Source organism: Pollachius pollachius (assembly GCF_949987615.1).
Source record: "Pollachius pollachius genome assembly, chromosome: 1".
Taxonomy (NCBI): Eukaryota; Metazoa; Chordata; class Actinopteri; order Gadiformes; family Gadidae; genus Pollachius; species Pollachius pollachius.
Window position 1 is genome coordinate 36847172 of NC_136934.1, and position 72089 is coordinate 36919260.

General features: G+C 42.6%; 4 protein-coding genes across 5 annotated transcripts in view; 3 read left to right on the plus strand and 1 right to left on the minus strand.

Moving 5' to 3' along the window:
- Positions 1 to 4392: 4392 nt before the first annotated feature.
- On the minus strand, positions 4393 to 12501 carry hormad1 (HORMA domain containing 1). The gene is made up of 15 exons (XM_079749835.1): positions 12374 to 12501; positions 11933 to 11987; positions 11664 to 11808; positions 11270 to 11333; positions 10572 to 10608; positions 10438 to 10458; positions 10293 to 10319; positions 10083 to 10150; positions 8373 to 8524; positions 7236 to 7393; positions 6687 to 6761; positions 6168 to 6218; positions 5428 to 5523; positions 4879 to 4935; positions 4393 to 4507 (listed from the first exon to the last, which is right to left on the minus strand). Exons 2-15 carry the CDS (start codon positions 11963 to 11965, stop codon positions 4421 to 4423), a joined length of 1071 nt encoding a protein of 356 aa, XP_079605961.1. The 5' UTR covers positions 11966 to 11987; positions 12374 to 12501; the 3' UTR covers positions 4393 to 4420.
- Positions 12502 to 12835: 334 nt separating this feature from the next.
- On the plus strand, positions 12836 to 16446 carry ensab (endosulfine alpha b). The gene is made up of 3 exons (XM_079734720.1): positions 12836 to 13015; positions 14461 to 14583; positions 15567 to 16446. The coding sequence occupies exons 1-3, from the start codon at positions 12959 to 12961 to the stop codon at positions 15735 to 15737; spliced, it is 351 nt and encodes a 116-aa protein (XP_079590846.1). The 5' UTR covers positions 12836 to 12958; the 3' UTR covers positions 15738 to 16446.
- Positions 16447 to 19847: 3401 nt separating this feature from the next.
- Positions 19848 to 22915, plus strand: mcl1b (MCL1 apoptosis regulator, BCL2 family member b). Its single transcript, XM_079741356.1, has 3 exons — positions 19848 to 20420; positions 20711 to 20961; positions 21108 to 22915. Exons 1-3 carry the CDS (start codon positions 19967 to 19969, stop codon positions 21222 to 21224), a joined length of 822 nt encoding a protein of 273 aa, XP_079597482.1. The 5' UTR covers positions 19848 to 19966; the 3' UTR covers positions 21225 to 22915.
- Positions 22916 to 63008: 40093 nt separating this feature from the next.
- The window catches only part of tmod4 (tropomodulin 4 (muscle)), a 13777-nt gene continuing 4696 nt past the window's right edge, over positions 63009 to 72089 (plus strand). The window contains exons 1-4 of one of the 2 annotated variants that reach the window (XM_079730875.1): positions 63009 to 63140; positions 68594 to 68798; positions 69096 to 69252; positions 70476 to 70595. In XM_079730875.1, the coding sequence (XP_079587001.1) occupies positions 68697 to 68798; positions 69096 to 69252; positions 70476 to 70595 (379 nt within the window). In that variant the 5' untranslated portion in view covers positions 63009 to 63140; positions 68594 to 68696. The remainder of the gene's footprint in view (positions 63141 to 68593; positions 68799 to 69095; positions 69253 to 70475; positions 70596 to 72089) is intronic. The other variant, XM_079730876.1, reaches the window with a different exon arrangement.

Below are 72089 nucleotides of genomic sequence, written 5' to 3' on the forward strand. Positions count from 1 at the left end.
CTTATCCACCACAAACACACACATGTAAACAGGCACATATAACGACACACACACACACAGGCATACTCCTCTCCTCAACGCCCCCCCCCCCCCCCCCCCCCCCCCCACACACACACACACACACACACACACACACACCTGCAAAGGCAAACCCTCACACACACACATCCACCTTCTGTGTCCCCTGTACCGTTTCCAAATCAAATCCTTCTTATGTGGAAAGTTTGCATTGATTTCCGTCTGGGCTGGAACCCACAACCACCACTACCACCAGAGTGTGTGATTGCGATGGTGAGGCGACGGTGAGTGTGTGGGAGTGTGTGTGTGGGGTGGGGGTGGGATGGGGGGGGGGGGGGCAGCACACTTTATCATTCAGCTCCGTCTGCTGGGCAGCTGAACGTCCGGCGAGAGGGGCCCGCTCTAAGCCGCTCCGCCAGGCATAGCATGACCGCAGCCGCTGCTGCACCTATGGGCCGGGGCACCGAGAGAGTACCGAGGAGGAGGAAGAAATGGAGGGAGAGGAGGGAGAAGAAAGCGGCCCATTGTGTAGGAGCACGGGCAGGACACGGCTGGGGCGCGTGGAGAGAGGATACACTCGATACGGAGTCAGTTAGCAGCTCATGCCTATCGCCGCGGACAATAGGACCAGGGCGAGTGTCTCCCCACCCTCTCTCTCTCTCTTTCTCTCTCTTTCTCCCCCCCCCCCCCCCCACACTCACACTCCACCCCCCTTCCCCCCCCCCTTCCCTCCCACTCCCCTCCGGCACACGAGCCAGGGGGGCCGGGGGGGGCGCTCTGATGGCCAAGCGTGACATTTAAACCCCAGCCCTGCAGTGGCTTCAGGGGCTCTTTGTGGATGAGGAGGAGGGGGCAGGGGGTTGTAAATTGGAGGAGGTGAGGGTTGGGGGGGTGTCCATCTGAGCCAAGAGAAAGAAGAAGAAGAAAATAAGGAGGTACGGCCAGAGACTCACCCTGACTAAACCCTTACAAGCACCCCTACCACCCAAACCCTAACACAGCCCCCCCGAACACCCACCCTCACGCCTCTGTCCACACGCGTGCCCCCTCCCCCCTCCCCTTGTAGAAACCCTCAGTGTTGTCAGGGATTTGGGGGGGGGGGGGGGGGGGGGGCTCCATTGTGAGGCGTTCGGCCCCCAAAGAAAAGGGCCCTTTGGTGGCAGACAATTCAGCTGTCCACTCTGATCACAATGGGGGCACATCCCATTGCTTTGAGCATCTGTTTCAAGTTGGTATCGGTGGGTCCCCCTCTCTCTGTCTCTCGCCCTGGTTGGGCTGTGCGGGCCGGGCCCATACAGAGCAGAGCGTGAGTCACTAAATCCCTGGATCTGCCCCGCTTCACCACCACCTGCTCACAACCAACCTTCTTTAACAATTCTTATTCTGGATCAATACGGAGGAGTCGGCCATGGTGTCTCTCAAAAGAGACAGATGAATAGACTTAGGCAGCGTAGGCGGTTGGTAGGGATTGCATGCTTTCTTGGATACTGTAACGGTGTGTTGTCGGCCAACTGTACGAACCTGTGAATGTTTCAAAAAGAGAGCGAGAACATGATTCTTTTTTTTGGCAGAATGTAAAGAACGGGACTGACTCTATCAATGGCAATGCATCGCCCCCCTGTGGTCGTTTTAGTCATTGTATTTTCTTAAATACATACGATTTAGTCTTGGACCATATATTTATTCTTTAGGTAACCCTTTACATTTCCACTTCATGTCATTATAGCAAGCTGTGGAATGGCCTCAACTATTTTATAAATCATTTGGAAGATGTAATATTCCCCTTGTGTCGTCGGTTGATTTTATTCCCCCTGTGTAAGAGTAACAATTTGATTGACAGAATCTCGGGATCTGCTCCTACGCTCTTGCCCAATAGCTGATTCCGAAGGGTAAACACAGCACAGGGGCTCTCTGCCGGGGAACCGGCTAATCAGCCCAGAAACATTTGCTGCCCTTCTGGCAAGGTCACAGAGGTCACGGTCCCTGGGCTGGACGTCCACTCGGTAGATCCCTTCCCCCTTGGGGACTCAGGGCCTGCGGCCACAATCACGGGCCAGCGTCCATAGGCTCCTAGGAGCCACCTTTCATGTGTAGGGCCCGGATGGGCTGCCGGGGGTGGGTGGGGTTGGAGTGGGGACTATCGGTCTGTCTGTACGTCTGTCCGTCCATCCGTCCGTCCCCTCAAATACAGTGTCCCCCCACCCCCCCAATTTCCCCCACCCCCCCCGGTTCTATTGACTCAGACTGCCAGAACGCAGGGTTCTGATTGGCCCTGGGAGGCCAGTGGCGGACCCCGCCTGCTGTTTGTCCAGCTGATTGATCTGTTAACACTGTCCACTGGACGTGTGTCCCTGAATTTAATTTCAGAATTCATTTCTGGGGAGACGTGTGTACAGAAATGATGTAGAGTCTGCGGCTCGCTGTGAAGGATTGCGGGCGGAGATGAAATAAATTGCAATTTGGATTGCCTTCTCTTCTCTCTAATGAGGAATGTCTCGAGTGTTTTGCTCAGATGGATCTGTATCCCCCCGTCTAAAGCATTCTCGGCCTCCCGTTCCTCGGGCTTTGATTGTGTCTGTTTCTATGATTCAGCTGTACTCATTGTTTTCCTGTGGCTGATCGCCAGAACCGAAAAACTCAAATGGGTTTGGGTCTGAGGGTGTTTCAGTTTGAGCCGCTTCAGGGCAACAGTCACTACACTACTTAGCAAAGGCTTCGTTATTTCCGATGCCAACTGATGGAAAGATATATATTTTTGGCCTTTTGGTTGCCATCTTTGTGTGAAGCTCATAAATATGATGGAGTGTTGCAGAGAGATATTTAAGCACAGTGAAACTGCACATGACTCTGAATCTAATCACACACCAATACAAAGACAAGTCCCCTGCTGTCAAAATAATAAAATAAAAATCTGGTGAAAAACGCCAGCGGAGAAAAGGCAGAGCTGATTCATTTCACAGCTCATAAAGGCAGCTAGTGTGTGTGTGAGAGTGTGTGTGTGTGTATGTTTGACAGAGAGAGAAAGAGAGACAAAGAGAGAGAGTGAGTGTGTATGTGTTTGTGCCTGTATGTGTTTGTGTGTGTGTCTGTGTGTGTGCGTGCGTGTGTGTGTGTATGTAAGTGTAAGTGTGTCTCCATTGTCCACCCTGGCTTCACACTTCATTCTGCTTTGTGTTTTGACTGTTAGCAGAAATACCCATAAAAAGGCCACAAAGACCTTGATATACACACACAGGCCAGGACAATGCAGTGGCTTGGAAGAGAGGACTCGTGTGACGTCCCCCACCCTGTCCTCCTCCGGCCTGCTGTAGACAGAGCAGGGAGTCGGGGTGGGGGTGGGGGTGGGGGGGGTGTAGGCCTGCTTGGATATGCATCACAAAGGCTTCCTGGCGTATTGATCGGCAGTGGGTTAAGGCAGTCTATCAGCAAATGCCCCCTCTCTCAGGGAAAAAACAACAGGAGATTAAAAACACACAGCTTGCTGGGCGGGATGTTGCCGATGGGCTGTTATCTCAGCCCAGAGGTCACTGTGTACAGATATAATCCACTTTCACTTAACAGCTTCATTTAGCTCACCTCACATGCAAATCACAACGCCACACTGGTTTATTTTGGAGGGGGTTGGGTTAGTGCTGTGTGTGTGTGTTTGGGGTGTGTGTGTGTGTGTGTGGGGGGGTACTAGGGATGAGCACAGCAGGTGAGTGTCTTCACTCTACAGCAGGCCTTATTCAGGCTGGAAGCTGCTTATACGTCTACTTTTTCTCCAGCGCCAGACAAAGTAATTGCTGCTGGAGCTCTTAAAGGGAGTTGAAACAGCGCCCCCTAACTTTAGTGATAGCAATGACGGCCAGTGAGGTCAAGTTATTTGCCATTATATGGCTGGACACAACCCATTTAAATGTTTGCCATTAATACACAAGCTACAGCATGGATGTACTGTTATCAATAAATAAATATTTCTAAACCCTCACATATCACAATATATTGAAATATTGTTTATGTTGATAATTGATAGATCAGGGAAATCCATACATTTCTTTGAAAAAAATCCATTTGATATTAGTTGAATTGTAAAGCCTTTTATTATAAACAAATGAACAATTGAATGCTATTTGATTCTACTTACGAATGTGTATAAACACCTAGACCTCAGTAAGCAAGTTTTATAAGTGTAAACAATTTTACAAATAAACATAAAATAGTATTTTCGTTTGTAGACAAAAAATGTGTAATATAACAAACAAAATATATTCAAAATTGAACTCAACAATTGAACCAAATGATAACCAGGTCAAATGATTCTAAGACACATTGCATTGGAATGGTCAGAACCTGTGAACACGTTCTTTAGTAACAAAGTGAAAGTAAAAGCTGCTGAACTGGTGGTTAATAAACGTGGGGCTCAGTAGCGCTCTTTGGGCTCGCTGAACTTGCGCTGTTTGGGTGCAGACGGGACTTCCTGGCTGCTCGGGAACTCAAACTGAGACACCTGCAAAACAGGCAGGACAGTAGACTTAGCTTAACCCACCTTCCAAAAAGACAACATACTGCACTTATATTTCTTATCAGCTAAACTGATCATGCAACAGATTAAATGTGGTATAAATCCCTTCATTAATAGTCGTACTTGGTAGCACGGCAAACAACTTTCTCACGCAATCTTTATTTCATGCAGTATATTTGTAATATTGCAATGTAAAGGATGTACAAAGTAAAAGCTAAACCTGAATAATAATTGAGAAATTACTTTATTATGTTTGCTATCTTGGTTAATAATATGAATAATGTTAGCATGAATAAATATAAAGTAGATGACAGCATTTATAAGCAGACATCACAGGGCATATGGAGGGTGTTTACCACGTTGTCCTGAACGGGAGAAGGTCTCTTGGTCGTCTTTGTTCTTGATATTTTCTTCTGCACACACACACGAGATTAAATTAAAACGTTTACCGGTAAAAACATTTCAAACATGAAATACAATTTTAAACGTAATATCTAAGTATAGAACCGAAAGAATGTATGAATATATTTGAATCCATGTACAAATATAAACATATAAACAGCATTTTGGCTGATTCATGCCACATCAACGTTACTGAGCAGTCAACGTTTCTACTCACATTATCCTGGTAATGATGTGAGCCGTTTATTTATGATCAATCCCAATCACTTCAAGTTGGCCATGCAATTCTGGTGGCGATCAGAGTGGGCCTTAGCCCCTTGGAGGTTGTGAGCCGCTGGTCTAGTAGCCCTCATGTGACTCTGCGTGTGCAGAGAACCACTAGAGCTACGGGAGCTACTAGACAGCCTTCAAGAGGAGCTTGGGTCTAAAGGGCCCGGCTTGTTACAGTCATCTCTCCTGAGAGCTGAGTGGGGGGTCTGAGGGGGGGCCAGGGGGAGACTCACCGTGGAGGAGCTCACGACACGACCACTCCTGGTCTTCATGAGGGCCTCCTCCTCCGTCGGACTGGTGCTCTCCAAGTCCACCACAAGAGTGTCCATCTGACAGAGGGCAAATGGCTCACTGCTATCCCCTACCAGACACTACAAGGGGATACTTATAGGAAGGCCGCCCCTTATATACACATGTTGACAGAGCCCTCTACTGATCACTGTAGCCTCTTCTGCGTCTGAGTAAACGGTGCACTGATGCGGAACGGGTGGATCACTGGTGTTTCTTAGTGTGAGATGAAGAAGCCCTGTGGACCTTTATCTGTAGATAGCTCTGTATATACTGCCACAGAAGTGTTGCGCTCTGCCTATACTGCCACAGATGTTTTGTGCTGTGTTTCTGTGTTAAGCTGATGGTATTTGGGTGTACTTTTCTTCAATGGTTTATTTTCACACAATACTGTCAGCAGATGCAGATGGCACCCGTTTCATGTTAAACCCAGCCAGCTGTTTGTTAGCCTGTGTTGCAGACTTTATATTAGAGTGCAGAAAGTTTTTAAGGTTTAGTTTCCCTTGATTTCTAATAGTGCATGATTCTGAAAGGTAGACAATGACATTTTTTATAAAATAATAAATCTCTCTTAACGCACCAAAGTTAACGAAAATACATGAAATAAAATATCCAAGAAATCATTTCCTAAAGATATTCTAATTGTCCAGCAGTAAAACAATCTTTTGTGTGGGAAATAACTCACTATCCTAACACACTCTTCGGCAGGTTTCTCCAGATCGTCTATCGTGTGAGTCTGCAGATAAGAGAAATACATATTATCTTTCTATCTATCTATCTATCTGCCTTTCTCTCAACCACATATAACCACAAAACACAGAACGTTTTTCATTGGTTTAAGTTAAATTAGCCAAATTATTGAAAAACAATTATTTCCTGATCTTTGAATCGTGAAACTAATTTACTAAATATTCTTACCTGTTATTTATCAAATATTTCATCTTATATGTTTAGAGCAGAAAACTATCTCCAAATGAATCAACCCATTCCAAACATAGCATGGTTAATACCTTGGTTAAAATGAGCGTTCCTTTGTTCATATACATGTCCATATCCTTTCTTATCATATAGTGAAAGCTGAAACTCAAAAGACCACTACCATTTTACCCATGGAAGGCAGCGCTGAACCCCATTGAGTAAACATTGTGTATGCATTGTGTTGTGAGAGCAATGGGGTGATGCTCCAGGCATATAGCTCTCTGACCTGCTCTACAACAGACCCCAGCTCGTCCATCTGCAGCATCCATTTGTCCCTCACACGCACAGGCTCCTCCTCCACCTGTAGCCATTGGACAGCGCAGGTGTCAATTCAAACCTTTCCTCTGCAATGTCAGTTGTGTTTTCTTGTAGTCATATAAACTTTTTCGAATGACTTGAATGGTAAAACTAGGCCAATGTGTGTTTATTGATTTCTGTAGAGGAAGCCAACCATTTCATACGCCAACAAAGGGAGCCAGAGGTCAATAGGCAACATGGCGGGTTTTGTTTGCCGCAGGGAATTACAGGTTTGTCGTAAATGACCCTTGGAAATTACTTGAAGTGGTACTCTGTATTCCACACAATTTGGGTAAATTATCCCAGAATCATCAGAGCCTAAGCTCAGCGTCATCTTCGAGACAAGATTAGGCATTACCCTGACATTAAAACCATATGAGGATGTTTGGTTGCCAGCATCACAACCACGCTTTCTGTAACAAGTCCAAATCGCAGAAGGGCTTGGCATGATCACCCCTGGGGTGCGTCTCCTCTCTACCTTCTCCAGCCGGTCTCTCTCGGTGGTGATGTCCACGAGCAGCGTGTGGAAGGGGGTGACCACCTCGCCCATGCACAGATTCACCGGCTCCTTGGAAAACTCCATCATGTTACCGTCGCCCTCCTTGAACCCTGGTGGCTGGTAGTCCTTAGGAGTGACTGGGGACACCCATCAACCCATCACACACACACACACAAAATCTCTTACTTTTAGTACTATGTAAAGAACAACATGTGACCAACGTGTGTCCACACATTTATGAAATCACTTAATTCATTTCATACCCCTAGCATGGAGTAAGTTCCAGCTTCTGTTTTCTGAAGAGAACACTTGGTAGTAGTGTTCCTATGTTTTGAGCACCATAGTGAAATTACTATAGCACCATGGACAGATTTTGTGTTTTCAAACATGCCAATACAACTCAGAAAATGCAAAGAATTATAAGCAAGCTGTGCATATTTGGAGCCACCTTTCATATCCACAATTTTCATTCTCATATAATTTATTTTTCTATGACAGTCCCTCAGAGATATTGTGCTAACAAGCAGAATTCATGATGAGACCACCATGGAGGGGACTAAAAGACTAATGTCTCAACACCACAAGCAGCAAGACTCAAGGTGGCCCTCTTCTGGCTGCTTGTGGAATCACCTTGCCCTGTGCAAGTGAATCAGGATGGATCGGAGACAACCTGAGTTTAAATACAGGGAATACTACATTGATCAATAATTTTTGCCCGAATTCTGGAGTGGAAACATCTGCCTCCTGTTTTCTTTCTGCTTGATGGATAATTGCAATGTACAAATATTTCTAGATTCTAGTATGATGCTAATCATGCGTGCACATGCGTGTGTCTCTGCGTGAACTTGTGTGGGCATTATATGTGTGTTTGTCTGTGTGCATAGGCACATTTCCATTGTATGTGTGTGTGTGTATTATTATTGAAGTATATATATATAAATATATATATACACATACATATACACATATAAATATTATCTACGTATGTGCAATATTGCCCGTGCGTGTGTTTGTGTGTGTTAATGTCAAGCTAATCATTGCTTGATACTTTCATTGAGGCTGAGTAGATCAGGGTCCGGTCTATATGTCTACTGGTGGTTGTGCTTTGTGGGTTACCTTCGTCGTAGTAGGCCAGCTTCATGTTGAGGCAGACGTTGTCAGGGAGAGGACCCAGGATCTGCATCAGTGTGTACAGCTTCCTCACCAGCAGGATGCTGGCCTTCTTAGTGTTGCCACACACCATCAACGCCCCCTTGCAGTTGTTGTTGCTAGGACACGCAAAGGATTGTGGGAAATCATCCTGACACTCATGGTCGTTTTTACTCTTAACACTCAGACTCGCCTATTTTTCCCCTGAAAGAACTTAAAGGTCCCATGGCATGAAAAAAACACTTTTAGGTTTTCTAACATTAATATGAGTTCCCCTAGCCTGCCTATGGTCCCCCAGTAGCTAGAAAGGGCGTTAGGGGTAAAACGAGCACTAGCTATCCTGCTCTGCCTTTTAAATAACAAAGCTCAGACGCGCCAATTTGGAATTTTTCCCCTGTATGTCCCCGTACGACATACAGGACATGTTACCCCTTTTTCTGCTTTGCCCAATGAGCTACGACCGTGCGAGTGCCACATGTGTGTGTCCGTAACGCAAGTGTTACACACTGTTGGTGTTATGGCGCTTAACACGTTGGGTTCCTTGACGTCTCTGGTATTTCCACAACGAGACTCGTAGTGGGGGTTATCTCAACCATGGTTGAGAAGGAATTGGGGGGAAAGGAACTTTGGCTTTTGACTCCCTGAAGTACATGAACCGCGACATGGAGGAGAAAGGGATTGACCGCGATTGTCCCCCGCCGGAGCCCCGCTGCCCAATCGCGGGCAACAATCACGGTGTGGAAGTGGAAGAACCGGAGTCGTCTGAGACGCAGTCGTTTGTGATTCATAATATCGTCGGGGCACCACCGCCGTGGGGCACCACCTCCGCGGGTCACCACCTCCGCGGGTCAGTGTTGCCTCGGCGCTGCCAGCCGCCCGCAGCGGCTGGCAGCGCGATGGTGCCTCGGCAGTGGGCAGCAGGGCTCCGGCGGGAGACAATTGCGGTCAACAATCACGGGCAACAATCCCTTTCTACTCCATCTCGCGGTTCAGTCTACTTCAGATTGATGTGGAAGTGGAAGAAGCAGAGATGTCGGAGAACCTGACACAGTCGTTTGAGATATCGTGAGATATCGTCTGGAGGCGCACACAGCTTTTTGCCATGATAATATATATTATATAATATAGATATCCATGTATAATATGATATTATTTAGATATAGAGCTCCCGGACTCCCGCTGGAGCCCCAGGAGTGTTCTTGAATATTTACAGAACACGGCCAAAAGCTGTGTGCGCCTCGCCATTGCAATAAATCCACTGTTAACACGAGCGCATAGTACCGTGGCCGCAAGCTGCTCAGGGCCACACCCCCACCCTCCACCTTGACCCACCTCAAAAAAACGGCACGTTTGTGGAAAGCTCATTGTGGGACTGGCTCGTAGTGTAATTCTGTATTCTATAAATATTGTATTAAGGGCCCACTTACACCTATATATAAGCATCCATAAAGTAGCATGCCATGTGACCTTTAATGAACTATTTACTGCAGATCTGCTGCATGCTTAATGGTGCACATGGTGGTTAAATACAGAAAACCACTAAGCCTCAGTGCACTCTAATGTCAGAAGGTGGATGATTTAGAAAAGTGTAAATACATGATATGTTTATTCCTTTTATACAGTTTTCTGTTATTCTGTTATTCTGGATAAGTGATCCAGAAATCAAACATATTGTACCTTTCAAATTCCATTTGTGGTCCCTTTGCGGAGTAGGTTATCTTAAATTGGTAGAATTCTGTCACGCACTGAAAAAAAAAAGGAAAGACGGCAATTTGAGGTGAATGAACAACTCGGTACCTAAGATTTTCTTTATCAAGGCACATGTGGGAATTTCCCGTGACTCAACTGCCACAACGGCACAGCGATCTCTGTCTCCTGAAACATTACCTGAGGATTGTCTGGATCAGTGTATATCTAAAACAAACAGCAACAGTACATTAGGAGTGCATTAAGATACAGGCTTTCAGGATTCAATATTACATTTATCCTTAAATTGAATCAGACATGTACACATGAAAGACAAGCCACTCACCGACAAAACTACCTTTCTCAGCTGGAGGGACACAGGGTTTAACAAATGTGAATAAAGCTAATTATATTTGCTGACTTACCTTTGGCTTTAATTCTTTATTGTTCATCCAAAGCAAATATTTGTGGAGGACTTACATATTTCTTCTGGATGGCATCAAAGCATCCCTGCATCCTTAAGAGGGTTAATAAAACATGTGAAATGAATACACACACATAAACACACACAGTCTATCTCGAGAAGGACCAGGGAAAACCCTGAGTCATCCTGATAGAACCAAATGTCCCTGGCACTGTTTCCAACCGTTACCATCATGTTTGTGTGTGTGTGTGTGTGTGTGTGTGTGTGTGTGTGTGTGTGTGCTTGTGTGTGTGTGCATCCATGCATCCATACATGGACACCAATAACCCAATTTCAAGGTATAATTACTTAATGGCATTGAATCGATTGATAGCCTAGGTCCACTTACTCCAGCACTGCAGTAACAGAAAGCCCTGTAAAAGCAATAGTGGGATGTTTCTTCTTATGGCAGACATTTACATTGTTTTTGGTTCCTGTAAGCCTGACTGAAGTTATGAAAGCAAAATCTTACTTCTACTGCTGCTACTTCTAATATTACTACTATTTTTTATATTGCTTATAATTCAATATTAGTACAGCTATTGCTAGACCTAATACCAACTCTACTACTGCTAATAATAATTTAGATATTAACCATAATCATAGTAATAATAATAATTTGAGAGGCTTCTAATTTTTACCCCCAAGAAAATAAATTGATGTCACTAATTTAAATATTAAAATAAACAGAAAATGTTGTGTGTTAGAAACTTACCACTGGACTATCTGACTTGCCCCAGGACAGCTGCGCTCCTCTCGTAGAATCATCACTTTCTGCTCTGTGTAAGGTACATTGAAACACAGTAGATTCATAGTGTATCACAGATAGATAGACACAAACACACACACACACACACACAGATTTCAGTTTATCATTAAGTTATGACTGAGGGAGCAGGCACAGGCACATCTTAACAATGCTTCATTTCTGGATGAGAAGTTAAAGCAAAAACATCAACATCTAAGTGAGCCCTGTATCTTGCTTTTTTTTGCATCCATCAGTCTTGCGCTCGTTCAAAAGTAACCCATTAAACTTGGCGCCTTGATGAATAATAATGCAATTTAGCTGTGCGATGTCGCAGGCTGATGCAGGATAGCTAGTTACATACCTTCAACATGTTTGATCCCATAGGCTTTCTCAGGGAAGAGGCCCCTAAGGTAGGTGATGCTGGACACGGCAATGGCCAGAAGTTTCTTTACAACAACCAGGGATTGCTTCTCTGTAGCGACAACATCTGGCAAAAGCTGAGTCTCCTAAATAAATCAAAAATGATGCATACAGTACATGCAGACAAACAGCAGATGCAAGTTCGTGCTGCAACCTGACTCTCTTTTGATGTAGAGTAACATGGATATTAGTTATATAGGCGAATCATACCTGACCAGTCCTGGTTTGTTGGCCACTTGCCATGGTTGTGAGGAGGTATACAATTCTAAACAACAAAAACATATTGCATTGTTGCACAGTCTGTGGGTGTCAATATATTGTGCAATGGTGTCGTAAGACCAAATCGGTTTGTTGAGTATGGCGTTTCATTGTTTTACCAGCGAGGTTAAACTGGGAACACAATTCTTAACAATCACAAAGTTAGTACTTCCATATATTAGCTTTGGTTACATATTGAAGAACTACTGAAATAATCTTATATTAGCATTAGCTGGCCTACTTTAGATTTCCACTTTATAGCATATTTTGAATAAAGACCTGCTGCTCCATCAGAAGCTAATGTCACGATACAAGCACGCTACTTTGCTTGCTAAATAAAATATTATAATAATGCCATATTAACATATATATTGTGGTCACTGTGTTACTTACAATAAGCGTCTCTTTCTAAATCTCTTTAGCACTAAGCTAATTAGCGGAATCGTTCCCGCTCTCTGTGTTTGATCGACAGTTGAACATGTATCAAAAACAGGCAGCCAATCACAAATAAGATAATTCAAATTAATAAAGTAAGTACTAATATTTAAATAATATTTTTTGAAATCGATGCCACCTATGTAATCGTAGTAGATTTATAACAACTGCGTATATTTGAGTGTAAACATGTATGTATTATTTAGTTTGTGTGGCTGCCGTCGAGGACACAGTCTGCATTGGGATTGGACCGCGTACTGTCAATCACCGTGGCTGCGCGGTCATGGGGTATTCCAGTGGCTGGTTTAAAGCCTGTGCATGAGCCCTGTAAGCCCTGTGTATTGGCTACTGTAAATGTCTGTCAAACGAGGGGCATCCCTCATAGTGACGTAACACATCTTCTCGCCATTTTCACTGAGAGGCAGTCGTGTGTTCAGAAAACAAGGATTGGACTCAGCATAGATACATAAATTGTATTTTAGCACAAACAGCGTTTCACCGGACGGATAAACAGGACACTTGTCAGTCCAAAACGGTCGCAACATGTCGTCAGAAAACCTGGACTCAGACACTCAGATTGACTACGAAGACGAAAAACAGGTTGGTTTGGTTGACAGCCTTTAATGTTGTTGGGCCAGTCACTGAGGATGCTAGCTGTAAGAGGCTAGCAGCTAGCTAGAACAAGTGAAAGTGTTTAAAATGCACGCCTGAATGCAGTGACACGCAAACAAGATGATGGCAGCATACACCTACACACTTATTTTATTTGAATAAAATGAGTAATATCGCAGCTGTATAATAAAGCGTGTTTGTGTGTGGATACTGTGTGACTGTGAGTCTCGTCCCACTTGATTTGGCTCATGTCATTGGCTCACCAGTTCACAGCGGCTGGGGCCTCATTGGTCAACTCTAACCTGACAACAACTGCAATGAGGCAGAGCTTCCGCATTATCCTCAAACTATTATACACTGCTGAGATTATGATGTGAAGGATAAATAACCGAATTTGTTGCATTGTTGCAGATCAGTGGGTGTCAATATATTGTGCAATGCTGTCCTAAGACGAAATCGGTTTTGCTGAATATGTTGTTTCATTGTTTTGACAGTGAGGTCGAAGGCCTCACTGGCAATATTTTAACTCATGTGCTCATCTTCTTCGTCGTCTTGAAACCCAAGATCGGGTTCGATTTTGGTGCATAGTAAAGAGTTGAAAACAGGAATTAACATTCTCATTGTGCACCCTTAAATCATGAAGTCAGCAGGAGAGACAGCTATTTAAGAGATGCATGTTATTAAGGCATGTTGATGTATATACAGCTTTTGCCTTTCTCTACGGATGAACGTTTTGGGAAAATGTCTGTTCTTTACACTGTTTTGAATCAGCCTATCTTTGTGGGCTCAAGTGAATTAACAAAGGCCCAGTACAACATTCAGCCTCCCCCTCCCTCCCCTCTCTTCCTCCGTGGGAATAGGTTATTCGGCTTCTGTAACCTCCTGAGTCATAATTGATCAGTCCACACTCTCTAGCAAAGGAAACTCTAGCCTGTCAGGGCAGGTATATGCTGGCTATTGTGTATATCTAACCTTGGTGAAAAAGCTGTCTTTGTCAAAAAAATTAGGGTTAGGCCATACCTCGCCTACATGTCAAAAGAACAAGTTTGACTCATACTTTTGTTTTGCTTTGATTCATCTTTTTCATTAAATGGCTGAAACAAACCTTTCAGGGCTCAAATAATCGTTTCTACATGGTTTTGCTCGGGATGTCATGTCAGACACACATTTTATTTAGTAAACATTTGTGATTTTTTTTTTGCTGCATTTTCACTTTGTAGTTCAATATAGTAGTTTGAGTAGTCTAGATCGGTGAGCTTTCTTACACACTGCTCTACCACTTTTTACTTTAGTTATTTGATACTTAAATGTGTATGTAAATATACTGATGATATTCGGTTTGTATTATTATCATTTTGTGTCTTCTCCTGTTTGATTAGCACAGTTTCTGCTCTTAACACCTGAATGATCTCATGGTCATCTTATGTTATCAGGATTCCCAGGAGAAGAACAGCAGTCCCATCAAGTCTGAGGAAGCCAAGCTGAAGGCCAAATACCCCAGCCTGAACCATAAGCCTGGAGGCTCTGACTTCCTTATGAAGCGGCTACAGAAAGGGGTAGGTGGCCAACAGAAACTAACATCATCCCCACAACAGACAACATCATCCGAACAAGCCTTGCATTCTGTCCAAACATCTCTTTGTTACACAGGAGAATGTGAGGTTCGGTCAAGCCCCATTGCATTCTGGCTTTGCCCCTCTCTCAAGATATTTTGAAGGGGCCTTGGTTTGTTGTTGATTTGTTTAGCTTCAGCTACACCATGTTAGCATTCCCTGAACTGATATTCCCTGCTAGCATTACCGCTAGCATGAATAGCAGCATGACCTGGCACCCAAGGAATTGAAAATCCATGCTGCTTCCCCCCCCCCCCCCCTGTTGTTTCAGTATCACATGCATGTTCATATATAATGGGATTTGACTTGGAGTTGTTGCATTGCAGTAAAACTCAACATAAACTGTAACATAAATTCTTCAAGGTGAAGTCCATCATGTTGTGGAGCTACAAATTCAGTCCCCTGAAACACACTTGCATGTTATGTTAGTTTATGGATTTCTAGATGAAAATCAATCCAATTGCTCCAATGTAAATTATTAACAAACGTTCTAAGTTCAAAGTCCATACAAATGGAAAATAAACCTCTACACCTTTGACTTAAAGACATCTTTAGGGAAGCGTATTGTGTTTCTTCTACAACGCATTATTACACTCTCCTGCCCTAGGTTGCTTAGTCCATATCGTGACCTTGCCACATAGCTGCTTGTCCCATATTTCAAGGCAGCACTTGTCACTTCTAATTCCCTATCTGATTGGCTGCATTTAATTTAAGCTTTGACATAATTGCTATAATTTAAATAATCAGTTACGGTCTCTATAAAGTTTCTAGTACCCATCATGACTTGATGGGTTATCATCACAGGATAGCATAATAAGTTATTTAATTAAGCTTTGCTCTTCCAGGCCTAGCCAAAGATGAAGCCTCAATAGTTCCTAGTTAGTCTTTGGCAGAAGTGCTTCTTATCTCTCTTCTCTCCCACCTAGCCAAAGTACTTTGACTCGGGGGACTACAACATGGCCAAGGCCAAGATGAAGAACAAGCAGCTGCCCGTGGCTGGGCCCGACAAGAACCTGGTGACCGGGGACCACATTCCCACGCCACAGGACCTGCCCCAGAGGAAGTCCTCCCTGGTTACCAGCAAGCTAGCCGGCTAGCCTCCACGATCTGAGGAACGCCCCCTCAACCATCGGCCCCCCCTGGGGCTCTGAGAGCTGCTTGCCACCCCCTCACCTCCACTTCCCAAGATGTCTGTCTTCTCACGCCCTCCCTTCTCCCCTCCTCATGCTCCTTTCTTTCATTTATCTTCTCCCTCTCCTCCCCCTCTCTCCTCCCCCTCTCTCTTCTCCCTTCCTCCTCCTCCTCCCCCGCTGAACCCCAGACACTCCTTTGCTTAACATATCATATTTAAGCTCCATTTGCGTGTGTGTCTGTTTGGCAGTGTGTGTGAGTGGGAGAGAGGAGATGCGTCTGTGACCCTAAGCTGTCCCTCTGCCACACACACACACACACACACACACACACACACACACACACACACACACACACACACACACACACACACACACACACAATCCTTCCGTAACCGTTGTTCCTACTGCTCTGAGATGTATCACAGTAGAGTGGCATCATCGCCAGGAGGGGGGTTGGATGGGGTGAGTCAATGCACTTTGTATACTGTACAGTCATTGTTTCTCGTTTTGATGTTGTTTTGTTTGGTTATCATTTCTGAGGGATTGGTTTCGTTTTGGAATTGTTCTAATTGCATCCTCCAAGATACCAAAATGGCTATGTATGTATAAGGGGAGGGGCTGTTTACCTCGTGCACTCCGACGTCTTTGGGACGGGCGTCTTCGTGATTCAAATCCCTCCAGTTGGGTGGGATGGGGGGGGGGGGGGGGGGATGTTAGGATTATTATTGGTAGTATTCTGTTTTGTTTTTTTTTGTGATAATCGCTTGCATACCAAAACCTGTAAGAGGCTGCTGCATTAGTGGAGAGAAGTGTTCTGACTGGAACCATAGTGGGAACGCTGCAGACGAAACGGCCCGGGGCTCTCATCCTATCCTGTTTCGCCGACTCGTCGAACAGATTCACCTCCCGCCTCGCTCTCTGCAGCTCCCCCGAACAGGAAAAATCCCCCCCTAATGTGTCTGTTGCCGCTGCTCCTGTGTCATCACTCCCTTTAGACTTTTATCTAGAAAAATCTGCATGTAGTAAGAAACACACAAACAGAAGATAAGAAGCAACTATTGAGGACTAGCAACTGGACGATGTGAATACACAACTCTGCTGGGTCCTGGTTGGCTGTTTTCCCTTGCTGCCCTGACAATCCATAAACACACACTCTTCTTCTACGCTACCAAGGCATTCCAATTAGCTCTCTGTATCCCAACTAAAATGCTCACTTGCAGTGGAGTGGAAAGTGGATGGTTCACTGATATTTGTTACCTGTTTTTGGGGTTACAGATACGGATGTGGCATATCAATAAAATTAGTGGGTGTCACTTTCAAAAAAGTTTTACATGTTTGCATGGCCAGATGTGCCGATAAGAATTTACTTGGATGGGAGTTGTTCTGGACTACAAATGCCACCAATGCAGTCCAGGAGTCCTGTGCTCTATAGCCCAAAGTCGAACCGTATAAGCATGGAATCCAAAAGTCCGCTAGTTTGGCATTGCTAGTCATGCACACAGGTCCCTTTGGAAAGAATCCATAGCATTGATAATAAGTAGGATTGACTGTCGGTGAACTGTCTGTTTTAACTCTTGGTTTGGTGGCTTGTATCACGTCAAGACGTGCGTCTGCTACGAGCGTAAAGAATTCATAGTGTGTGTATTTCTGTAAATATTTGAAACGTTGTAAATTAATTTGTACATCTTTACAGGGCGTTCAGTTTGCCCTGATAAGCGGTTCTTTAAAGAATCAAAACCATGCCCGACTGTCCGGATAGTGGTAGCTCCCTTAATCCGGGAGTCTCCCTTCATAATCAGTGGTAGTAGTCTAAGTATCCTGTGCACTCTAGCTAGATTTAAGATCTTTTATCCCTATGTCGTTTTTGCCCCTACCCGATACACTATCCTCAGCTCGCCGCTCTCGCCTCTGCGACTCACTGAACACACAGGTTCTCTGATGTCACCGCAACAGCACACATCACAACAGGGGTCCGGTTTTAGTGCCGAGTATGCGATCGTGACCGCAAGGCTTAAAGTAGACCACTGCATGCTCTCTTGGCGAGGCCCAAAGGGATTCTATGACATGAGAAGGGAAGGAGGGGTGTCTAGGAGCATGGCTGGGACCTATGCGTGGCAAGACATTGGTTGATAATATGGTTCAAAAACCCTGACGGAGAGAGAGGTAAAGTGCTCCAATGTATCTGCAAACAACTATGAATGCATGCTGCCCACAGCCTCCAAACCGTAGGACACCTGGTTATCTCCAAGCATTGCCCTAACTCCACCCCCACCCGTCTGTTTCATCTTCAGGGAACGACCATAAACCCCCACTCTACCACCACGTAGGTCACAGTAGGACTTGGGGGCATGCACCTTGCCTATCATGTCTTCTCTCTAGGACTTTTGAATTGTGTCAAATAGCGGCGAGTGGGGGGAAAAGCGTAATCTTAAACGGGAGGGCTTTATTGGAGGTCTGAATGTGCTGCCGATTCTACACTGTAAATAATACACTATAATCGGGATAGGTTGTTCGATTTGTTTTATTTTTTTTCTCCACTACTTTCACTTCTTCCCCATGAGCTGATTTGTGGTTCCCCTCCCCTCCACTTTCAGCGAGACACACCGTTTCTGCTTTCTGAACAGCAGGGGCTATGTGAATGGCTTTCTCACATGAGTGTGTGGGATGTGTACTACTGTACATGCTGCTGCTGCTGCTGCAGATGTGGTTGAGGCCAATTTTGAGCAACACCTGTATCCTCTATTTGTACCCGTCAAACCCATATTCTCTCCAGAGTCTCTTAATCCTCCTGCCACGTGGTTCAGTCCCTTCTCTAAGCGAAAGTGACAATATAGGAAATGGAAGTTCCACCCGTGGGTCTCTGATTTCAATTCAATTTTCAATTTGTTCCCATCTGATCTGAGTAGAAACTCCCTCACTGGCCCATCTTAATTTCTGATCACTGGAACTCATAGCGTTCAAAAGCGATCAATTATTGCATACAAAAGGCTTCACGATTACTGGGGCAGGATTCTCGAATGCAACTACATGTGGACTGTTTGGCTTTGTACAAAACAATTCCATTAGGCAGGGGGATTGTGGGGTATCTTTAAATACCAATGTCTTATGTCCTGTTCAAATCGAATTAACGTGCCAGAAATGTAAAAATAAATGACAGACAATGTGCTCTGAGGTACCTTGTGCTGCTTTTACCTGATCTGTGTTCTTGTTGTTTTGCCTTTTATGAGTAAACGTTTTATTTCTTTCAGGCGTTCTCTTATTGTGTGATTCCTATATTTTTTATCCCATGATATATGCAGGGATTTCTACTGATAAATTAATGAGGAATATATGATAACTAGGATGTCTTGAGAACGCAGGAATGATTTTAAGAATTTTGGAGGTGCAGGGCTAATCACAATGTTTTCCTTTGTCTTTGGGACAAAGATCCGGAGTTCTGTCAGTATTTGAAATAAACTTTTACATTGCGATATTTGTGTTGTTTAATTGTCAAATCAGTTTGCTGCTGGTATCAATGTTTTTTTGATTATTTATTTATGTAGTTGCTGAAATAGCGAGCCTTGTGGTATCTTCTATGCCACTAGGTGGCGCCAAATACAATACAAAAATTGCGCTTTACTGTAATCTTAACGAAATTCTCTCAGTAATTAGTTTAATATCTATACAATTTGGGTGCAAAGCTTTGGAAAATAAATCCACATCTTGTTTTTTATTAACGTTTCGAATCGATATGTTATGTTTGATTTGGTTATCTTGATTAAGGATGTGACGCATTGTAGCAAACCGAGGTGTGGTAGAAACTAAACTAGTTTTAGTACTTCCCCATATTAAGCTTGGCTTCTGGTCCTTGATATGTTCGAAGTTACATACAAATATAACCTCCATCTAACTGAAAGAAAAAACGTTCGTGAGGTAAAATAATAACCCACTTCAATTGCCTAAATGCAATTGTAAACATAAAGAAGGGTAGTGCATACCTGCCATAACGGACGTTATCATATTTAAACACGCATGCGTCATCACTGGTTTGGCCACGCCCCCTCTTTACTCTACTTACAAAGAGTATCACACGTAGCCCTGTATTCACAGCCAGGACCTACGATGGAGAGCCTCTTTGTTTGAAAAAATATATACATTTTATTTTTTATTAATTACAATTGTCCAGGCCCTCCATTTGAATCCTCAAGGCAAATATGCTGTCAAAGAAACTAAATGCAAACTACGGAACCAGTTTAGTCCCGACCTTCTGGTTTTATAGCCCTCAAAATGGAGGCGAAGACTTCGACTCCGAAGGTTCACACACCACGACAGAGGGTGCCTCGCCTCTAATGGCGACGTTCAAAAGCGGAGACGAACGTAAACCAAGACCCACGGAACTAGGAAGGGGCAGGCTGGTGAACAAATTGCAAGACGACCAAGAAGGAGACGGTTCTCTGCCTTGCACTCCAGAACTCCAGTCCGAAGTAGACACGGACAGCCAGGCGGGGGAAGAAGTGTTGGAGAGCGACACCAAGCGAGTCATTTGCACTTTTCTCAGAGACTATGCCGGGGCATCAAAAGCTAAAGGGACAATACAAGACAAGGTTCAATTGACTATGACAAGAGTTGTAGACGGCGTGCTTGAAAAACACCAATACGCATACAAGGGTAGGTGATCTGAAATATAATCACGCTCATAAAGACCTCCCGACACGTGTTTATTTAAACCTTCCGTCAATGTACCACATCTATAAACATATTCATCCCCATTTCACAACATCTATGTGCCTGCTATTTGATATAACATGTTAGGTATATAGTGGGAATGTAGTCTACGTTAGTTGATATTGGTGTAACGTTATATATTTATAATTTTCGCAGATAAAACTCGAGTGATTGATCAAGTCAGCGGACTATGCTGAATACACGTTTCTCACCAACGTCCTTTTTATTTGAAGGTATGATCCAGAAATTGGAATTGGACGGCCGAGGGGAAGACATGAGTTTTGTCACGTCTGTGGCCAAGAGTCTCTTCGCAGACAGCACAACAAACTGGGGGCGTATCGCCAGTCTGGTGGCCTTCGGAGCAGCGTTGTGTCAGTACCTGGAAGCCAGGGGGAAAGAGGGCTGCGTTTCGCTGGTGGCCGACGAGATTTCCTCATACCTCCTTTCAGACCAACGGGAATGGTTGGTCAAAAACAACTCATGGGTACGTTGTGGCATACCTGACTTGGGGTAGTGCTCCCAGTGAAAATGTTCCTGTTGCTTAACTGCTTTGTTGTTTGTAATCTGGCCAGGCCCTAGCTCTGTCTACAGATTGTAATCTAACTTGAATTTTGTTATTCATTGTTTCAGGAGGGCTTCGTAGAGTTTTTTCAAGTGTCAGACCCTGAGACGACAGTGAGAAATACACTCATGGCCTTTGCTGGATTTGCTGGTATTGGGGCAACAATTGCCCTACTAATCAGGTGAATTTGGGACTCAAAGACTGTGTGAAGTTATGCCTTTTTTTTTCAACAGAAGACACAACTACATGGACATAGATGGACACAAACAAAATATGTTGTATATTTCCTCCTTTTGCTATTTATTTATTTTTTGTGATCTACTAAATAAATTTGCTATCATATGCGACTATGCAAATTGTTGGAAAATTACATAATTAGCCAATAAGAAAATATTTGTGAGAATATGGGTGATTGTGTGTTGTGTCTAGAGGTCAGAGGGCTGTCTCCAGGGAGAAGAACAGAAATTTACCCATTCAGGCACTGACGAGATGTTGGCCCACTTTGTTCCTGGTTGTGGAAATATGGCTTAGATCTGCATTCAGAAAGAAAGCCAGCGCAGAAAGCCCCCTGTGGCTGGCTGCTGTGCTACAACCAGGTAGTGAAATGTATATATGTGTTGACTGGGGGAGAATGACCAAAAACCGGAATAAATGCAGATTTGTACCTTTTTTGTTTGTAAATGCTGAGGCCCCTCAAACCTGTAAATTCTAGCTGATAAAGAAATGTTTTTTAAACATTCCAGTCACTTGTATAGCTTGCACCATTGACAAATATGTTTGTCAATAAAACTATAAATGTTGCCTAGTCTGGCCTTTTATACGTTCTACTTTGTCAGAGTGATGCATTACAGTGACCTTTACCCTATGTCAGATTCTGTTGAAATTGTGGTATTTCGAAGAAGTTGAGCAGCTATTTCCAGGAAGTCAGACAACACCCACAGCATCAGCATCACTTCAACCACATGAATTTTTTTTGGGGCATTTTGCAAAACAGCAGCTTACATCATCTTGCATCTCAACTAGAGCATGCACAAGCCTGTTGCTCAACCTGCCCTAGCTATACGATTGGGGAAATGGGTAGACAAGCATTCATAACATCCGCCCAAATGTTTTCAATACCGCTTCAAATTTTGTTTTACCTTTATTTTTTACGAAACAAAATAGATGCAAGACTGGGTGCAGCTGCTGGTAGGGCCAATGCCAAGCAGATACATGGATATAAAGGGTGTAAAAATAGGTTTAAGAATAGGCCCAGCTGTTGGATTGCCAAAAGTAATTGCTGGCAGAAGAAATGCAACCAAAGCACAAGTCTTTTGACTATTGGCTGGCGTAAATGATGTATCCTGCAGTATTGCCTTTGCTGGCATATTCAGGTTTCCCTTCCCTCTGTCAGCCAACATAATATAATCAACAGTGTCTTCTATTTGTATATTTAGATCTTTTTTTATTTAGGCCGTGGTTAACTTGCGGGCGTTTGTACAAAGAAAAAAGGTCATACATGGAGAAGTTCTTTAGAGTTTATGATAAGGGTACAGCTGGACATATGTTGTGGTGATGGTGCAGACATTATGTGGAGCTCTCAGCATGTGTCTGGCACTGATAGTGTACGGGAAGTTTAGTTGTTGCGGTCACCCAAAAAGCCTCGGACCGTTGAAGTTGTAAGTAAACACTAGAGGGTCAGATGAAGGCCCCAGCCTAGAGGTGCTTGACTCATGTCAACTGTTATGTTATACTTAGGTGTGTGATTGGAAGGGGTGGAACAGATCCTCAAGCTGGTTATAGCGCCCCTTGGCTTCCCATGAGGCTTCCTGTATGCCTGAGTGCCCTTCAGATGACTGTAATGTTGATCAATAAATTCAAGCTTGTTCTACTGCAATTGTGCTCATTGATAGCGCTCCTCTTAATGAGAACTGATTGCCTCCTACAATGTATTTAAATTTCTCTAACTTAATCATTAACTACATTTGCTTTGCCTGGCACCCATCAGCATACTTTTCTTATCAGTTTGTGTGTGTTTGTGTTCCATATCCTTGTTTGTTCAGATCCTCCTCCTGTTGTCTTGGGTTACAGGACAAACACGCTCTCGCCGAGGTCTTGGGAGGAAACTGAGTATAGCGTCTCCATGGAGACATCCCACACTAGGTCCCCTCTAATCCTCTACAGCTAATGATGTTAGCCTGCACCTTGGTTACCAGTGCACATGTGCATTGTGAAGAATGGACTGGCTACACAATGGGGAAAAGGTAGCTCAGGCAATCTCTCAGTGCAGATTGCAGCATACACTAGTGGGTTTGGTCTCCAGAAAACGACTTGATGCAGTGATGTGGAGCAGACACAGCACGCATAGCAATTCTCAGTGGCCTTGATGTTAGAAACTTGCTAATTATGCAAATTTATTATTTAAACCTATGTGCATACATTATTATTAGCTATGCATATACATGCATGGAATGGCAAGGCTGCTATAGAGATGGCAGGCCAGAAGGGGATACGATTACGATCAAATGATTTTTTTCAGGTATTGCAATGAAAGGTACAGCATAGCTGGTGTATGGCAATAGGCACATTCATGCATTAGAGGTTGACTCAATTCCAACAATAGTCGATTGTGTTTTACTAATCGTGAACTGTTTATTTCCCCTCATGAGTATACAATGGTATTAAAGTCCATCAATAGCTAAGCCATTTAAAATGGGGTTTGAGATGTCTGTACTTGGTTTCTCTCTGGTATAATGCCCTGCCACGACTGCAACAAGGAAGTCTATTATCGTATTTCAAGCAATGCGGAACCAGACGGCAAAGAAGGAAGTTTTCCACCCCCCAGAAAGCCTATTGAAATTGGTTTAACTCACTTCCTAAACTTTGTAAAAAAAAAAACTTTAGGAAAAGAAGTGTCAGCTCAAACTTTTAGCCTTGAACCATGTGCCCGCCCTAGCATTCTTATTGGTGGAAATCGTCACACTTCCTCATAGCAACAACTATTAAAAAAAGCAACGTTTCAGGGAAGTCAGCTGATCTGAGTTTATCTTACCACACATGTCCCTCTGGCTCTTTTACTCGTTTACGCCTTCAATACTTGGAATATGTATTCAGCAGTAACTGAAGTTTTACTTAGAAGGGAAACTAGTCAAAAGTCATTGAGTATTTGACTAGGTGTGTCAGCCAGAAACCGCCCCCTCGACCAGGCATGTGAACAGCCAAGTGCAACACGTTTCAGTCAGGGCGCGGTTGACAAAGAGCATATATGCTCAGTAAACCTCCCCAGGTTAAGAAAAGCATGACATAAAGCAAGTTGGAGCTCATAGAGCAGCCACACATCCCCACCTGAGACTGTACTCTGATCCTTGAGGTGTGGGAATTGGTCAGAGATCACTCTTAATCCACTGGGCGATGTGTCAGTGCTCTCTGTTTAGTTGTGTCATTATCCATCTTTAAAAAGTCGTATTCTGGGACAGATGACTCGAGTGCAATACACTCGCACACATCAACACTGACATATGACCCAAGTGAGGTAAATGTAGAAATGTCACAAACAAGCATTCTGTTGACCTTTCTGCCTGCACCAACAGGGTTTTTCATTTATTACATGTGTGCATATTTCCTCTTTGTTTTCAACCCTCTTCCTTGTTTGGTTTAAACTTTCCTGTTCCTTATTCTTGGTAAAGGCAAGCGAGAGAGCCTGGTTCCTAAAATGGGCAGACGCCTATTAAAGGGTCCTTATATGGACTTCCTTCCTGAAAGGGGTGTAGACATTCCCGGCAGCAGCATTCCAAAGCTTTGTTATGAGACCAGTTTGTCCCAAACTGGAACAAACAGGAAATGGTTATGCATACTTGTGGCATTACTTTATGTAAGCTAAATAACTTTTTTTTTGTAGATCTCGGTCATCCTCTCCAGCAATCAAACCAACTTCTGTGTAATAGTGGGCACTGTGAAGGCATAGACATTTCTCTTATTGTGAATACCGTTAACCTTTTATTCTGTAATATTTTCTCGCAGTTCTTAAAGCAGGATTGATCAAGGATTTTTCCCCAAAATACAAAAAGTCTGACGATAATTTTTCATGTATTGTTTACATTGATCATCTTGGTCTTATCTTTTGTATTGGTTACATTGATCAATCTTAGCCTTACTTCATGTCTTGGTTACATTGATCATCTTGACCTATTCTTATGTATTAGTAACACTGATCTCATTATCATCCGCAGGACCCCCTTTAGTCTTCTACTAATCTATATCTATCAGTTAGTCAAACAAACAGGTGTATGAAGAGCTTTTAAAGCTGAACCTCAATACAAAAGCTAACAACAGAATAATAACAAGAAATAAAATGAGTTTCAATCAACAATAATCCCAGAATCAGAGGCAATTGAAAAGTAGTTTCAAACTAAATATACACACTGCTTGATTTAGAGGAAAGGTAAACTAAAGCACTGTATAATGACCATGTTTACTTAAGTCCAAAAAGGACTAGGTTATTCATAACCTCCTCCATGGCCCATATGTTTGAGGCTCTTCAGAAACTTTCAGGTTTTTCAGAAACGTTCTTCATAAAATTGTCGAAATCCCATTACCCTCTACAAGATGAACCTGTATGATCCTATGCCACAAGCTTAATCTCCATGGTCCTCCACCATGTTATGGGTAGCCATGTACTCATAGCGGCTGGAGGCGTCTGTTTCTATTGACTCATGGTGTGGAGAGGTCAAAGGATTGGACAGGCCTGGGCTTGTTCGACCCAAATCCACTGAAGGTGTGATGTTGCTTCTGGAATCGGCTGTCAGGTGTGCAAAGTAGGTTAAATGGTCTGTAAGTTTACCTCTCAACCCCCCGGACCTCCCCAACTGTGTTCGGATTTCACTAAACCGCAATTCTTCTATTCCCATAGTAACGGGTTTTGTTGATGTCTGGACTGCGGACACATTTTTGGTGGGTAGATTATAAATTATAGGGGCCATCGGACCAAATGGAATGTTCTACCAAGTCCTGCTCATGGTCAGATGTGCATGTGGTCATGTGGAGAAGCTTATCATGTGGTCATCACACAGTTCATGTGACCACTCACATTTTAGGAATACATGGGACCCGAGGTGTTTAGTCACTTTCTGAATGGCACTGTGTGTTGAAATAATTCATAAAGCCTGGTAACAAGGAAACGGTGCGTGTAAACATCACTTGAGCTGGGGGTTAAGTGGCCAAATGATTGTATGTCAGACGAGGGATCTTTTCACTGGGGGGCTTGTTCAATACAGGATGATTCCCGAAAAAGTCTCTTTCACAAGTAAATACGGGTGGTTAAGGTTGTTGAAGGGTCAACCTCCCAAACCTTTTCAGGCTCTCTGGTCACCTGGCTGAGATATCCCTCGACTAAAATCTCCGATAAACATCTTGAGTTTTTGCTGGAGTGAATATGTGCTAACACTTTAGGGACATTTTGTCTGTGATTGCATCTTGTCTGCATGTGAACTTTTAATGTAGTTAAACCTACCAATCACATGACAGAATCCCAATGCCACCATCCTGTATAGTCTACAGTCAACAGAGAATGTTGACTGTTCAACTTGATGTTGTTAACGTGACCTAATCAGTGTTCCATGAGAATGTCAAAAAGAAAAGGTTGTGGGAAAGAGTTGTTTTCATTCCGAACTGTGGTCGATCTATGACCCCTTTTCCGCTCTATTCCGCACATTGTCAAGGGTCCAACAAGATCAGACGAAAAACATACTGCTGGAACGATTTTATTATGACTTTGAGCTGATTAAAGCGAGTCAATATTTAGTCTTGATATTGTAGTACTATAGTATTAGATACATAACTAAAACTTGGGTCTGTGTGTGTGTCATAAGGGAAAATTACTACTCATGGTCTTGGTCTGGCTTTATCCGGTCAAAATGTTTTGGGAAAAAACATGGCACATGCTCTTGGGTTGTTGTGGGTGACTGAGTGTGTCATGTCTGAATAAGAAAAGAGAAAAAGCCCTGAACTTATAAAGTTCACCTTTTGTGGAGTGTACAGTTCACTAGACATTATGCCATTGCTGCACAAATTCAAGCTGACCATTTGTGCAATACTAGAATGATTAACTGCCCTTGAAACAATCAGATTTGGTGAGATCAAGAGTACTCAAGAGCACAGAGTACTTCAAAAGGGACAGAGCTTTACAGTTCTAACACTCAAAGTGGCCTGCCTCCTTGAACTAGGCCAACCATTTCCTTTGAAAAAGTATTTTGTTTGTAGGCTTTATAGAAACTTAATACACAAAATACTGCAGGGTAGCCCTGAAATTACTCTATAAACAAAGTGAAGAGATATTGTCTCATCGTAGCAGTCCGCCTCCTGGCTGTTATTTTACATTTCATCAAACATTGCGTGGAAGATATCAATTAGCCAAAGTATTCATTGAAAAAATGGCCCATAACGGGTACTGCACAAAGAGGCCATCACTAGCTGATGAATCCGGAAAGTGACTAGAACATGAACAAACCCTTATCCATCATGTGGAGGGGTGGGGACGCTTGGTGGGTAGATGTAGATTAGATGACTGAATCACAACAACTGCACAGTGAATCATTACACACCGGTGTAATTTGCATGAATAACTCAAGATAAGATGAAGAAACAATGATGGGAAATTCCAATTACATTACTCAAAAATAGAGTGCTAGCCCTGATATCACGATACCAGAGGCTTTGTCGCCCTTCGTGCATACGAATTGGGACTGGAATCATGAGTCAAAAGAATGAAGGAGACTGTGGTTAGTCAAACCCACTTATCTCACATTCAACAGTGTCTCAGTGTAATGTGCTTTTGGCCACCATTCTCCCCCCCGTATTGGACGATACCGATGAGTCTGAAGAAATTGTATTTTGTAAGAATTTTGGAAGAAGCTACTAAGATACAGGCTTGGTTGGAGTGGCCTTCAACTAAATGCTTGTAAGTTTCTCTGATACAATAGGATGAGAAGGAACGGCAATTTTTTATGTCTTGGATGACGTACGCTGTGCAGTACTTGGGGAAATCCAATTCCACTTCAGTTTTTAATACTATAGGCTACTAAGCTAGACTAGTTGGTAGGCTGATAATTAGAATTGGCAGTTTCTGTGTTCTTTCTGAAACTCGTTTAAGCCAACTAACTAATACAACATTTTTCTTAACGATCGGCCATTTGAAAGAATATCTTTGGAGAACAATGGTGTTAACCCGTTTCAGTTGCAAACCAAAACAAACAACACAACAAGACTGTTGAATGTGTGATGAGTGGGTTTTACTAACCACAGTCTCGTTCACTCTTGACTCATGATTCCAGAACTGATTTGTATGCAAGAAAGGTGACAAAGCCTCTGGTATCGTTTGGTCTACATACCAAAACAAGACCAGCTCCCTTTACAATCCCAGAACATTCTCAAATGGATCCCACTGGATAAGCTCCAGGCATTGACTTATGCTCATACGGTTGATGACGCCATATCGTTGTTCACGATCCAGCTTTGTCCCGTCGTGTCCTATTTTATTCTCGGAAATATCCTTTTAAACTGGAGCGAACGCTACCGAGCCAGGGTTCAAGTTGCATCTAGGACATGTGATAGGCGTGAGACGGACACCACTGTGTGTTCCCCTGGGGAATGTTCACACGGGACGACATCGTCAAACACACACTGTTTAATTATGGAGGTTGTTTCCGCTACAGTCAAACTGGCATGGAGGAAAGCGATTCAAGGTCAACTATAGAAACCCCCCACCCCCCCTTCCTGTCCTCCCCAGAGTCGATGCTGTCTGTATGCTTCAAGGCGACTGATAACCCTGAGGTATTCTCCATGAATCTCTCATATCAGTTGGAACTACAGAGATACCTTGTTTTGTTTTTGTTGTGTTCTGCTCCCTGACTTCCTTAATATTGATATGCTGGGAACTCTGGGAGAAGGCTTGTTTTAATGCACCTGGAGGTGATGGGATACCAAATACAGAGCCACACTATTGATACCCTCTAACTCTTAAAGACGGAGGGAGAATATAATCCTGCTTTTCCTGTGGCGGTACTGTCCACAGCTCTCAATAACAATGGAAATGTAGTTGTTTGTTGAACCTGGAGTTGTGTTGGTATACATCAGGTTACTTCAGCCACGGTTTCAGCTAGCCGAGGTTGAATGGCTGGGGGGCCCTGGAATTCAAATGAGCCCGGTAACATTAGCGCAGTGATCCATGATGACGTCTGGGTTCAGTGGTGTCCAGCCATGCCTCCCTCCTCTGTGTCACAACAAGAGCTCAGCCAGAAGGAATGTGGAGGGTCCTTCACCGGGCCTTGAACGGCCTCACTGCTCACAAAAACAGGCCTTGGATCAACTGTTGTGGAAAAACCCAGTGAAGAAGGAATGCTTTATCGCCTATGCCCACTGCATCCGTCTGTTGATGGATCCCATTGACTTTGAATGGGGCGGAGCCGCAATGCATTGTGGATCCATCCGTTCCGTTGGATCCGTCGGCTCCGTCAAGAAAGTTGAAAAATGTTAAACTATTCGGGCAGCGACGGATCCTTCAATCAGATCGCGTATGCTATGCAGACGAGGCTGACGTATGCCTCTGCAAAGACTACTCCCCCATCTGTCAGCCACGCCTTCCGTCATCCGTTGATGGACGGTGCAGTGGGTAGACGGTCTTAGTCTAGAGTAGGGTCCTGTACATCTCAAAATGGAGTATCCTCTGTGTTTTCATTGTCTCCAGATCAAAGAAAAGTGGTTTGCTATTCAAATTTGTATTCCAGTTTATCTATGCGAGGGGATCTCATTGTATGACACATCCCCTACTTACAACACTTGGCGTGCCCCCTGATGGTGCACTGACTGTACACATTTCTTACAAGCTGCCGATTTAGATCACGCTAACTCCAGAATCTGATGTTGGATAGTTTAAGTGGATGAAGCACGGGCTGACCACAGAGGGAAATCTACTACTCTGGATTCCACTTATGGATTCAATTTTTTGTACTTGCCCCTTTCCCTAGTTGAGGATTCTCCCCTAAGTCCATAGGGGAGGTTCTTGAACATAGGTTAACTGTCGTTTTAGGGTTTTCCCCCATCCTGGCTCATTCTCCAGCCTCAAACCTGGTTGTGTCCGACGGTGGATAACTTGTTTCGTTGCATTTTTTTCTGTACAAGCTTTTAAGCAAGTGTCAGTACATGTAAAGGAAGTGAAATGGCCTGGTCTTTGACAATCATTTCTTTGTCTGTCTAAATTTATCCCCAGTGTGAAGTTATTTCCTAAACCCCCTAATATTGCGATGTTGGTATCGCTCTTAAGCACATGAAGCTAGTCCTCCGGCATGAGTGTTACACAGCAGAACTGATCTTTTACCCCCCTTCCACATTGCGGTAGTTGAGGTACGAGGATGGGGTAAGAAAAATGTCTAGCACTGGCTAAACACATTTTCCTCTCTCTCAGCCCACAGGTTCCTTAAGAGACTGAGCCCAAGATTACGAAAATGCGCTTCTTGTCAACTACAACGGTTTCATCTGGTGTGGAGTGGGAAAGGGTTAAAGACAGTCAAACTGAGTCAGCCTGTGTTGATGATGAGTAAGGCCTGGGGGGGATGATGCAGAGTAGAGAGGCATCATGGGTTGTGATCATGCTGTTAGGTCAATGGATGATGATGATAATGATGATGATGATGACTTGATAGATTGTCTTACGCTACAGGTCCACATATTCTAGATAGATGAGTTGATTGAGTATTGGCTTTTATTTTGACTGTCAATTCCTTTCATTTCGATGCTTAATGTAGTAGTTCCTGTGAATTCATTGTATGAGGATGGTCTTTTCATATCATATGTAAATCTCCGTGGCAACTCGCTCTCTCACTCCCATGACAACTCATTTGATTCCTCCCTACCTCTCTTTCCCCACACTGAATCACCATGCGCGTCTCTCTGTTCTCTGCCACTGCACCCTTCACCATCTCCTAATTTTACTTCTGCTGAGGTATTCCCTCTTCCTGCAGAGCGATGCATCATCCAGCCACAGCCCGTCTTCTCATTTCTGTCTAGCATGATGTGACTAAGACTTCCCCCTTATGGTTCTCCCTCTGTGTTCCAACGTTTGCCGTCTCACTGACATCATAATCTGCTTCTTCGCCATGCCTCAACACGCCGCAGACCGACAGCTCTGTTGGTGGTGGCGTTGACTATGTCAATAGAAACGCGCACAACAAACAAACAACACACACACACAAATCATACACGTCTCTGAAAACAACATGCACCAAAAACACAACACACAACGCACACAACACATATTGAGCCGTCTTATCCCCTCGCAGTCGGAAAAGCTATTTTCTTTTTACAAAGGTATTCTCCCAGAGAAGTACAGCCATGGTATGTGGTGCTCCTCTGTCTGCTGTACATATTTTTGTAAATGAATGGTAAATATAAACAGATTTCAGCAAATCCCCCGCCCCTAGGTAGAATAAAGGTATTTTACTGTTTTTTGTATTTGTATTTGTTTATTTTCCTTTGGTTCACCTTCTGTGGAAAATGCAAATCCCACTGCTTCTCCCTGCTTTGTGCTCCGTCTGTGTTTTTCCCCAGCCAAGCCAATCAGTTGCCAGCATTTGCCTACACCCAAAGCAAATTTACGCAGCGCCGCATTAAGCACTTCACAAGCGTAGGCTTGTCTTTGCCCAGCGCGTATAAATGCGAAAACACACTTCAGTAAACAGTGTTCCCTCTCTCTTCTCTTTTTCTCCCCACTCCCAAGTCCCTCTCCTATTCCCTCTCCTGTCACCTCTCTTATCACATTCTTCTCTCAAACTAGACTTTACAGATGTTAAGGCAGCCTTTCATTCCCAGTGTTTTATAGTTTTGTTGTTGGTTTTAAAATTAACCTTCACAGTCAGGTGGCAGGTAAAAATGAGCCCTGCAATAAGGTTGTTCTCGGAGTGCCGGAGTGAGAGGATCTGTTTACAAGTGGTCTTGATGAATGTCTGGAATGAAAGGAATGAGTTTTACAAAGCAAACATCCTTCTTGGCAGCAAACTTGAACAATACTCGGGGCACATTTGGTTATCGTTGCATCGAAGCTAAAGGTGCTGATAACTTGTTAGAACAAGTTCCATAGAAAAATGAGTCACAGTGTTTTTCATTGTCTGATCCAACACACTCTGTTCAGCAGCTCGGCCTTTTCTCCTCACTTGAATACCCCCTTTCTTGGTATTTACAGTTGTTGCATGCATTTATTATTTTCTTGTTTTCGGTTACACGATAGTCGCCCTGTGGGTTGTTCTCACGGTTTGCATTTGTCAGCATAGATTAGTAACAGCGAGCTCACTGGCTTGTTGCTTAGAGGTCCCTGGCTAACTTATAGGAATCCCACACCACCTGGGGTTCTCAGGAAAACTGCAGCCTGCAGGGAAAACATCAGCTGACTGGGTGGAATCTGCAGGGCTGAGGAAAAACACATTTCAACCAGCATTTGTTATTATCCCGGCTAGGGGACTAATCACACACTCCAATCGTGGGACTCCCAGTGTGGGACTCCCAAGTGTGGGACACCCAGCGTGGGATCACTTTTTACCACCCCTAGTTGGGTATTTCATGTCATTGATATTCAATGCACCCTGTGTGTATAGACCTGAATATGATGTATTATGTGAAAACACTATGCATCACTGTATGAATGTGTATTTTTGTCTTTGTGTATGTACATGTTTGGTTGTCTCCAGTGGTGTGTGTGTGTGTTTGTGTGCATGCATGCTTTTGTGTCTTTGTTTTGTGTCAACGGTTCGACAGCTCTTGGCCATTTCATTGCCATGGGAGTGCTGCATATCTGATTGGGTTTCAGGAAGTTAACGTACATACCACACTCCCTGGCAGACCGGTTGTTCCTCACTTTGGTTCACATGGTTCAATTCAAGCCGATACATGACAGACAGTTGGATTCGGACACAAAACGACCTGTCAAATATAATGATAGATATAATAACATAGGATGATCAAAAGGTATGATCAAAATAAACCAGGCAATATATGCAAATATAATCAAATGAAAAAGCTAAATGCAAATAAGGACAAATAGGAAAATGCACATCTTGAAGTATATTTCAATATGAAGACGTATGCATCCATTATCCACAATACACATAACACTGATGACATTTAATCAAATTAAATGCAAAAAAAACACATGAAGCAGGGGGTTTTCTCTGCAGTCTCGGGGGAACCTGGGGCGTTGTGGGCTACGGTTCAGTTAACGTCTGCTAGCTCAGCTGGTGAACTCTCAATTCAACAGGAAAGTACCTGAACGCCGCTTAACGTCAACAATCCCCCCTGCACCCTGCAGCATTAGACTCAAATTGCAAGCCCCAGGGCCATGCTCAAAACATTGTGATGGGAAATGGTGCAAGACAAACCAGAGTTTGATTCCCCAAACAGTAATACGCAGTATCAATGTGGACATTGCATAGAGTTGCACCTCTGAATTGAGAGACAAGAGTGCCAGGCAGCTCTGCAGCCGTGTCGTGTTGCCATTGCCGTTCGTTGTGTGTGTGGGTGTAGCAGACGGAAGGTTGTGTTGCTGACTTGTTGCTGTCGCTCCAAGCATGTAAAGGCCTTGAGGCCAAACAGGGTGGGGTCATGAATTGCAGCGTTATCCATGCCTTCCGATTTCAATTGATATAATCTTTTACACAGTTCCTGAGAACATGACAAGAAGAATAACTATGTTTTGCGTAAAAGAAAATTAAAACAAAAACAATCCTGCATGTGCAATGGACTCATGCCATTTGGATTACAGAACCATGCACGCCCAGTTATGACCTTCAGGGCTCGGCTCTGTCAGAACATGTCATTAAAGGCGTAGGCAGCCAGTTATTACAAGAACAAGCAACTGATAAGTAAAGAAAAAGCGTGGGTGTATTAACAGGTTTGTGTTTGTTGAAATTGCACTGCAGTACTGTAGACCTAAACAGCATAATGCAGTAAACTACAGTATTGAACAATGCAGTTTAGTACATTACAATGGCCAGGCCTTACTGTATTGCTCACAGTGAGATAAGGTACTTACAGTGGGGCAAAAAAGTATTTAGTCAGCCACCAATTGTGCAAGTTCTCCCACTTAAAAAGATGAGAGAGGCCTGTTATTTTCATCATAGGTATACCTCAGCTATGAGAGACAAAATGAAAAAAAAAATCTAGAAAATCACATTGTCTGATTTTTAAAGAATTTATTTGCAAATTATGGTGGAAAATAAGTATTTCGTCACCTACAAACCAGCAAGATTTCTGGCTGTCACAGACCTGTAACTTCTTCTTCTTTAAGAGTTTACCTGTATTAATGGCACCTGTTTGAACTCCTTATCAGTATAAAAGACACTTGTCCACAACCTCAAACAGTCACACTCCAAACTCCACTATGGCCAAGACCAAAGAGCTATCAAAGGACACCAGAAACACAATTGTAGACCTGCACCAGGCTGGGAAGTCTGAATCTGCAATAGGTAAGCAGCTTGGTGTGAAGAAATCAACTGTGGGAGCAATTATTAGGAAATGGAATACATACAAGACCACTGATAATCTCCCTCGATCTGGGGCTCCACACAAGATCTCACCCTGTGGGGTCAAAATGATCACAAGAACGGTGAACAAAAATCCCAGAACCACACGGGGGGACCTAGTGACTGACCTCCAGAGAGCTGGGACCAAAGTAACAAAGGCTACCATCACTAACACATTACGCCGCCAGGGACTCAAATCCTGCAGTGCCAGACGTGTCCCCCTGCTAAAGCCAGTGCATGTCCGGGCCCGTTTGAAGTTTGCTAGAGAGCATTTGGATGATCCAGAACAGGATTGGGAGAATGTCATATGGTCAGATGAAACCAAAATATAACTTTTTGGTAAAAACTCAACTCGTCGTGTTTGGAGGAGAAAGAATGCTGAGTTGCATCCAAAGAACACCATACCTACAGTGAAGCATGGGGGTGGAAACATCATGCTTTGGGCCGGTTTTTCTGCCAAGGGACCAGGACTTCTGATCCGTGTGACAGAAAGAATGAATGGGGCCATGTATCGTGAGATTTTGAGTGAAAACCTCCTTCCATCAGCAAGGGCACTGAAGATGAAACGTGGCTGGGTCATTCAGCATGACAATGACCCCAAACACACCGCCCGGGCAACGAAGGAATGGCTTCGTAAGAAGCATTTCAAGGTCTTGGAGTGGCCTAGCCAGTCTCCAGATCTCAACCCCATAGAAAGTCTTTGGAGGGAGTTGAAAGTCTGTGTTGCCCAGCGAAGGCCCAAAAACATCACTGCTCTAGAGGAGATCTGCATGGAGGAATGGGCCAAAATACAAGGAGCAGTGTGTGAAAACCTTGTAAAGACTTACAGAAAACGTTTGACCTCTGTCATTGCCAACAAAGGGCATGTAACAAAGTATTGAGATGACCTTTTGTTATTGACCAAATACTTATTTTCCACCAAATAAATTCTTTAAAAATCAGACAATGTGATTTTCTAGATTTTTTTTTTTATGGGGTATACCTCATAGCTGAGGTATACCTATGATGAAAATTACAGGCCTCTCTCATCTTTTTAAGTGGGAGAACTTGCACAATTGGTGGCTGACTAAATACTTTTTTGCCCCACTGTATATGTCTGTGGTAGGACACAAACCACCAGACTCAAGAACAGCTTCTTTCCGAGCACAACAAGACTCTTGAACTCTTAACCCTAAGATCCCCCCAACACAATATTTTTGCACTACTACTGCACACTGCACTACAAATGCTAACTGAGACACTTTATCTATCTATCTATCTATCTATCTATCCATCTATCTATCTATCTATCTATCTATCTATCTATCTATCTATCTATCTACTGTACATATATTCTATTTTTTTCTGTTTATTTATTTTTTGCATTTTTAAGGAGAGCTTGGGACACAAACATGTCATTGCCAGCTGGGATTGCTTGCCTGTTATGTTGTGCATTTGCAGATAAAATAACTTGAACTTGAACTACTGCGTAGTTGCTGTGGTGCAGCAGTGTGCAGTATATGATTCTAGCTACTGGTATAAGAGAAGGCAGTTGTCAACATGACATCATGCGGCCTCTATTTTCGTAGCATTACACAGTACCCTTTGAGGTGTATTTGTATCCCAGTGCTTGCTGAGACTATCCCTCAAATGGACTAGTAGACGTTTGGAGCCCATATATAGAGTGGGAACACGCAGGGTGTACATGCACACGTTTTGTGCATGAGTAAACACCATAAAAGAGTGTAAAGTCCACACGGATCCCCAGCCCTAGCTGCAGTCATATATTCACTTTATAGAGCTCTATAGTTATACATCCTCTTTTATTGGTCATTATCTTAGCACTAAACATGGTGACAACTTTAGTGCTCGTCACCGGAAGTGACTGGTGCATGCATAGTGAGTCATAAAAAAGTAGAAAGAGTATTAGTTAATAGTTAACCGGTTGATATTCTTGTTGATGGTTCAGTGATGCTGTTCAAAACGAGGGGAAATACGTACTAGGGGCATTGTGCTGCCCAATGGAAAAGGGTTTCCAAGATAGGCTTGTCATGTTTTACAATGTATTTCTGTGAGGGCGGTCGTGCCGTAATGGAAAGCACAGCAGGAGACCGATAGGACAGTGGTTACAATCAAGTGCGACTACCTCAGTTGGTACACTCGGTTGGGCATACAGAGAAAGGATAACACTAGCCTAGCCCCGCCTAGGTCTGCCTCGGACCAAGAGAGCCCATTACTTAGATACTTAGCAGCCTGCTATTGTTTAATTTGAGTCAGGTACTGAAAATGTGGCTTTGCAAGCAGCTGACATTTGAATTGTCACACTGTTGTTGGGGGGGGGGTCATCTAAAATGCCACATGCCTGGTAACGATACTAATGGATATTGTTATCAAATTGCAAACTGACTTAGAGCCCTATTTTAACGGTCTGAAACGCAAGTGAGAAGCACCAAGCGCAAGTAGCTTTGTGGGCGGTTCTATGGCGATGTCGCTAGTTTACCGGCTCAAGAGTCATGCGCCCGGCGCACTTCTAAAAAGGTTTGGTCTGAAGTAGCCTAATTACCCGTAGGTGTGGTTTGGGCGTAACGTGCAATAAACCAATGACAGTGCCGGCTCCCATCCCCTTTAAGAGCCATGAGCGCATTTGAATCTGACGAGTTGATATTTTGACAGCGCGTCTGCAGTCTACGATGAGACAGATGCACATGAATTTCAAACTTCAAATGGCTCAGTTTATGGCCAAATAATACGGCCTAATTCACACATGGAATAAGGTTTGGAACAGTCCTCAAATAAATTTCGGCAAAGAAAACTTATATGATATAACATAGGATTTAATGGTATACGCAATACATTATAAACATTGTTTCTTATCAGTATTGTATGCATTATCGTTTTCGACTTGTGTTCCTAATATGCATGTGTCCCCCCGTTAATATACATTGCCATGAACTGTATTATGCGTTACGTATTTAGTTTGCGTGTGTTTAAACAGATGGACGCACACAAGCGCGCCCGCATTCATTAATTATTTTACACATACACACACGCACGCCCGCATTCATTCATTCTTTTTAACACTCACTCGCGGTAAAACAATGTTTCCTCACGATAAAATACTCATCAATCCTAAAAGTTATGGGAATGTACACGATGTCTGTGTCATGAAAATATGTGTTTGCTGTACGGTGTTTGCAGATGCATTGATTTAAAAGTACAACTTATTACCGCTGTATCAGCTGTTCTTTCCCAAATAATTTACCAAGAATGTATAGGTAGATGAGAGAAGCAAAGTGTATGCGCGAGGTGCACAAGCAACATTATGCATGCGCCCTTAAAATAGCATCTGAACAACGCGCCCCTGACTTTAAACCAGGTATTTCCTGGCTTGTGGCGCAAGTGGTTTCTGAAACTGAAAAATAGCACCAGGGAACGTTTGCAGAACACGGCTCCTCCTTTCGCCGAACCGCCCCTTGGGGCGCAAGACCATTCCCTAATTTACCGATGCGTGGCGCAGGAGGGAAAAGAACGCTCTGCGCCAGTTGCAAACTAGCAACGACTCATGCGCCAGTGATTAAGTCAATTGCGCCGGATGCAAGATAGGGCTCTTAATGTTGGTCTGTGCATATGTTCTCACAGGAAATGACTCAACCACGCCATGACACCTCGGGGAAAAATCGCATTGGGGTCTTGAGTGAAACAATGTCATCACATTTTCCTTTCTCTTTTATTCTTCATTTGCGTGCCATTTTTTAAATTTGAGAATACACTGCTCACTTCGATTTTAGTCGAATCTCGAATCTCAAACTGTGTGTTGCATTTGGAGGATGTCATGTATTTATCAAATGACACTTATTTAATTTAATTTACTTAATATTATTAGTCGTAATATCATTTACTATTGATAGACAAATATGCCTACAAAGTTAAGTAGTTAGTGTGTTTGGTACTGCAAGCACATCTACTGTTCTTCTTAAGTTTTCTTTATTCTGTTTGCATGTTTTTTGTGCACTTACCTGCTCCTGCATCCTTTCAGCTACAGAAACCATTCAACTATCAAAACGTCCAGTTCTTTAACTACATGATGGCTATCTCTTTGCGTTTTTCAACTCTTTCAACCTTTTAAACTATTACACTTTTTCTGCTTTTTTATATACAATTTAAGTCAATGGGCGGACGGCTCCCCCGTCCGCCTTCTCTACTACTTCAGAAATTGTAACTTGGTCAATTTTCAACGTTAATCTTCATTCAAACCATTTAACAAATCAACACACTTGTACCTTCAATAATCTGAAAACCGAATTTTGATGACCTTTTATACTTTTTTCAGAATCACAGTTTAAAGAGGAGCTATGCAACTTTTTTAAGATTAAATGACCTTAATTAAGCAGATTAAGAGTCATTGTAATGGTTCTATAGCACTTTATGGGTCGATTGGTGGCTGTTTCGAATCCCCCTAGCGCACCTGGGCGGAGAAAGGGTAAATGCAAGTCTCGGGTCTCGCAAAGTAACGAAATGTTTTACGGCATTACAGACCCACAAACATGGAACCGGCTAGATGTAAACAAAAAATATATTATTAAAAATGAGGTAATTATGATTTTTGTTTTAAAATACAAAAATGAAAATTTATATACAAGGTGTTTTTCTTTATTAGGTCAAAAAGGGACAAACTAATCGAAAATAATAATAGAAATAATAATTGTTAAATAATAATAAGTTTTAAATAATAATTGTTGCTCGCTTAGTCTCGTCAGGGATTTGTATCCATATTTACAATTTAAATGTACCTATGATCTTGGACGGCAGATGTCATCACAGTACCCCCCGTCGTAGCTGTCGGAATATATTCCTTCCAGTTTGCCTCTTTTCCCTGTACCAATATATCCTAAAACAGAAAAAAAAAAAAACTTCTGGCATTCTGGAATTTATGTTATCACCTCCCGTTCCAGTAGTCCGTCTGTTTATTAGGAGGAATGGGTGTTTTGTCAAGCAAGTAGAGAGTGGCTAAGTGATACTTGAGTTATATTACGGCAACCCGATGCCGTTGCCATAAAACGTTGCTGCTTAAAGTCCCTGTAGAGCCGACCACATGCCATGCAGGTCCCAATACTGTACATGGTGTAGAACTCTGCTCTGTAGTTGGCGGATACTCTACACCATGTTGTGACGCCTGTGACAAACAAAGTGTAAGATGAAATAGCACATTTATTTTTATAGAGCAGTAAAAACATGTATAGACCCCACAGGACATTACATTATTATATTAAATTAGGATATTGTACACTGATGCACCCTTCACTGATGCACTTACTGTTGAGCCACAGAAAATGTGCCTGTCTTTTGAACCTGTCAGTGGACACTATGTTCCTGAAGGTGGAACACACCAGAGCCAGAGTTGGGTAAGCTTTATCTCCCTCTTGGAGTACCACCTCAGTGAGGATGTCAGACAGCACTGACTTTGGCAACTGTAAAATAGATGTCAGGCAAGATCAAGAAGATTTCATAGATAACACAACAACAACACAGTTTCAAACGCAATGGGGCGTTTAAAGCTTTTTGCATAAGGCTACAGCAATTTCAATATCGAAAATTATATGTAAATTGATTATAAGCTGTGGTATGTTTTTAGATTGAGGTAATGCTTGACTTCAGTATAAAACCCTTCCATTTCTGTGAAAATAAATGAAATAAACAAAGACAAAGGCAGTTTTCAGAATTAAGGCCAGAAAACAATTAATTCAATGGTATTAGGTTAAGGGTAATTATCACCTACAAAAGCCCCCCCCCCCACACACACACAACTTCATACAAATTTAGTTCATTTTTAAAATTTCTATCTATTTTATTTATATTGTTTTTGCATTATTATAAGTTGGCGGTAGTTATTTTGTTTTATTTCTCAAGTATGCTGCTTCGAATAGTTTGTGGCGTGTTTAGTCACATAAAAACGCCTCTTTTATTCATAGATTAGAAAAGAAAAGGAGATCGTTAATACAGTACTTACCTAAAGAGCGGAAAAACATGTCAGCGTTTTAGTATGCGCATGCGCATTTAATGACATCGTTTACAGGAAGTGCGTCATTATTGCGCATCTAGGACCCCCGAACCGATCTGGCAGCCGAACACATTTGGTACTCTCACCGGCACGTCATGCACTAAGGCGTGGCTAGGCGCCCATGATGCGGAAGCAAATCTCTCCTTGATGTTTCCCTGCGCCATTGAGCAGTTTTCCTTTTTCCTTAACCTTTGTGGAAAACGTCATCGGGTCAAGGAGAGATGAAAAGGTGCTTCCTTTCGAACATAGGAAAAGACAGCACTGTTGAATTGAATAAAATGAATTCAATTCCACTTTTCCATCCAATGTCATTGCGCGACGGCGAGTAATGCTGACCTCTTGCGTCTCTAGGGTAAAACTATAGTTTTCGGAAGTTGGACTGCAACAAGCGCTCTTTCGATCCATGCATTCTTGTCGTAGTGATTTCAATCAGGTTGTCGCTAACAGTGAGAATCACTTAGGTTGAACTTGGCCAACAGGAATATTTCAGGCCACTTGAATCCCAATTCACATGTGGAAAAAAAAAAGAGCCTCAATTTATGTTGATGTTGAAATTAACTGCCCCCTGTAGTCATTCTTAAATGTGAAGTCTGCATTTTATTTTCTTACGGGGTATATTGTGAGCTTAATAACCAGCAATAAATGAATTCATTTAGATACAAATAATATGTTTCTGGAATTGGTGTCCATTATTAGGGGTCTGAGCAGCGAAGCTGTTTGGCCCCTATTATATCTGTAACAGGTTTTTTTTCCCTCAAATTCTGTACAAGTCATACTGCAGCCTGTACCATAAGTCAAAAACTCTTGAAATTCTCATGTATGGTTACCCATAAACCCAAATTTGTTGTACTGCACCCAAAAGTAAGGCTATTGTAAAAAATCATGAATTAGGCTTATTTCTCCTCACCAGGTTGACCTGGACTCAAAATTCTTTCAGAATATTAATCTCTAAAATCAGACGCTATATAAATCAGATTTATAAAACCCTAAAAATGTATACTTTCCCACAATTTCATATTAAAGCTAAACATGATAAAAAGATTCACAGGCTACAAAAATAACCAAAAATTCACCAAAATCGCCACATAAAATCATCCAAGCCTATATATACCTATAATACGACTATGATCAGGTGGATACCAATACCCCCCACTACTAATAAACCCAAATTATGGTACTGCACCCAAAGGAGGTGCTATTTAAAAAAGATTATGAACTAGCCTTATTTCTCCTTACGAGATTGACCTGTACTCAAAATTCTTTCAGAATATTCATTTTTAAAATCAGATGCATCGTTTTCTCCCTGGTCTTCTGCTCTTAAAATGTTTACTTTTCCCACAATTTCATAGAAAAGCCAACCGTCCACAGGCTCAACCCATTTTGCCTATATGGCCATTTTGTTATTGTATAACTACCATACGGCTATCATTAGGTGGATACCATTAACATTGCAAATTTTCTGATCTGTACTTTTAAGAAAGCCCTTAATTCTCTTGTGAAATGGGTGCTTGGAGTTTTCTTGATGTTGCTTGCTTATCAATAGACATTTTCACCATGTGAATGAGGCTATATTTCAGGTTTGTCAGTGACTCAATGGGATAATGCCTTGTACTGGTGATCCTTAGTTTGAGAGTTCGTATCCCAATTAGACAATTATGCTGGACATGACATTCGGCCATTGCTCTGCAGCCCAGTCACCTGAAAGCTGAGGCACAGTATGGCATTAAGGGGAACATCAACATCTTTCCTTCATAATTATGTCATATTTATATATCTTCCAATAGTGTGTTCTTGACTTTTCATTTTGCTCACCGCTTGCAGTTATATTTATCAATTGTATTTTCTTTTCTTCTCTTCTCCTACTTTACCCTGGGCCTTTAAATTCCATATCGGCTGTTTTCAGTTGGTCTCATTGATTTACGCTGAGGTTAGAGCGCAGAGGACGTTCATGCAGTGTTGCCAGATTGGGCGGTTTTTCCCAGACTACTTTTTACAACGTTCAGGCAGCGGTGACGCTAGCATTGATGTTAGCGCTGACGTTAGCCCTGACATTAGCTGTGATGTTAGGGTTGACGTTAGAGGAAGAATGGAGCGTGTGGTTCCGGAAGTAAACATCCCATTAATTTTCTCCATCAAGGTTTTGATTAAAAGCCATAATGGCGTTACCATCTGAAGTATACTTACCACGCAGTTATATTTTGAATCAATGCTATAGGCTCCTGTAGAAGCCACAAGTTAAAGAAGTAAACTTCTAGTTTTTTGAAAAATATGTTTTTTTAATGAAAACCACCTACTATTACTGCACTACCACCAATCATTAAGTGTAACACAACGTCTTTGATTGGTGGAACTCGCTGTTACAATGAAAACATTTACCCTCACCCGCCAAAGTCAAGTCATCGATGACTGCTACCACTGAATTAGATTGCTTACCACAGCACCCAAGATTTCCCTGAGCTTAATGGAAAGTTAAAGTTGTTGTAAGAACTGTAGCGGAAATTAGCTACATTACATGTTGAAAAATATATAATATATAGCACTAGCAGTGCTTTTAATTTTGATCATATAAAAGCTAGGAATACATAAGGTTGAATGAATATGTAACTGGAATTCGATACTGAAGTAAAATGTATGAAAAATGATTAACGTTATTACGCAGTGATCGCAGTCGAAGACGAAGGAACGTACCATGTCGATGACAACGCTATACACTATATGAAACACTATACATACCCACACTCATACACACACACACACACACACAATATATATATTACAAAACTTTTATTAACAATATGAACTACATAATAATGACAAAGGTTATAAGATGCAAGAAATGTGCCTATCTATTGGGTTGTAACCATTGCGAAAAAGTGTGAAATGGTTTATGAGATGAGTAGCTCCTTCACTTGTTCACAAAAGATTATGTTCACAGTATGGTACCTTTGCCTTCTCTTCCGTTTTCCAATTTTGCCCCGAATCAAATCTTTTATGGTCACGACTACCTTGACGATCAACTTGTTCCAGGCTAAAAAATCTTTTCAGAAAGATTTTACGAAAAGTCAATGGAGAAAATGAATGGGAAATTACTTCCGGAACCGGAGCTTTTAAAAAAGGGGGCGTTCACTGTTGCGCTCTATAGGTCCTATGTCACTTCGGGCTGAGCAATATGGACAAAAGTCATATCTCGATATTTTCAAGCAGAATGTCGACATAAGTTATATATCGATATTTTTTGACAACGCAATAACATAGTTGCTCCAATCATTCTACATTGGTGGCGCCGCTGTGCTCTTATTTCCAGCCTGCCTGCGTCGCTGTGCTCTGTAACCTGCCTTGCTGATTGCAAACTCAGGTTGGTCCTACTTGACCCTTTAGTTGCAACACATTTGAAGAACTCTACGAAACGCCTGATTCTGTAAGTTGCAGACACCTAATACTCAAACCATTTCAAAACTATGGAGCAATTTGTCTTTGTATTAAATACAAGCTCCTCTGCGCCGGGTTTGACGGACTCCATGTTTTGCGCTGAAGGGGATTTTAAAAAGTGACGTGAGTGGAAGGGCGGGGCCGGGGCAGAGTGTGTAAGCCGGAGGGCGGCAGGCGTGGTTCGAACCGGCTGTTTTTTTTTTAGCAAATGTGCTGTACTTTCAACGCAAATGGACTATATCGATGTTGACGATAGCGTCTTGTTCCATATCTCGTTTAAAAAAATATCTATGTATTTCAAAAATATAATAATAATAATATAAAGATATAATACCGCCCAGCCCTAATGTCTCTAAAATACCCAAAACTACCCATATGAAGGTTTGCTGGTCTGACGAACCCTATCGACTGGCCAAGGAAACAGCAATACATCACTTATGTCGAGGCTCTGTCTGTCAAAAGAAATGGAGGACATTTGCTATCTTTCGCCAGTCAGTTTATGTATAGGATGTTATTTTGTTATTTGATGCAACATTTTCTATCGTTGCCTTGGTTATTCATACAGACGCTGCTATCCATGAAACCACGCAGTTAGCATATTGTTTGAATCAATGTATTTATGCATGTAGTCATCTTCCGCTTAAATGAATCCATTCTGAAGCTTCCTTTCATAGATACATTTTGTTGAGCAATATAATTATGACACATTAATAATTCTGTTAGATGATGTTCTTTCGATAAAAACGTAAATTTCTGAGTGACCCAGGATTTACATTTATTACTCTTTTCCTTGGGAAGGACTTTGTGGGGCAGCTCTAAGTTGAGGTTGGCGATCATATTGCAAATCTATAGTAGTCCATCCGAGGAAATACAGTCTTAGAAATGTTGCATTTACACAACCTAACTGGTAGAGTTGGTTGTGTGTACGCGTAATATTTTACGCGTTCACACAACAAGAATTTACACATTGTAGGTGTGTTTTCTGGTTGTGGCCGATGAGGGACCTTGAATAAAGCCAGTCGTACATATTCATGAGGAGGTTCTGTCAGTGATATCGAATGGCGCGTTGTGCATGGATGACTAACGTTGTGCATAGATTACTGACTTGGGCGTCTCAAACATGCTACATAAACATATAGGCACCGAGGTATACAGTAATGGAACTGATGGGTATGAAACGTAAGCCAGAGTTGTGGTTTGGAAGAACTTTAGCAGGAGACGGCGAAGTTGATAACTTGTTGATGGCGCTGTAGCACTTCTTACGACACTGCACATTTAGGGAATGTATGACAACCATAGGCGTCGATTACGCCGGGGACGCGTCCCCACCAGTTTTCGGAAAGATTCATTTTGTCCCCCCCAGAAAAATTAAAAATTAAAAATTATGTTGGTTATGGTATATATGTTATCAATATTGTAATTGGTTTTTGACAAAATATTGGTTTGAAGTGTGCGGTTGCCTGGTACCATGGTTGTTACTTGGTACAAATAATATGGATGATTTACGACCATCTAGTGGGGAGTCTGCAAACTGCTAACGAAACGTCATCGAAGTGAAAATAAAATAAATCATCCGTACTGTTATAAATTCAAAATTAATTTAAATAGGAAAGCTAAACGTTAAAGCACATAGGGCAAAACACTCCGGTAGCACTAGGCATGCTAGCCAACAGTGTGTCGCACTGGTAGAGGCTAGCTAGCTAAAAAAACCCTCAAGAATGACATATTTCTAGAATAATATAAATTTAGCTGAGCTCATAAGACACTAGCACACTTACTGTGCATGTCAGCTTCAACTGCTTAGCTTTAAAAAAAAAAAAAAAGCTCTGATGTCCTGTCCACTCCTTTTTGACATTATGCTGTATAATTAACTAGGTAGGATGAGAGAATGTCGGGCTCTGGTTGTATCGCTATCTCGTCTTTTTTCAGTCGTGACTAGATGCCCCCTCTGCAGCACCGTAGTTGTGGATTATTTTTGTATGAGGCGCCAGCCTGGCTTGGACAATGAATGAGATATTAATACCAATACTCTATGGCTGGTATGCAATGATGAGGCATCAGACCGTCAATTAATTTTGGGGGGGGGGAGGGCATGGGTTTCGGTCAGAATGCCCTGTAGATTGGATGGATGTGTGTTGTGAATTGAGAACAGCCAGCTCATGATGTGATATATAGCATTCAGCTATAATTATTTTTAGCTTTTTCAATCTTTTTGTAGTGCTATGTGTAGTTACACGTTTGCCCCTTCTGAACTTAAACACGTAGGTAATAAGCTCCTCTTTGTTTATGTTGGTATAGCTCATGCCATGTCACGTCAACATTGAGTGCATCATGGAGCAGAACATAGTGGGTCATCATGTCCAATGCTTTTTGAAAACGCTTTCTTCATAAAACGTGTCAGACATCATTTTTTTGTATAAATTTTATATTAGTAAGCTACATGGGTATCCCGTCTTTCAGAACCTTTCATGACCTGCGCTAAAGAAAAATAAGGTGCATCCTCAATGTACCCAGTACTTCTGAAAAAGCACTCCAGATTGCGTCTCTGTCCCCACCACATTTCAAACCAAACTGACGCCAATGATGACAACAGCATCAAACAATGAGGAAACAATCCAAGCACATTTTGCCCGGAAAGATAAAGAAAGAATGGAACAACCCATTGATTGTGAACGAACATTTGCATACTTGTTTTTGTGGCATTACCATCTCCAAATATTATGACGATATTTGATCTAATGGCCTCCATACTAATCACGCAGTTGAGATCTCGACTGTGTGTATGGTGAAGTGTGACCCAAGAACAATGAACTCATGTTATAGACTATTTTGACAAATTCGAGACACATTTGTTTGATGGACAAGTCACACCTATTACATATTTATGTGAACGAACAAATAATAACGAATCAAGCAGTTGAGATCTCCACTTTGTGCATTTCGATGTGTGTCCGACACAACAACATAAACATTTATTTTACTGACTACTTAATTATATATCATGGTTTTTAAAGTTATTTGATTAGTGCAGAAGAAATTGTATATATTTGAGCAATTGCATCTGCGATGAATTCAGTTTGACGTTCAAGATTCCCCCTTTTTGCTTCCTTATTTCATTATCTCCAAGAGAACCAATTGATTAGGTGAGTGATGCATGCAGCTCCCCCCTCGTTTAAAAAGCTTACAGTCTGGTTTCTCTTTTACAAAACCTTTCTATTTCGTTCTTAATAACACTTTATTCTTTCTTTCTTTATTATTCTCTACAAACTTTTGGACCCTACTCCTTCCACAATCTTTCAAAAAGAGAACTTTTTCAATGTTCGGATTAGCTTAGAATTGTGCGCTTCCATTTTTAAAAATATTTTATACTTTTTAAGATATTCTACTATTTAATTATTTTTTTTTACAATGGTAGTCAATTCTCTGAACTACTCAGTCTTCATAACTTGAGACATTTTTAACCGTTAACCTTTGTTCTAACATTTAACAAATTTGTATCTACAAGTATTTAGAAACAGAATTTCAGTATCATTTATAGTTTTTTCAGAATGACAGTTTCACAGTTTAATTTCCTACTCGCTTCGTATATTTTCAGTTGGTCTCATTGACAAATGCTGAGGCTCGAGCGTGAGGACGTTCTAATCTAGATGACGTCTAGCCCAAGGTGGATAATTAGCGATAGCCCAAGGTAGCTTGCGCTAACCATTGCGGACGTCCCGGAGCCTAAACAACGTCTATTTAACCTAGAAATACGATGTCAAGCTTCAACGGTTACGGTATTTCTTGTTACACTGGCGCTAAAATAATTTATCTGGCGGAAATATAATTGTTAAATATCGGTTCTTTGGGTGTTGGGACCTCCGTTTATATGGCTAGAGGCTAGGTGCTTGTAAAGTCCCCCCTGTGGGATGGCACTAATCTAAAATGTCACATACCGATCATAACAGTACATACTGGTGTTCGTTATCAAATTAGAAACTTACTTAATATGTGTCTAGAAATAGGTTCACACAGGAAACCACTCAACTGTACCATGACGCCTAAGGGAAAGATCGCAGGGGTTCTGAGTGCAACAATGACGTTAAATCTTTGTTTTCTAAACCAATGAAACCATTATGATTGGCATGCTGGAGATGTGTACTGTATGGCCAGAGAATTTATATTGTCTGTACTGCAATTATATATACATGTTTTTGCATGGTTTACAGTACAACTAATGAGTGTTTCTGTTGGCTTTGCAGGTGAAATGACTCATCTAAGAAAGCTACATGCCTCCTGGACATGGCAGGCAGGCTATAACTGACCGTGCTCTGTCCAAGGAACGAGGCTGGCCCAGTTGAAGGGCAGCCCTCAACTGGAGTCTTGAAGAACCCCATCTGTCCAGCCCTTAATGCAGCTTCAGGGTTGCTTTAATGCTGAAACCTCAGAAAAAAATCCTCAGACTGCAGATGAAGTCTTTACATAAATCAACGCCCAATGATCTGATCCAACTTGACTTGCTCTGCTCCTGCTTTTCTCTTCCGTCTTGTGATTGGACTAGACTGCCGTTCCACATTGTCGTCCCACAGCAAGTTAAAGCAGGCCATGGATTGGACCTCTGGCTTCAGGCAGAACCATACATACAAGGATGCACTCAAAAGTATTTTATTTCCAAATGTTTCTGTGTTGTGCAAGAGAGAGAAAGATGGCAAACTCCTGAACATGTTCACAAACAAAATATTGTTTTAATGATTTGGAAGATCAGATTCAAGGCAAGCCTTCTACAACGACTCCTCAGAGAGTCTAGAAGGGTTCCCCACCCAACCCACCATCAAGGCCGCTAGGTCTACGGGACGGCTCTATGACGTCAGTGTTCTTGTTGAAAACAATGAAAGAGTAGATGGGTGGGACTTGAGAGGAAGGAAAAGCACTTTTACATTTTATTTTTAACCCTACCCCTTACGACACATTGGCCTCACATCTACCTCCAGCAACATCATCCCTGTTTGTCCCCTTGCTTCAGATGCCTGTGAACAATGAGAACGACTCTAGATTTTTTTTGTTCTCAATGATCTTACTCTATTGTCTATTGATCATCTTTTAGCCTTCTACCAAGCAAGGGCGTAGGAACCGGGGGGGGGGACGGAGAGGACGTGTCCCCTCCAATATCGGGAGACAGGCGCATTTGTCCCACCTAAAAATTATACTGGATCTGTCAGGTTTCCGATATGTGTCCCCCCCAATTTTAAACTCATTCCTACGCCCCTGCTACCAAGATTCAGTATTCATTCTAACAAATCAGCCACTAATTCTGCTTGGTCGCTCTGTGAAAAGATCTGCTTTCATTTTTGGTCCACACCTTGGGTCTGATTCAAAATTCCAGTGTATTTGTATATCCATGCTTCATACAGAGAGCCATGTAAATTAACCATGTTGATGAAAATATTGATTCCATGTGATGTAATCTTGCTAAATATTAAACACCTCACGATCCATTATCAATAGGAGTAAGCTATAGGATCTATAAGCTATATTACTTTAGTATTGAAGGTGTTTCAGCTGCTACAATAATTGTGTGAGTTGATTAAGACTTGATATTTATATATTAATTTATACTTTCATTTTGTATAATAACCACGCTGATACTGATACGTATTGGGATTTGTTTGCACTTAATAAATGTAATTGCCAAGTGAGAACTGCCCCTGTTTATGTGATGAGGCCATAACATGGTCTGATTCGTTCATATTCATAATAGTATCTCACATAAGTCAACTTTTACTTATGTTTTTCTAAACTGGATTATGCATGTTGTCTACTTTCAACACATTGTTTGTTCCTGCCAGTGTTTCTTTACACATGCAAATGAGGCTGTCCCTTTTGCTTAGTATTTCTTTTTGGATGATGTTGAATACATCAATATAAATAGTCAATGCTTTAAATCCCTATGCTACATCGCTTCACCAAAGGCTTTCAATAGAGCCAAGAGAATGTGGGAGGAGAGCTGACGTCTGGCAGAGTACATACAGGATTTCGGAGGGATTTTGGTTGAAATAAAGACAACTGTTTTTTTTTTTAAACCATCAAGACGTTTCTCCTGTTGCGTCAACCAATCACGGCGCCTCAGGCCCTAACTGATCCCCTGAGACGCTGTTAATACATTTAGTACATAGCAATCTCAGTGTGTATTGGAGAAGCATGGGCCAAAAAAATATGCTGTTGCAACACAATCTGAAAACACTCTCAGTCTGTAAGACTGTGGACCACTTAAAATAACTGACCTACATTGTTATGTCAATAAGTGTTGATCTCACACAACAATGTGTGTGTGTGTGTGTTTAAGCAAGGCTTATTCTCTGTCTATGGCTTTAGGGGTCTTGCAAGCTAAACAGCAATCAGGGAAAAAAAATGGGGGCTCATTTTTCTGGATCTCTAAATATTGAGTAAAGCCCACTTTAACAAGTTAAAAAGAACCTACAAAAAAAACTTCAACCAAAGAGAAAAGCATTCCTATGGCATTTAAAACGTGTCCACACTAAACATGTCAGGGTTAGGAGTCAGGCTGAAAGGATTCCTGTCTGCCACCTCCTCATGGAGCTGGATGTCCTCCAGAGCCAACATGTTGTTGGTTGTTGATGTTGTGATGCTGGATCACAAGAATAAACTGCCTCTTCAGGCACTTTGTGGAACACCATGTTCCAGGACTCAAAAGGGGCCAGGAGAAGGTTTGCGTTGGGGCTGGGGAATCATAGAAGCATGTCTGGACATGAAGAGGAGAAGACGAGAAGCCTTGCATAAGATGTGGATGTTATGGCACCAGACATGACATGAGCGTGGAATAACGTCTTGCCTCAGCTGATGCAGGGTCAGCTGTTGGCTTGCGTCACCAGCTAACCGCTTTGTGATTAAGGGATCAAACCCAGTGTTCCCTGCATCCCGGAAATCTCATGCTGTGTGTGTGAGTACAGGATCAGCTTTGTGTGTGTGTGTGTGTGTGTGTGTGTGTGTGTGTGTGTGTGTGTGTGTGTGTGTGTGTGTGGACTCCAAATACACTCATAGGGAGACAATAAACACAAAGAAATACAGAGCCAATACTTTTATAAGGTCAACTTAACAAAGCTCAATCATTAAATATAAATAGTCAGGAAAAGCTGTCAAACTTTCCTGCCTAGCCTTCATTTAACGCGAGAGGTTTTGTTTATATTGCACGGGAGGCAAGGAAAATGTACTGTGTGGGTCCTGCTAAGAAAACGGCAGAACAGCATACCACCCAACCCAGTCTCACGGAAATACGTGACACTGTCACGTCATTTAATCTATTCATTCGTGATCTGGGACACGTAATTTCAATTTTTTCGTGCCAAAAAGCACAAATTTCTAACAATATGACAGCCTTTGGCCACCCGTTACTACTTTCACCCTTGATTCTGAGAAATTGTGACAATTCACGCATATATTAATGCAGGTGCGCTGCTCTGTCGGCAAACCGCGACGGAAAAAAGGTAGCTGCTTCATCTCTTCTTTTTAGAATGGGTTTGAAATTTGTGCTTTTGGCACGAAAAAATTAAAATGACGTGTCCCAGATCACGAATGAATAGATTAAATGACGTGACGTGACAGTGTCACGTATTTCCGTGAGACTCTGTTGTACCACCAGATGCACATACACGTCTAAAAGACTACAATACAATCAATTGAATTATTTTTTTAACAGTTCAAAAATACGGTCCTTCTTCCTCTTCAAAACACTACATAGAGGGTCAAAACAAAAGATGAAAAACGATACCGCATCGTCTTAGCAGATTCTAAATAATGGATGTAAGTATGCGATGTATCCAACATGATGTGGACGTCAGATACAGACAGATATAGCCGCGACAGATATATCAGATATCAGGTCATGGCGTGGATCAGGGCACGGTGTTCCTCTTGGATCAATTATGTTAGGTCAATTCATTCATATTTCTCAGAATAGTGAAGTGGATGCTTTGTTTAACTATGTGTTTGAGCAACAGAAAAACAAGTAATACGGGTCATAGGTGATGTTTGTCTTTATTGTCTCTCCCTCCCAGCAGTTTGTATCTTTCTCGTGAGACTTTCTAGCGAGTCCTTTGTTTCCTCCCCACCTTTGCTTTAACTCTTTGGCTGCTATATGCTCTGCAGACTTGTTTGATCCAGTTGATTTTGTTTGTATTTCACCACACAGGTTTGTATCTGATCTTTTATATTATACTGTCTTACTTTGATGTCTGTGCCCATCTCGCCCCTAGGACTCAATCATGCATTCATCATCATGTCATGTCTTTCATTTTTGATTCAAAAATGCAGACGCTCCCGGGAGAGGTACCCCCAAGCATCAAATCAACATGTTCTCTTCAGCAGGACGGTTGATCACCAATGTGGTCTGGACTCCCCCTCCCCCCCCCCCCCCGTTAAAAAGCTTAGTCTGGTTTCTCTTTTGCAAAACCTTTCTCTTTCGTTCTGAGTAACGACAGTTTTAATTCCATTTATCCGCTCCAACACTAACACCACATGTTATTCTCACCAAAACTAACTGAATAGAAAGCAAATGTATAAGGGGAATATTCTGCCGTCTGGGAATTCTCAAAAAATTTTAAGATATTTCTGCTATAACTTAGTACCTCAATTGTGACTCAGTAGCCCATCCTAAGTGGCATTTTTCAATTGTGATCTCCAATCTGAATGACCGGAAAAGTTGTTTGCCATGTTCGCTGGTCCAGCGCCAATATCAGCAGGTCAAAGAAACCACCAATACGTCACGTTTGTCAATATTCAGCATGCAAAAAATGAATAAAGGATATTTTCTTTATTCTCAGTGGAAGATGCTATATCTTGCAATAGTTTCGGCATGCAATGGATTTTGATTCAATTTATTGGGAGCATTGTGCATTTTATTTTCATAAGCTTCATTCAATTAATGTATGTGTTTCTCTGTTGTTGCTATGGTTGTTGCTATAGAAGCTGCTACCACTGAAACAACGTAGCTTGCATGTTGTTGCAAGCTACTTGGAATCTCTAGCTTGCAGGTCTCTAGCCTGTCCTTAAGTGTCCTGGACCCCTAGGTCACCTGGAATGCATTACTTTCTGTAGCTCTATGACCCCCAAGTTGATCATTTTAGTAGTCTTTTGAAAATCATTGTCATCTTCCCTTTACAACCCCTGGATTCACGCTTCGAAAACCTTTAGTTTCACTCTCATTTATATACAATATACAAACCCTGTATATAAAATTAACCTTTGGAATGGACTTTTTGCTGAGGCATTGGCAAACATAAACTTCCAGGTTTCCCGACAAAAAGCATGTCAGCCTAATATGTTGAAAAGCAGATAAACACTAGCAATAACATAACAACATAATACAACATAATAACTTAAATAACTACGCAATGCATGGACAATGTGCAAGCGGCGTAGAGGTATCAGCTTCCACAGCAACTGCTATAGCAACGATCTAAAACGTTGCAATAACTTACAAACCTCACTACGAACAATCACTGAATGAAGATAAGGACTTTCTTGCTAGAAAGGTTTTAAAAATGGTTTAAAAATGGCTTTTAATGTTGAATCTATCTGAAAATATTGTATCTTCCATTGAGAATAAAACTAAAGTGATCCATTTTGTTTTCTCTGACAGATGTCGACATATGTGACATATTGCTGGTTCCTTTGACGAGCCAATAGAGGATCTGGACCACCAAATGCTCATAATGGTCGTTTGGGAGAACAGACTGCATTTTAAGGCTGAGCGGGGTTGGGGGGGCGGGATCTGTTAGTCTTCCCCTCCCCCAAGGCTGCGTGTGTGGCATGCTCCTTGGATGCCCGCCCTGTAACTATTCTCTTTGGAAGAACAAGGACCCCCCATTCTGGCTTGTTTTTCACATTCCACAGCCCTGACATCAGCCGAACTGCGGAAAGCCCACCCCCTCCCCACCACCAGCGGGGCTGTGTGCGGGAAGAGGCCCCCCACAACACCTTCTTGACCCTCGATAGTCTGGCTGGCGGCCCACTGACAGACAAAAATTTAAACAACAGCCTTGAACTCAGAGAGGGCTCCTCGACAATTCAATCAAAGGGATGCTTTACATACCACATGTTGTTTTGCAGTATTAATCAGGACGCCGACACTCTGGGTACCCTAAGAAGGATTATCCTCCCAGCCCTCCCACCCACCGCCACCCACACCCGTAGACAGCCCATATGGAAATCTAGGTCATCATATTTAATGTAAGCACTTATCTGACGCGTTTGGGCAAAACAAAAATATGACTAGTGCGTGTAGTAGCAACGATAGCAGGCTGCCTGTGGTAACTTAGCCTTATTCCGGGACATGTTGTCCCAGGGCAGAGCCGTGGCGGGGTACGGCTGTGAGTCAACGAACGGCCTTGGCTGGGAGATCACGTTTCCCAAGGCAGGGGGTTGCGGGGTAGGAGAAGCGTGGGAGGAGGAGACATCAAAAGCAGAGGGGAAATTTGATCCTACGCCACCCCCTCCCTCCATCGTTCTCTCTTTCGTTCTCTCGCTCTCTTATACAAAGCCGACTGGGGGGTTCAGAGACAAAGGAAATGCGATCGTAGTTATGTGACCGCAAAGGCCATGGCCGCAAATACTTCTCTCCCCGGCCGCTCCACCCCCCTTCTCTCCCCGTCTGGCTCCATTCAGCTTTTTGTCCATTCAGCTTATTGTGGCAGAGGGGGAACTCAACGGTCGGGAACCAATGGAGGCACCACCAACGGTTACTTGTTGTGGTGTACAGTTCCTCTTGAGTTCCACCCCCTGCTGTGTGTGTTTGTGTCCATCGTTTTTATTGATTCATTTACAGGGTATTTCACCACTTTGTGCGTAGATGAGGTTTGCTCACTAAGACGCGTTCACAAAATGGTGTCCTGTGTATCCTAGTCTGTTTCCGGTTCTACACACACACAAACACAAACCTACACACGCACAAACACATACTGTGCATACATACAGGCATATGTGTGTCTGGGTGTGTTTTTGTAAGTATAGTACTAATGCATCACCATCACCACAAATACCCAGCTGACACCAGATGCCACACCTGGATATTTTCAAGCTGACGGACTGATCAGAGCCTTGTCCCACGCAGGTAGATACCTGAGAGAGGACGGGCTTTGACAAAGGTGAGGTATTCCAATTATCAACATAGCTGCCTCGACATGCTTCAATGTTAAGTCACCTTCTTAGGTCACTTAAGTCAGGTTTCGTTTTCCTTCCCCTGCCTTTCCACTAGGGGTTGCTGTCCTTGGTGTCGATTTACATCAAACAGGTTGTGGTGGTGGGCTTTGCATGGATGAATAGCTTCAGACATGCTATAAATATTTTAAAAGGCAACCAGACACTGCTCCGCCTGTCTGCCAAGCCTGCGATTGTGTGGAGTCACACCTTGTTTCCAAATGGTGTTCCCGAATCCTCAAACGCCAGACTTCCGAGTCGAAAGTCGAAGATCTCCCAGCTTTCTTGCGGCATTTCTCGAAGGCACGCCCCCTTTTTGTCTTAATTTTTCGAAAATCTGAGAGTACACCCTCAACAAACGCTCTCAACAAAATGACTGCGCCCGTGAAGAGATTTTTTTTTTTTGTATTTGTACCACGTAGGTCATTTTAATGTCGATTCTAAATGCTCTTACACACTTGATTACATTGGTAATTTATTCTGTTCACCAATTTATACATTGCTTGGTCTTGCTGTGCGTGCAATACAATGTAAAGTTGTGTTGTTTGTTTTCGGGCTGGTTTGCTAAAGAGGCTAATGTAGCTAACAATAAACAACGACTAGCCAATTTCATGCCACAATCACAAAGACGAACAGGAACGCTATGAATATTCCGAGACCGTCGGACGTGCAACTCGGAAGGCTGGCGTCCCAGGATTCAGGAACACACCAAAAGCTTTCAGATGTGGATTTTAACAGTGTATTTTGCACCGTGGACTGTCCACACGATGATTTGAAACCCTTAAACAAACTGTTTTACTGTAAACTGGTGCTGTTATATTATTTAGTTATATTATTATTATTTGCTTCCAGGTTGAGTCGATAAAAAGACGTGAATAGAGGCAGTTTTTCCGCTGGAAAAACCTGTGGCAAATTAATGAATGGTATGGTGCAAAAACCTGGTTCACGCAGATTTTGCATGAGTTTAAATATTTAAACCTTTCCGAGAATTTCGCTTTATTCTTTGTCTTGACAGCCTATCAGCGTTCACTCCCTGAAGTCCAGATTGGACGGCAACATGAAGGAGAAAGTGATTGTTAACTCACGGAGCTCTATAATATCTATATAATATAATATAATATCACGGCCAAAAGCTGTGCCCGCCTCTCCATGACAACTGCGTTGGGTTTTCCGACGTCTCTACTTCCACAACAATGGCTCTTAGTGGCGTTCATCTCAGCCACGTTTGAGAAGAATTGGGGTAAAAAACATTGGAGCCCCACCTCCCGCACTCGCACGATCAAACTCAGGCGAACACACTTTTGGTGTGAGGCTATTAAGGATGAAAAGTCCATCTGTCTTTTTTCGCGGGTTTGATTATTGTTGGAAAGTGCACGTCAGATGTTGTTTCACTTTTGCACACACTTGTAGCGAATTAAAATGCTATATCGCATTTTGTGTGTACAGTCCCATTCAGCTCCATGATTTGGAAGGAATCTCAACCAATATTCAAGTTTAATGTAAAAGTACCTTTATACTTACAAAAAAATATATACTTTCTTGATATTCACAATTATCTTTTAAATGAAACGCATACAATTCTATATATTAACATGTTTATACATATATATAATCTGTTAAAGAACTTATTACACCATATTCATATATTATACGAGCAAAAGTAATTCAATGTCATTTTAGCATGACATGGAAATTCAACGATAGGATTGTTGGATTGTCGACAGGTTGACCTTTACACCAAACTATATTTTACGACCGGATGTTATTGATAATCCTCCCAACCACTCCTCATTCCATTCTATCTTATCTGTGCGTTCACACGGTTCAACCTGTTGTGTTGGGTTTTTCACTCAACAGAACTGTTTGAATTAGTAGGTCCTGAATGTAACTTATAGCTGTTTAATGAACATGCTTTAAGTTAGCATACACTAGGAATAGGTAAATTAAAAAAGCAAACTCATATAGCCACACCTTGAGCTCATGCTTTGTTTTCAATCGTGAATAATGTGTGCATACACTTTAATGTTAACAAATTTTCCGTACCATATCAAGGTAAACAAAGACATGAAGCTAAAGCAATAATGGCCCAACAGATTGCACTTTGTGAGTTGGGACATTAGTTTGGTTCCATGCCCAGTGTTCGGCTGCAGCAATTGGAAAGAGCCCAATGCTGGCATGGGAATCGAAACAACAAAGACCCGGACTTGTGTGTTTGCTCCAAAACAAACCGATGTTCTCCTTCCATGATAGGATATTCTGTACACAAACAAAAAGCGGGGTTAATTCTTTGGTAGACAAAGGCCTTCTGTATGCCCAGTCCTTCTAGAGCGGTCTGCAGCCACAACGACCCCTAGTGTTGGCTAATGAAATAAGTAAAGTAGGTAATTTCCCCATTATTTTTCCAGTATGCGTTTCTGGTTCCTCTTCGGGTGACTTCTAGAGGCACCAAGGGAAAGTAAACGATGATGACTAAGTCAGAATATGTATGCTTCAGGAAATCTGCTTCTTCCTCTGGAAATTGAACAAAGCATCGTTATGACCGAGAGGAGCATAGTGGGGTTTCACCACTGGGCGTGGGTATTTGAATGTGTTTTGGTTTGAATCGAAGGGAGAGCCAGGCTGCGTTCGCATACTTTTTGATCGCATACTTTTTGCTTTTTACTTGTACTGCAGCTAGCCAAGCATACTGTTGCAAACAGTATGTATTCAATTGGGACATACATACTACAGGTGATTTAACCGATAAGCACACTGTAGTGCCACCCACGTATCTTCTGGTGCAAAGATACTGATTGTGGGTTAGAAAAGCCAAAAAGCATGCTGGCTTGCACACTACGAAATACAACCAGATGTAGAACAATATCCCGGTATTTTATGGAATACTTCATTTTCCACACTTTATGCTATACATACATGCTACATCTTTTTCTGGCATACTAAATAGTATGGTAGAATTTGTTTTTGGAACGCAGGTAGGGCCAGGCTTTCCTCACATATCCGCCTTCTCTTTCGTCTCTCAGACACGCCCACAGACCAAACACTTCCTCCTCCGGTCAACCTATGGAGTATTATTATTTTGTCCCATAAAGATGAGTTACAGAAAAATATAATAGCAAAATAAACTACAGACCGATACCTGCATGAGTCAATGGAGTCGTATAGCTATGAGTTAAACATTTGAGACATAGGCGATACCATCAACAGAATATATATTCTATATCTATATCTATTTGAACGCGTTCAATGTCAGCAATGTGCGTTGTGAAATGGCAGAGCAACAAACATCCTACTGGCTTACATAATATAGGTGAAAAGCGATAAATTCCATCTCAGCAAATAAACATGTAGGCCTACAGGCCGAGGTTAACAGTTATTCAAAGTATACGTATATGTTAAAGGATATAAATTGTATGTTAAGTAGGACCAGGCCAAGTCCTCCCTACCTTTATAGTTTGAAGATGCATAAACTGAAACCAGATGAAAAGATACATTTTACACTCTATTATAACACCTTGCCTATTTAATTATTATTATGTTTTAAATAGACCATACGTTACGGGAAAATAGACCATAAATAGACCATACGGGAAATATATCAATCCCAGTTTTAAAACAATGTAAATTATTCCTTAAATCGACATCCCTGCATTACGACAAGAACGAAAACAATGAATGTCATTTTTCCTACAGGTCATTTGTGATATAGGCCTACTATTTAATTCATACACCAATTTCAGAATTGTACCAAACTCTGAAATCATAGGAAAAAGTTTGCAACCTCAACGCAACAATTTCATAAGACGTAGGTCTACGGAGCGCTAATAATTCCTTATTCATGACTACATGCTGCCATCTTCTGGTAGAAAAGCTTAGTTAACCCTAACCCTGACTCACCCAGGTTGTAAAACTGATGTTAAACAGGAGCGCAATCGAACAACATAAGGGGCTTTTCATAGAAAAATAAGTTATGTGTGTCCAAGGGCGTAGGAACCGGGGGGGACGGAGGGGACGTGTCCCCTCCAATATTGGAGACAGGCGCATCTGTCCCACCTAAAAATTATACCGGGGGAGAAAAATATTTTATTTTATTTTGAAAGCGCAACACAGCGTCTTGTCACCGCTTCTTATTCTAAAAAACTGGATGATTGAGCATGTAATTAAAGAATTGATTTGATATTAATCAGTTCATTACTGCCATTCAAAATGTGTTTTCCTTTACATTTACAAATGTATTTTTTTAGTAGAATAAAATATATTTGTGATTTTTTTCAGTGTAGTTAATTTATGACATATTTCTGTTCAAACCATTAACGGATCTGTCAGGTTTCCGATATGTTCAACCTACCAAAGTTCTCACATGTAACCCCCCTCTTCCGAGACCTCCACTGGCTCCCTGTAATAGCTCGCATCAGATTCAAGATGATGGTACTGGCATACAAGGCAGTCGATGGAACTGCCCCCGTCTACCTCCAAGCATTAGTAAAGCCACACACCCCAGCTCGATCCCTCCGCTCAATTACCTCAGCTGGACGTCTGGTACCGCCATCGCTAAGAGCAAGCAAAGGTCGATAAGCAAAGTCACAACTTTCCCTGTTTTGGGACCTCAGTGGTGGAACGAGCTCCCTACCGATGTCAGGATCGCAGAGTCGCTCACCAGCTTCCGCAAAAGACTCAAAACTCACCTGTTCAGAGTTCACCTCGACTCTGCATAGAAACCAATGCACAGCCACCATTGAATGTTGTACGTCCTGGCACTTGTACATTGCACTTATTCAAGGTACTTAATTGTGTAGCATCTACAGTTGCTGCTATCGTTGCTTTACACGGGGAATGGGTTAGCCTAGCGATTGTAATACTTGCACTTGGTTCTATGAACATCTTTACTGTACCGACAGCGATATATTGTTTCACTTCTTATGACAAATGTACTTATTGTAACAAATGCACTTATTGTAAGTCGCTTTGGATAAAAGCGTCTGCTAAATGCCCTAAATGTAAATGTATGTGTCCCCCCCAATGTTAAACTCATTCCTACGCCCCTGTGTGTGTCCATGAGCCAAGTGAATTCTAATTGGTGTTTAGGCTCCCAGCCTATCAGTAACTAGGAGCAGGTAGGCCCCCAATGTCATAAATTAACTTAGTCACTTTGAATAAAAGGGTATTGTAACTAAACTAAATTATAAATATGATTAAAGGATTTTGAACCTGTTAGGACATTGAGAAAGTGACTATAAGGTGTATACATACAGGCCTATGAGCTGCCACACTCTGGGAAAAAATAAGACTATCAGCTGGGATGAAACAGCTATGATAGGCCTATATATCGTATCAATATATATATATATATATATATATATATATATATTAGGTAATTTTAATAAAGCTGACTGATGTCTGTGTGGAAGTTGTTCCCTCTCTGAGAACAAAGTTGAACTATATTTTTAAAATACTGGGCACAGAGCGTTTAAAATGGCTACTGCATTTCAACTTCACAATATCGGAGCGAATAGTCTCCGCAGGGCCATCCTCCCCAGACTCGAGGGTCATGCGGGTTGTGCAACATCATCCTTTGATACGAGCTCAATTATTCTATTGTGATAGTGACAAGCAACACTGTGTCCTACATTGTCATGCCTCATTCAAACTAGTGATGTTTGATTCATGAACAATTCAATCAAAAATATATATTGTGCGATCCGGTACGTACGATCCTCATCGGCGAGGGGGTCGTTCATTTCGTTCATTTGTTCTTTGATTTACACATGCAGAAATGAATGATCCACCTTGAAAAGATTTGTTAATTTGACTGAACGAGATCAGAAGATCCGATTCCAAAGAAAAAAATATATGAATCTCGCTGAACTAATTCAAACTGCAAGCAAAGGTCGCCCAAATCTTAGGGGGCAAATGGGGCAACAAATAAGTGCTTATATGTGCCTCAGATCCAATTTATCATAACAGTGTGAACAGCATATATCAGATCAAATCTGATCTTAATGTGATTCTAAATCAGATACAGGTCTGATTCTTTGCAATGCAAACTCAGTTTTAACATTCATATCGGAATTCATGTGACTTTTACGTCACTCTCGATTGACATTAAGCGCATTTTGCTGGGAAAAGTCACTCGGTGAATAGAAACATCATAGACAGCCATGCGATGGAGGTCAGTGGAGGGACGGTGAACATAAATGATAAACCTGCGGTGCATTTCCTTAAAACGTTGCACAATGTTCAAACCATCTTGCTTGTAGGCTTCTCTCATAGTATGGAAGCCGTGTAACTTCGAATAATCAAAGAGTACATTTAAGTTCAATTCATAACCAAGTTAGACTCAGTGTAGTCTAAAATAATTACAAGTGAATATCTTGCCTATTGATGATACACTGACTTATAATGCTCATCACTGTTCTTTGCAATTAAGAAATCGGAGGGTAGCACTCCATTTTACAGGCCCACAAATGTCAGGGTAAGTAGGTGATACACCAAAACAAAGTTTGTTTCAAACCTCAAAAGCAGAACAAATGCAAACCCACTGGTTTAAGTGTTCTTCATTGTGATGGCCTGCAGGAAGACGCTGTTCTTATGTCTGGTTGTTTTGGCGTACAGTGCTCTATAGCGCAAACCAGACGGGAGAAGTTGGAACAGGTTGTGTCCAGGTTATGATGGGTCTGGAGTGTTGATTCCTGCACGTTTCCTGACTCTGGACACGTACAAGTCCTGAATGGAGGGCAGGATGGCACAGATGAATGCAGTCCTGAATGCAGGGAAAGTCTGTTGTATCTGTTCCTGTCCTGATTGGTGGCTGACCTAAACCAGACAGTGATGGAAGTGCAGAGAACAGACTGGATGATTCCAGTGTAAAACTAGATCAGCAGTTCCAGAGGCAAGTTAAACCTCCTGAGCTAGCGCAGGAATTACATCCACTGCTGGGCTTGTTTGATGATTGTGTCTATGTTGTTTTGTGTCCACTTCATGTCCTGAGAGATTGTGGATCCCAGAAAGCTGAAGGATTTCACCGGAGACACAGTGCTGTTGAGTATGGTAAGGGGGGGATCACCCATGCACATTGACAAGGGTGACTATGACAAGGATACGCCATTGTGATTGGTTAAACTGAATCAATTAATGTTGCTTTTTGCTCAATTTAATTGCAGCCTATATATGTACGTAGGTGATTGTGCAACAAACAATCTCGCTCTGACCTATAGTTTAGAATTGACGGGCTAAATAACTAAATATAATTCATAAATCTATCAAGGAATCTCATCACTTCACACTTTGCCACTCGATGCTGTTGGAGACTGACATCTTTTGGAAGTAGTTCACCATAGTTAGTGGATCACCACTGGGTGTCACCTCTGCGTAGTTTATTCTTAGTAATCCCTCCAAACACACACACACACACACACACACACACACACACACACACACACACACACACACACACACACACACACACACACTCTCTCTCCCTCTCAGACTGCTTTTTAAGTTGGATGTCTAATGGCTTTCGTTCGCTCAGCTGCAATATTAAATGCTGACCCCGCCTTTGAAGTGATGCAACAATACAGTGTCAGCACTGCCCGGGCCCCAAAGAGCTTCTGGGGGCCAGAGATATTAGGTGGGGGGGGGGGGGGGGGGGGGGGGGGGGCAGTCAAATAGACAGAGTGAGATAGACTGAGTGAGATCACATCAGAGAGAGAGAGAGAGAGAGAGAGTGAGAGAGAGAGAGAGAGAGAGAGAGAGGAAAAGAGAGTGGGAGGGAGCAAGGGTAAGGGGTTGTGAGGGGAGGGAAAGAGAGACACCAGCGAAGGGAGAGAGAGAAAAGAGAGAGCCTTTCTTTGGGTTTTCACTGCAGGCTCTGGCTTGCCGCGGGGCTTCAGTACTGCTGCACAGTCAAGGTAGGTGGGAGGCTGCTTCTCTCTCTGACTCCTTCTCTCTCTGTCTCTCGATGTGGGGGGTGAGGTGGGGGCTGGTTGACCTATTCTTTAATCTCTCACTGTGGGTTTTTCCTTTGGAGGGTCACTCCGTTGAGCCTGTGTTGTGTGTCTGTGTGTGTCAGCCTTGTCTCTGCACACTGCCTGTATGCATGAATGAACATTGGGGTGACTTTTCCTCTGCAGAAGACTTAAGCTAGTTTAAGCTTGTGTAAGTGTGTGTGTGCTTAAGTTAGTGAATTGATTTTTCTCAAACTAAAGTTTACATGGAGATTCTGCAGGCGAGGGTTGACAATAGCCTGGATTTAAAGTACTTGCACTGAGAGGATGGTATCTGACTGGTAGGTGGAAGGGGTTAAGCTGTACTAATAGCTGCCTTCTCTTTGCGGATCATTCCACGCACAGAGGGCACTGGGACTGTGGTCGGGGATGTTAGAAGCGCTATAGGCTAGGGTTAAGTGGAGCACCTGGCAAGGTCGTAGCCCTGGACACAGGTGGGTTATCGGTAGTGGTGGCTGGTTTGTTGCAGATAATATAGGGCAGAGGGTGTAGCCCCTTCATTTAAGGAGCATGTTGCTATTTAATATACTATTCCCATAATGAATTCCTTTCCCCTGATCCTTAACCATATGTTAAACCACCACAAACCCGTACCTCAAACTATATCTTAACCAACGCTGTAACAACAAATCCCTTATCTTAACCCATACCATAACCACAACAAATCCTTACCGTAGTGGAAAATGTCAGCTAACTGCCGCATATTGGAAAGAGAGGAAAGTGCTTTATTGCCATTGTATGCAGTCATGATAGGATCGCGTATGCTATATGCTCTTCGGCAGAATCAGTACAAGGAAATCCGTTTGGTAACAGATGCTTGAGTGAAGCCTGAAGATTCTTACGATTGGTTAATCACCCCGAATGGTATTGTCCTATAACCATTACCTTAACCACAACAATTCCTTACCGTAACCAACAGTTTAACCACAATAAAAGTCATACTGTACCCAAAACCAGCCCTTGACTTACCTTACATTTGAACGCATCATTCATGGGAATAAATAAAAAGAAGTACCTGCTAGTTGCAACCATTGAGGTGAATTAAGAAGAAGGAAACATATTTGGGAGAGCGAGGATGTGTTTACATCAAACAGGCTATAGTTACAGTTATCCAATGAATTATATGTCAGCTTATTAGGCAACATTTACAAGAACAATTCAAATGGAAATGCATTCGTCACTAGACCTTGTATAGTATTACAATCAACAGCATTTTATAATTAATCAAACACAAGTCCCTATGGGTGTCTTTGGGTCGGAAGTTGGAACTAATCCACGGTGGGGTGCTCAGTGGAGAGACATTATTCTTACGCCTTTAAATGTGGCAGAGGCGTCTGCCAGAAGCAGAAAACCAAGCTGAGGAGGATTGACACTGCTGGAAGCAGTTGACTTGTGAAGCTAAAATTAAGCTGGGGGCTGATTTGGAATTTTACACTTGAACGGTAAGACGTGGGAGAGGCAACCTCACAAATAGTGAGACTTCGCCAGACCAGCCAATGGAAGTCAAAGGGAAAGGACGGACCCATTGGGGTGACCTTTGGCCCCTAGCCTTGGCCCCTGGAGGGCCTTCAAACCTCTATAAAGCACACAATTTGAGAAATGCAATTGTGAATTTATTCTTATACACAGATCCTTGACTAGTACAGTAGTCCCCAGCCCTCATGAAACTTTCTCTTGAAATTCTTTCTAATAGGTTCACTGGTAAAAAAGGATCACACCTACAGTGTGTTTGCACAGAACTCTAGGGCACTTGCCTCAGAAGCAGCGCTAGATTAGTTAGTTTAATGTAGTTGATCTAGATTGAACAGCCTCTCAGGCCAACTGTTATTTTCAGTTTAAAGCACGTTTTTACACAAACCTGTGGATTACAGACGTCATGTCAAATGTGTTTGGAGAGAAACAAAAGAGATTTATGAGTGTGATTAACTTCAGTAATCTATCATCGGGTGTTGAAAGTACTATGTACCACCAGGGAACAAGCAGGTTCATGAACAGGAGGTTGTTGAAGCGTTGAGGGGTGGGGGAAAATGTCGTGGCCAGCTGGAAGTGGCAGGTGACACACCCCCCCCCCCCCCCCCCCCCCCCCCCCCCCCCCCCCCCACACACACACACACACACACACCTACCTCCTCCCGCCTGCAAACTCCCAACCCCAACCCCTATCTACCCCTCTCTACTCCATTTTGTTTTGGATCCCACTGAAACCCTCCAGGGGGTTCTGGCGGCAAATGTACATTCACAGAGTCCCCCAGGTTTCCAGTGTGGGCCTTTGTTTCCTTCAACAAAGGCTCAACTCAACGTCAAGGCTCTAGCAGCCACGATGTTAGGCTAATGATAGAACCAATGGACATCATTCTTATTCGTTGTGTTGGGAAATGATTGCCAGGGCTCATTGTTTATCTGTTGGTCTGTTTGTAGTGGATCGAGTTGTCCGTTTATTTATCAATATACTGTACTTGATTGATATATAAATACGTTTTGGTTTATGGTATGGATTGCTACTTATCTCAAATCAATTTTTTATATATCCAGATTCTTTCTGATGTTGAACTCACCCCTGTTTCTGTGATTTTCAGTTCCTTTATCATTAATTACTGGCCCACTAGTGCACAGTTGTTCTGAACTTCCACTTTTGGATAACATGTCACAAAATAAACAGCCAGGTATTTATATGTACGATAACCAGGGCTCAAGAGCTCTGTGGCAGTCAGATGACTGGCTGGAGTCCAGGGAATAAAGCCTTTTAAAGAGCCACGCTCCAGCCCTTGGGGATATCCCCAACCCAGATATATGCTTCAAACACATGTCTGCTGTAATGAAGGTGTTTATTTGGTCATTTGTGTTTCTTTTGAGGATCTAAATATACAAAACAACAGGGAGCATGTAACAAATATACACAATAGGGAACATCAATAACAAAACAACACATTCAACAAGATTATTCTATAATTTATAATCCTTTCATTTAGATGGCACCTACAGAGAGAGAGAGAGAGAGAGAGAGAGAGAGAGAGAGAGAGACGATAGACGTCTATCGATTGATGGATGGATGCATATAGATGGATAGATGCCTAATAGATGCCTATAGATAGATGGATAGATGCCTCTATATAGATGGATAGATACCTATAGATTGATGTATACATACCTATAGATAGATTCCTATAAATAGATACCTATAGATAGATGGATGGATGTGTCTAGATAGAAGGATAGATGCCTATAGGTCGATTCCTATAGATAGATACCTATAGATAGATGGATAGATTCCTCTGGATAGATTCCTATAGATAACTGGACACAGAAAGATGGATGGTGGATGAACGTTCTCTCTGTTCTGCGGGTCAGCCACGGTGTCTCCTCAGCTGCTGCCGGCTTGTTTGTGTGTCTGGATTTACACATTAGAGAGTCACAGTGAAGAGGAGGAGAGGTCAAAGGTCACTCGGTCCCGAGTCTTCCTTCTTTAGCCTTGCTGGTAATGTTTCTGTTACGCTGCTGTGGATGATATTATGATTATGATATTGTGATATTAATAAGTAAGTAGCCTTGGGTTATTTATAAAGCAACTTTCACAGTCAACAAAGTCACTCACAACAGAGAGCCTCACAACAATCGAATAGTCTACAGAGCAAAGTAAAAACCTATACTGTAAATATGAGCTTTAAAATGTGAATATATTTGAGTGTTTGTGTGTGTGTGCGTGTGTGTGTGTGTGTGTGTGTGTGTGTGTATGTGTGTATGTGTGTGTGTGTGTTTGTGTGTTTGTGTGTGTGTGTCTGAAATCAAAAACATTTCTATGATGTAAGGTTAGAGTGCACACAGGTGTTTGATTGACAGCAACAGGACTGATTGTCTCTGGACCAGCATGCAGCTGATTGAAGCTACAATGAGATCCATTTCAATCACACTGGAATTACGTACAATCTAATACAACAGAGCAGAACAAAGTACACTGATATCCTTAAATATGAAGCTATGTCAGTTATGCAACTTTGATATCTGATTACTAATTGAACAACATTGATGCATTGACTACACATCACTAAAACAATAACACTGCACAGTGTTTTTTTAACGATAGAATGACATCATCAGGAGTTATAGTCAACTGTAGTTAATCTCTCTTCATTACAATGGTTATCATGACCTCACCCAACATATCAGTTATTGCGTGATGACACGTAGAAGGCTGAGAGGGGTTTTCCTCCAATGGCCAAGTTGGGGTGGAATTTGGACGGGACATGCATATTTTTGGTGTTGCATGACTCACTGTGTGACTCAAGCGATATCCCCTGAGGTCTGCATGTTCTACGGTTTCTGGTCTGGTCTCTCTCCCTGGGTTCTGCTTCCATTTGCTTTGTTACTACACAAGACCCCCAGCTGGTGTGTGGGGCGTCCGTGTGTGTGTGTGTGTGTGTGTGTGTGTGTGTGTGTGTGTGTGTGTGTGTGTGTGTGTGTGTGTGTGTGTGTGTGTGTGTGTGTGTGTGTGTGTGTGTGTGTGTGTTTGTGTGTGTGTGTGTGTGTGTGTTTCAGTTGTGGGTGTCATTTTTGGGTGGGTCATCTTTCTGCATGAGTGTTTGCTGAAGATAATAAGGAGGTGTACTATCCAACTTCATGCACAGCTCAGACTTCATTACTTACTCATTTACTTCCTCTCCTCTCCTCCTTTCCTATCTCCTCTCCCTTACTTTCCCCTTTTCCCTCTTCAGTAACTTTAAACCATAACTCATCATGTATGGTGACTAAGAATAGCAGAGAACTTGCGCTTCTTCTATATCTCGTTCCTGGCTTCACGCCCTCATCGCTCCCTCATCTCTCTGCTGCAGTGCACCCGTGGGTGGCACCCAGTTTTCTTCTGTTCCCACTAGAATATACATAAAACATCTTTATATTGATATTCATGAAATAAATTACCAATAAACAACTGTATGTGTGTGTGTGTGTGTGTGTGTGTGTGTGCGTGCGTGCCTGAAGGTGTGCGCTGGTGTACTTGTCGGAATCTATGCAGTGATGGATCTAGCAACTGATGTTCCAAGTTTCATTGCAATCAAACAACCTTCTGTTTCCTCTCTCCCTAATCCACCTCTCAACCCCCATCTACTTCCTTCTATCCAACTACATCCACCCCTATCTCTTCATCCCCCATCAACCTGTCTCTCTCAACCTTCCCTCCCCCGCTCTTTACGCACCCATCCCTCTCCATCCATCCCTCCAACCCTCCCTCCCCACCCCTATCTTTTCAACTCCCATCAACCCATCTCTCTCAACCTTCCCACCACCCCTCCCTCCCTCCACCCCTCCCTCCCCATCCCTCCCTCGCCATCCATCTCTCTCAACTCCCCCCTCTCCACCCCCAGCAGCCTCTCCTCTTCGCTGGTGTGAGGAGCTGTGTGTGCACGTGCAAGCGTGTGTGTGAGTGTGTGTGTTTGTATGCACATGTGAGCCGGCACTACAGGAACCATGTCGGACCCCAGGGACATAGACGAGGATGCCATCCTCAAAGGCCTCAGCTCTGCAGAGCTGGAACAGCTGGAGTATGAGCTCCAGGACCTGGACCCCGAGGTAAGGGCCCTTGGTGCGATCTGCAGTAAGAACGGAGCCCAGTAGTGTGGGAGAAAGCTGAGGGAGATAGGGACCAATAGTGGCAGAGAGCGCTTGGGATGTATGGGTCTATAGTGGGGGAGAGAGTTGCAGGAGGTAGGGGGCCTATAATGGGGGAGAAGGCTCCAGGAGATGGAGCTCGAGGTAGGGGCCCGTGGGGCGGGGGGGGGGGGGGGGAGAGCTGAGGGAGATAGGGACCCTCAGCAAGAGCCCTACTAAAACGATGAGCTTGACCTTTGACCTCCCTCTGTATCCCAGAATGCCATGCTCCCAGCGGGCTACCGGCAGCGGGACCAGACCAAGAAGACCCCCACGGGGGACTATGACCGCGACGCCCTGCAGGACTACCTGGAGAAGAGCGCCCTGGAGCACGAGGACAGGGAGGACCTGATCCCCTTCACCGGGGAGAAGAAAGGTAGTCCGGACCGCCAATAGGGTACCAGGCTTCAGTCCTGAGGTTCTCGTATTATTATTATGAGTGATAGAAGGTTGATCTTCCGTATTTAGCAAATTCAGCATTATTTGAGCAAACTAGTGCATTTTACATATTCACTCTTTATCAAAATGGCTAACTGGTAACTATGATTACCTTATATATGTACTTTCTATACTTGAGGCTGAAAATAGACCTTAAAACCTATTTAACCTCAGAGTGTGTTTAACCTTGTGTCCCAGACCAGTACCTTCATAGTGTTACCTTTTCTGATAGACCTTCCTGTTGAAATTAAGGCTGAATAACGGACAGTGCTAGTTTAGAGCTGGTCCCTGCAGTGTACCATTGCACAGGAGGACAAATGTGTGTTTGTTTGTTTGTGTGTGTGTCTGTGGGTGTGTGTGCAGACACGTGTTGTGTGTGTGTGTGTGTGTGTGTGTGTGTGTGTGTGTGTGTGTGTGTGTGTGTGTGTGTGTGTTCATTCTGGCCTAGAGTCGCTTTTTCCATTACAGCCAGTAAAGAAAACTCCTTTAACTGGCAGAGAGGAGGCTGTTCTCACTTCTCACCCACATTTAATAATCAACACAAATCTGTCATCTGCAGGAGGATAAGTACTTATTTGCACTAGTATTAATCTATTTATAAGAAACAGTAACAGTAGCATGAAGCGCTTACGCAGTAAGCAGACGTGAGTCACAATGGAAACAGAATAAAACCTGATAAGCTGTCTTTTACTGGTGCTTCAGGAAATATGATACGAACAAAGCTTTTACCAAAACAGCAAGGCTGTTGTCTTGTGTTTGAAGGCTAATTAAACAGGCGCCAGACAGAGCAGGGACGGGCCTTCATGTTGTTTAACCTCAGAAAAACCCAAACTACTATTAAGTAATAGAGCAGATGCCCTTACCCAAAGCAACTTACAGATACAGATACATTGTACATTGGGGATCGAACACAGTACCTTTATGGCTTGCAGTTTAACACCCTAACCAATAGACTTTACCCTATGCCTCTAATAACATTACCATTTACCTATTCGTTGTTGTGTTAATGAACTTGGGAACACAAAAAATACTATACAAATAATATCCATCTGTCACTGTCTCTCTCTCTCTCTCTCTCTCTCTCTCTCTCTCTCTCTCTATCTCTCTCTCTCTCTCTCTCTCTCTCTCTTTCTCTCTCTCTCTCTCACTATCTTTCTCCAGGGAAGGCGTTTGTTCCCACGGCGACCGGGCAGATCCCCCTCAGCGAGCAGATCACCCTGGAGCCGGAGCTGGAAGAGGCCCTGAAGAACGCCACTGACGCTGAGATGTGCGACATCGCAGGTTAGAGAGCCCCCCCTCCCCACTATACACAGTATGTTTTTGTATTAACTGTGTGTTTATTCTCTCTGCTGCATGGCTGTAGTACTGTCCTGTCTATAGTTATTTTCAAATGTTAAATTCAAGCACCTCACCCACGTCTTATTCCTGCAGGTCTTCTCGCTCAGTAAAGAGTTCTGAGTCTGATCTGATAAAAGGCCAGGTTAAAGGGTTATTTTGAATGACAAAGGTTGGCTCTGTAGACCTTGGGTACAGTCAAGGGCTACCACATTCCCAGAAATGCAGGCAATGTTTAAAACACCTCCCAAAAGCCACTAATATGGAGAAAACATTGGAATATTTGGGTTTCTATTCAGGCACATTTAGCCTCCATTTAGACTTGTGTTTATATGTCCTCATAATATAGACAATAATTTTATTATGAAAAAGGGTGATATTGACCCTTCATGGTGTCAAGCTTATCTGTCACCAACACCAGGCATTGCTGAAGACACATGTCGTCTCTGCTGTTGTTCTGTCATATCTTCTTCCACCTGTAGTTCCACCTGTAGCCCGGACCAGGAAGTGTTAGCTTCCCTCCACTTCTGTCACCACCATAAGGATCTTAACGTCCATACAGTGGTGACCATACCATTCTTTTACTCTGTGTAAGCCTGTCAGCCGACACGCCATGCCTCACCCATGTTACCAGCTGGAAAGAATCCGTCCACCAATGCTGTAACAATGCTCCAATCACGTGACCCACATGATCCAATCAAACGGTGATCCCATAATGATAGGCTGTCAGACAGACTGAGCTGTGAGTGCTATCAAAACAACATGGTGTCTCTGACCCACATAGTTATATTGTGCTGTTCCTCGGTTCGTACCACCAGGGTTCGCTCCACATTGTTCAATCCCCCCCTTCCCCCCCATTGGTAACCCCCCAAAGCTGCCCACCCACCCTGTGCACTCTAACAGAAACGGCCAGACATGCGATGTGGAGCATGGCATGCTGGGTTTCCGATTCCCCATGCTCAGCAACACAGAAATAAATCCATCTGGAGCCCGGCCACTGAAAAGCAGGAGATGCGTCGGTTGAAGGGGTTGGTGGTGGTGGGGGCGGGGCTTTGGGGGTCGGGGCAGTACATTGGCAGTTGGGGGTGAATTCTTTATCTGAGCAGGCAAAACAACAGGAAGCCCCTGTGTTCACAGATAGACAGTTTGCGTCGTGATGTACTTAGTTTAAATGGGTTCTGTTCCTCCAATGTTGATTGGGCAGACATTTTTAAAACTGGTTTGAATATGTTGGAGGTGCGAGGGCTTTGGAGGGGAGAGTGAAGTACAGTTTACCTTTCTATGGGAGGTTTACATGATATGCATAACATCTAGCCATGTCAGGGAAGTGCCTTGTCTGATATTATTACCATATGGAAGTAGAAAAGGCCTTTAGCTTTACCAAATGGTTATACAGGAAAGTAGACGGTCGTGGATGTTGAAATTAGAAAAACTTTCTTT

What these genes read in the sequence shown, in the direction of transcription:
- ensab (XM_079734720.1), top strand. Translation starts at nt 12,959, where the DNA reads ATGTCGTCAGAAAACCTGGACTCAGACACTCAGATTGACTACGAAGAC. An exon ending in ACTACGAAGACGAAAAACAG is followed by an intron (nt 13,016 to 14,460) that starts GTTGGTTTGGTT and finishes TTATGTTATCAG; the next exon opens with GATTCCCAGGAGAAGAACAG. An exon ending in TGAAGCGGCTACAGAAAGGG is followed by an intron (nt 14,584 to 15,566) that starts GTAGGTGGCCAA and finishes TCTCCCACCTAG; the next exon opens with CCAAAGTACTTTGACTCGGG.
- hormad1 (XM_079749835.1), bottom strand. Translation starts at nt 11,965, where the DNA reads ATGGCAAGTGGCCAACAAACCAGGACTGGTCAG. An exon ending in GCTGGCCTACTACGACGAAG is followed by an intron (nt 7,394 to 8,372) that starts GTAACCCACAAA and finishes GGGTGTCCCCAG; the next exon opens with TCACTCCTAAGGACTACCAG. An exon ending in AGAGAGACCGGCTGGAGAAG is followed by an intron (nt 6,762 to 7,235) that starts GTAGAGAGGAGA and finishes CAATGGCTACAG; the next exon opens with GTGGAGGAGGAGCCTGTGCG.
- mcl1b (XM_079741356.1), top strand. Translation starts at nt 19,967, where the DNA reads ATGCTGTCAAAGAAACTAAATGCAAACTACGGAACCAGTTTAGTCCCG. An exon ending in ACACCAATACGCATACAAGG is followed by an intron (nt 20,421 to 20,710) that starts GTAGGTGATCTG and finishes TTTTATTTGAAG; the next exon opens with GTATGATCCAGAAATTGGAA. An exon ending in TGGTCAAAAACAACTCATGG is followed by an intron (nt 20,962 to 21,107) that starts GTACGTTGTGGC and finishes TCATTGTTTCAG; the next exon opens with GAGGGCTTCGTAGAGTTTTT.